Below are 70584 nucleotides of genomic sequence, written 5' to 3'. Positions count from 1 at the left end.
AACATCCTATTGCCAGCCCCAACTGGAGTGGACCCAGGGCAGACCGTGGACTGGGAATGGCCCTGGACAGTGAAGGCTCCCCACATGCGGTGGGTGGCTCTGATAGCCCCTTGGGGTCGTGGCCTGAAGGCCGATTTACAGATAAAACCATGGGTGAGTGCGCAGTGGCCGCCACCAGTGCGTGTTACCCACCCTGGAGTGGCAGATCAGCGGGCAATCCTCAAGGGGACATTTGTAATAACTCTGTGGCCTATTATGAGCTCTCCACTCCTGCTGCATGTAGAACCCACTGATGCCTCTTCACTGGCAAAGCGAGTGTGGTATTCACGCCCTGGAAGGCCACTGATGCCAGCGACAATATTGTCTTCGGATGCCAAATTGGCATGTATATTGCCCGATGGGAGGGATCTCCCATTGCTGGTACCGGTAACTTCCCTATCTTTCCGCCCCTAGGAAAATTAAGTTTAGTCATTTTGTGATGTATTTGCTTTTGTGGTCCATGGCTGCACTGTTTGTTTGCTTAAAAAAATTGTACATAATTGGACTATATGGCAGAAAACCCTGAGGGGGTGGACTGTAGGGTAAGGTAAAAGGTATCAGGCTTTTCTGCCCTCCCGCTATCAGGATAGATGAGGGAGCCCTGTGATCCTGGGTGCATGCCTGATGGTGGGCACCTGAAGTGGGTACACCTGCGCTAAAAGACTGATAATATAAGGGTGGTGCAGCAGAGTGCAGTGTGGTGGTAGTGCGGTGTTAAGGGTGGAGGAGTGGAGTGTACGAAGGAGTGTTGGAGCGACTACAAACCACAGCGAAGAGCATGTGGATGCTAAAACCGTTCATAAACCTGCTCAGAATGGGTTGGTTGCCTTACAGTATTCTTAGCCATTGCTTTGTCATTTTGTGTGTAACTGCCATTTTAGAATTTTAGGTTTTGCTGGGGAACTGCCTTCCAGAGATAGTTTCGACCCTCACTCCACCTTTACTCTCCGGTCACCAATGAGGGCAAACTTGCTGTAACTGGAGCTGCAGGTTGGAGTTGCATCTTGGCCTGGCCAGTCAGCTTAGAATGATAGCCTGACAAAGTTGGAGAATGCATCCTTGTAGCCAATGAGTAACTGCCAGCATAATTTAACCTTATTAAAAGACCCCTGCTTCCTTTGTTCAGGGCTCTCGGTATCTGCCACTGCGTTGGTAGGTGCCGTGAACCTGGACTCGAGTCTGAAATAAACTCCCTTTTGTGTTTGCATCAGCTGTCTTTGGATTCTTGAAGGCTATGCTCCCCGAGTCTGCTGACCTTGGGCACAACAATCCCCACCTGCACTGTCCTTGAGGCTGCCTAATTCTCCTTAACTTGCCCTTGGATTCACTGCTGTAGAGGCAGGACAGGCCACAGTGCAGGTTTTCTGATCCAGCAGACCAGGTAAAGGAGGAGTCAGAGTCCTCAGTGGCTTTTGCAGGTCTTTTATTGGAATTTACCAGGCATATGGCAGGCAGGGGTGCTAGGGGGCTGGGAGGCTGGCAGTCCTCCCAGTCCCCAGCAAGTCTTCACTCTATCTGGGCTCTCCGGCGTTCTCTGCTTCTCTCTCTCTCAGCTTCTGCTACTTCTTTCTCAGCTTCTCTTTCGGCTTTTGCTGGCATCCCAGTGATGCCGCCCTTAAAAGCCCAGTCTCAGCCCAGGTGAATCCCATCTACCTATGCCCACACCCTACTCCAGGTGCCCGCCATCAGGCATGCATTCAGGACCACAAGGATCCATCATCTATCCTGATGGTGGGAGGGCAGAAAACCCTGACATTTTCCCTTATCCTACAACTTCCATGCAAACCCAGTTTCCCACCTGACCTCTCCTCACCTTATAAAAGCCTGCCTCCCCCTGGCAATGTGCGCAGCTTCACTGACCCCCACCTTGGGTCAGTGAATCCCACCTGGGGTGCAATAAATTTTACCCCACTTCGAGAAATTTAGCCTGGCTCTCCTTTTCTTTACAACGCTGAACCTTTCAGTGTCAGAATTGAGTTAATTGCTTGTGGTGGAAAACACACACCTTGTACAAACTTTCAGGAAAATTTGTAGGGATCATCTAATCCAAACTCTCCACTGCACATAGGGAACCCCACACCCCAGGAAGGACAGGTATGTTCTGTTCCAACTAGAAGATGGAACAGCTTTGTTGCTGAACATGGGTCAGCCATCTGATGGTACAGAAGTCAAAAACCTTTTGAACAAAGAACCAGTTTAATGCAAGTTCACCTGGCACAAGACTGAAGGCTTGGCTCATCTCAGTCTCCCCAGGCATAGGGCTTTGGGCAATTTTTTAAAAGATTTATTTATGTATACAAGAACTGGGGTACAGGCCAGAGGTGCTGGGGCTGAGAGGATTCACCAGAGAGAGTGGGGAACAGAACAGGCAGACTGACTTAAATACACTGCTGAGGGATACAGCATGTGAGTCAGGAGAAGTCTGCTGCGCCATGTGGGTAGCTCCTCGGCTGGCCGGGGATCAAACTCATGCTGCAGAGGCTGCAGATAGCTTCATAGTGCTGTGCTTAATTCCTTGCACCACCAGGGAGGCCCACTTTGGGCAATTTTTAGGGCATTGAGGAACAAAGAAAAAAATATTAAAAATGCAAGTTGGTAGTCTAATTGGTAACCTTCTGCTAAATCACTATGTAGCTTCAATTAGGTCCAGAACTGCAAGAAGACTGAACACCTCTTGCTTCATTTCTGAATGCTGTCTGATGGAGGATAAGAATAGAAAAACTGGAAAGGAGGCACCCCAACACCAGGAACCTGTCTCACATAAGGAGGTGGGGGTAGAAGGGATTGACATTGCCATTGACTCAGCTATAGAAACCAAAATCCTTAGGTGCCAATGATACAGTTACAAATGGCCAGTCTCTTAGACAGGCATTAACAAATTTGTCTTTCCCCTATTTTCTGACAGGTTTGTCTTTGATGGGCACTAACAAGATTAACAGTTTGTCTTTCCCCCATCTGTTGCAATTTCCCCCTTGTTTGATAGATTTATCTTTATGACCCAGTCTCCCAGATGAGCATGCCTGCATTCAGGAAGAGAAAGCTAAACATCAGCTATTGAAGAAAAACAAGCTGGCCTCCACTGGTCTCAGTGTTGACCCCTTCCCCTCCCCTTTGCAGACCCTCGCCCATCTCCACATTTTTTCCCTTTGTATTGATACTAGAATTGTCAGGCCTAGTCTCCCAGCCAGAAACAGATCCCAGGCTGCAGGGGCAGCACTGAGTCCCAGCCACTAGGCCACACGGGTTGGTGTCTCACGAAGCCACAGCAAGAACTTTGCAGACTCTCAGGCTAGCAAGAGAGAAGAGGCAGGTTTGTTTAGAGAAAGAAAAAGTTTATTGAGGAGAAAAGGAGCAGAAATAAAGTGGGACTCCCAGACCATGAAACCAGGCCTGAGAGGGGCAAGGAAACCAAAGTGGAGTCGTGTCTCAGGGAATATATACCTTCTTTCCCTCATTATTCTAAAGCTCTACCAGTCTCTTTGTGATTGGTTAGCTCTCGGCTGTTTCACTTAATTTGCTACTTAGCGGGGGATCTTCACAATCCTTATCTAACAGATTTGTCTTTCCCCATTTGTTGCTTCTTTATCTTTATGGCCCAGTCCTCTGGATGAGCATCACTGCATTGAATTTAAACAGCTGCCCTTCTAAGTTGTCCATAAATTAAACCACTCTCCATTTCCCCAATCTCTACCTCCCGTTATCACCTGAAGGAAACCAAGGCCAGCGTTAACAATGTTGTCCTTGGTCCTGGGATGTTTGTTTTTCCAGGTGGAATTAGTTACATTCCTCTTGGTGCCCTTATCGCTGAAGCCTTCCTCAATTCTCAGAGGTCCCCTCTTGTAGTGTCCCTAAAACTGCCTGATTACCCTAACTTGCCCTGTGTCTCAGTATAAATACCCCTGCACTCTGCCAAAGAGCAGGACGGTTGTCTTTCAGACATGAGTCTGCTGTCCTCCTCATTTGTCGACAAATTAAACCACTTTCCTTTTCCTCAAACTGTTTTATTGGCTGAGGGAAATTGAGGCCAGCATTTGGTAACACCAATGCCTAGATTACAAATCATAAGATCCAGGAGGGCATCAGACTGCTGTAGGGAGTGTCTAAAGCACAGACCCAATGGTAAAAATATGGAGATTGAGTCCATTGTAGGATCTCCAGTCCCTTTCAGACTCTGAATAGTTACTCAAAATCAGCAGCAATCAGGCCACTCCACATAGGAATGGCCCCTCCCAAAGAGAAGACATCTATATCAGTGCAGTCTGCACAGGCACTGGGAAGCAGTCTTCCTTTTACCAACTCTCCCTCTGCAGGGCAGCAGCCTTCCTGCATGGTCACAGGTGGGCAGCCTTGGGAGATCTGCCTCTGCTGAGGGAGGTCAGTGAAGAGAAGCCCCGGCATGGCCACAGGTCACGGGCAGGCAGGAAGGCTGCTGCCCAGAGAGGGAGAGAGTGGGTGGTGGGAAGCACTTGCATAGGCACAGATGGGCAGATGGGCCACTGCCCCTGCTCTACAAAAGGAAAAGGCTGATGAAAAGAAGCCCCTGCCCAGTCACAGGTAGGCGAAGGACAGCTGCCCCATGCTAGTGCAGGAACTGCACTGAGACTGTCTTCTCTTTTGGAGGAGCTCACTCCTTTGTGAGTGGTTTGTTTTTGTTAATGTAGAATTTGAAAGGGACCAGAGGTTCTTCAATGGCTCTCAATCTCCATATCCTGGCATCTGGCCTGTGCCCCCCTGACGCTCTAACAACACTCTGACGCTCTAACAACACTCTGACGGTTGCTAGGGTCTGTGACCTCGTGATCTAGACATTGTGCCTAAGGATATTGTAAGGTCAGGAATGACACAGTGCAGGTTTCCTGATCCAGCAGACTGGGTAAAGGAGGAGTCCTGGAGCCCTCAGTGGGTTTTGCAGGCCTTTTATTGGGATTGACCAGGTATACACCAGGCAGGGGTGCTGGGGGGCCCGGAGGCTGGCAAACCTCCTAGCCCCCAGCAAGTCTTCACTCTGGGCTCTCAGGAGTTCTCTCTACTTCTCTTTACCCGGCTTCTTGGCTTCTGTTCCTTCTTGCCTTCTGCTCGTGTTCCCATGACACCGCCCTTAAAAGCCCAGTCTTAGCCCAGGTAAATCCTATTGAATCCGAGGGCAAGTTAGGGAGAATTAGGTAGCCTCAAGGACAGTGTAGGTGGGGACCTCAGAGAATTAAGGAAGGCTTCAGAGATAAGGGCAACAAGAGGAATGTAACTAATTCCACTGGGAATAATAAACATCCCAGGACCAAGGACACCATTGTTAACACTGGCCTTGATTTCCCTCAGGTGATAAAGGGAGGTGGAGTTTGAGGAAACGGAGAATGGTTTAATTTATGGGACAAATTAGGGCAGCAGACTCATTTATGCAAGGAGGAGATGAGAAGGGATCAGCGCTGAGACCAGTGGATACCAGCCTGTTTTTCTTCAATAACTGATGTTTGACTTTCTCTTCCTTAAAATGCAAGGGTGCTCATTTGGGAGACTGGGTGATAAAGATAAATCTGTCAAACAAGGGGGAAGATGCAACAAATGGGGAAAGACAAACCTGTTAGATAAGGAATGTGAAGATCCCCCACTCAGTAGCAGATTAAGTGAGACAGCCGAGAACTAACCAATCACAAAGAGACTGGTGGAGCTTCAGAATAATGAGGGAAAGAAGGTATATATTTCCTGAGACACGACTCCACTTTGGCTTCCTTGCCCCTCCCAGGCCTGGTTCCCTGGCCTGGGAGTCCCACTTTATTTCTGCTCTTTTCCTCCTCAATAAACTTTTTCTTTCTATAAACGAACCTGCCTCTTCTCGCTTGCTTACCTGAGAGTCTGTGAAGTTCCTGCTGTGGCTTCGTGAGACACCAACCCGTGTGGCCTAGTGGCTGGGACTCAGCGCTGCCCCTGCAGCCTGGGATCTGTTTCTGGCTGGGAGACTAGGCCTGACAATTCCGGTATCACTATCTACATATGCCCACACCCTATTCCAGGTGTCCACCATCAGTCATGCATTCAGGACCGCAAGGATCCATCATCTATCCTGATGGCAGGAGGGCAGAAAAGCCTGACATTTTTTCCTTACCCTACAGATGTTTAGTTCTGTAGCCTGCTTAATGGTTATGTTAATCCCTTCCTTCCTCACCTACAGCTCCCTGCATTGTTTGACTCAGGTTTCTGGTCTTGTGGTGCCTCCTTTCCAACTTTTCCATTCTTTCCCTCACTGAGAAATAAAGTGGGACCCCCAGGCCCAAGGAACCAGGCCAGAGAGGGGCAAGGAAGCTCCAGTGGAGTCTTGCCTCAGAGAATATGCCTTCTTTCACTAATTTCTCTAAAGCCCCATCAGTCTTTTTGAGTTTGCTTAGTTCTGGGTGGTCTTGTTACAGGGCAGGAAGAGGGGCAGCCCAAACCCTGCAAACCTTCTATTCTAAATGGGTTCTGCCATCTGCCGCATCAACACAAAACAAATGAGACCTTAATGGGAAGGAACTTTAATACAACTAGGAAACAAGACAGGAAAGGCAAAGAGTCTAGTTTCTAAATCAAGCACCCAAAGTTACCCGTCCCCTTGTGGGTAAAAGTCCATCCAAATAGGATTGGCCCAGAGCAAGGCCCCAAAGCCTGCCACAAGTCCAAAGCATCTTCCAGTGGGGACCCACAGAAAAGGGTCAGAAACAACCAGACTAGCCTGGAAGGAAAGAGCAAAATCAAGATAAAAGTTGCCATTGTCACCTCCCCCACGGGTCTCACCTACATCTGTGTCACCCAGTCCATGACCAAAAGACAAGCGCAGTTTCTTCACTAATCTCTAGGCTCCATGCACCTCCTCCAGGTCTCCTTCTGGCTCCATCCTGCTTCCTTCCTCAGTCTCCTCTGCAGCTTCTTCTCTCTGCTCAGCTCCACCCTCCTTTTGGGTGGGGCAGGAAACCAGGAACCTCCCCCTTTCCTGGGGACCACCCTGTTACAGTCTCATTTACTCTGCCTTAATGTCTGTCTCCAGAATTACCTCTTGCATCCCAGCCCTTATCTTAGGAGTCCTTTGTCTTCCTTATCTGGGAATGCCCTGTGTAGGGAAAGGTAAAAAGTATCAGGCTTTTCTGCCCTCCCGCCATTAGGATAGATGAGGGAACCCTGCGGTCCTGAATGCCTGCAAGAAGGCGGGCACCTGGAATAAGTTGTGGGCATGTGTAGGTGGGTACACCTGGGCTAACAGACTGGTTTATAAGGGTGGCGCAGCAGAGTGCGGTGTGGTGGTGGTGCAGTGTTGAGAGTGGAGGAGTGCAGTGGAGTGTACGCGGAGTACAGCGACTACAAACAACGGTGAAGAGCATGTGGCTGCTAGAATCGTTAATAAAGCTACCCGGAATGGGTTGGCTGTGTTACACCCCAACAGTATTGTAGGGTAAGGAAAAATGTCAGGCTTTTCTGCCCTCCCGCCATCAGGATAGATGATGGATCCTTGCGGTCCTGAATGCATGCCTGATAGCAGGCACCTGGAGTAGGGTGTGGGCATGGGTAGATGGGATTCACCTGGGCTAAGACTGGGCTTTTAAGGGAGGTGTCACGGGGACACCAGCAGAAGCAAAAGCCAAAGAGAAGCCGAGAGAGAAGCAAAGAAGCAGAAGCAGAGAACGCCAGAGAGCCCAGAGAGAGTGCAGATTTGCTGGGGGCTGGGAGGACTGTCAGCCTCCCGGCCCCCCAGCACCCCTGCCTGCCATGTACCGGGTAAATCCCAATAAAAGACCTACAAAAAACTATTGAGCACTCTGACTCCTCCTTCACCCGGTCTGCTGGATCAGAAAACCTGCACTGTGTTCATTCCTGCCCTTACAAGTATAGAATCGCCAATCCCAGATTGAGTGCATCCTGGGGGCGAATCCTGTGTGTGGCTTGTAGCCGAGACTACAGCCAGAGAAGGGCGGGAAGCCTGCTGGCTCCTTGTGTGTTACAGCAGATGCCTGAGTGGTTCCCCTCCCTCGTATGAGCAGTGCCTTTGGCAGCAGAAGTGGTGGATTATGTGCTGGTGCCAATAATTGTCTTTTGCCACTAGGTTGGTGTCCTGCCTGGACTTATTTGTGTTCTGTTGTATTTTGTTGTTATATTGTGATGTATTTGCTTTTGTGGGCCATGGCTGCATTGCTTATGTTTGCTAAGAAAATTGTATATATGAAGACTGTATGGCAGGAAACCCTGAGGGGGTGGACTGTAGGGTAAGGAAAAATGTCAGGCTTTTCTGCCCTCCCGCCATCAGGATAGGTGATGGATCCTTGTGGTCCTGAATGCATGCCTGATGGCTGGCACCTGGAGTAGGGTGGGGACATAGGTAGATGGGATTCACCTGGGCTAAGACTGGGCCTTTAAGGGCGGTGTCACAGGCATGCCAGCAGAAGCCGAGAAAGAAGCAGAAGCACCACAAGAACAAGGCCACCAGAGAACGCCGGAGAGCCCAGACAGAGTGAAGACTTGCTGGGGGCTGGGAGGACTGCCAGCCTAGCAGCCCCCCAGCACCCCTGGCTGCCATGTGCCTGGCAAATCTAAATAAAAAACCTGCAAAAGGGCCTCCCCGGTGGCGCAGCAGTTGAGCACTGGGCTGCGAAGCTGCCCGCAGCCTCTGCAGCGCCGGTTTGATACCCAGCCACTGGTGAGGGTCCCACATGACACGAAGACCTCTCCTGCCACCCGCTGCTCCCCTCAGCAGTGTATTTCGTTAGTCTGCCTGCTCTGCTCCCTGCTCTGGCTCTGGTGAATTCTCTCACCCTCCCTCGCTTCTGGTAAAGGAAATTCTACGGGGACTACACCTGAGGGGGTTGTACCCCATGCTTGTGTAAATAAATAAATCTTTAAAAACAAAAAACAAAAACCTGCAAAAGCCACTGAGGGTTCCAGGACTCCTCCTTTACCCCATCTGCATGGGATCATAGAAAACCTGCTCAGTGTCCCTTCCTGTCCCTACACCATATAAGCACCTACTTCTCACCACTTCAGTTCCACCCACTCGGGAATTCTCTCTGCCCAGAGAGCTTCCCTGTCCTTTCTCTTATCTATCAATAAATCTCTTGCTTTTCTATAACGCTGGTCTCAACATTGAATCTTTCCTCAAGGAAGAGCCTGCCTTGGGTTGTTGGACTCCACACTTGCTCCCCCAAACCCCAATTCCGGAAGTTATTAGAACAGTGGCTCCTAATATTTACCAAAAGAAAGGCAAAAAAAAATAGATTAAAGTGCCCTCAAATTATTAGTTGCATTTTCAGTATGCTTTCATTGAGAAAACACACTTAGGATGCATTCAGAAAAGCTTTGCTATGAACTTCAAGCCAAGACAGCATGTGACCTGGAAGTGGACAGCAGGTCTCTACAATAGAGACCACGTGAAAAATATTTGGATTCTCAAGATCGTTTTTTAAAAAGATTTATTTTATTCTATTTATGCATACAGGAACTGGGGTCTAGGCCAGAGATGCAGGGGGTGAGAAGATTCACCGTAGTCAAGAGTGGGGAGCAGAACAAGTGTATCTACTGAAATACACTAGTGAGGGGAGTGGGGGAGACAGAAGTGGTCTACTGTGCCATGTGGGTCAGCTCCCTGACTGGGGATTGAACTCATGCCACAGTGGCTGGTGGTAGCTTGATAGTGCTGAGACTTAACCCCTGTGCCACCAGGGAGGATCCCTCAATATCATTTTTATTTTGCTTCCTTAATCAGTGGTATCCAGAAAGCAAACAAACTCCAGGCACTAATTTTTTTTTTTGACAGTGTATTAGTGACATCCTTTTCTATTTCTTTTTATTTTTTTTCCCATTTTGTTCATTTTTAAACAATACTTGCTTCCCCCAACCCCCTCAGGTGTAGTCCCCGTAGAATTTCCTTTACCAATGCACCTGGGCACCATCACCTCAGTCCCCTGTGCTCCTCCCTCCCTCTTTCTGATCCCTCTCCCTCCTCCTCCCCTTTAGGATGTTTCTCATTTATAATTGTCAGTTTTTGCTTTGTTGTGTTTTGTATTATTATTATTTTTTTACACTGATGTCTTATTTGGTTCCACTATATTCCTGCTATAAGTGAAACCATCCGATATTTCTCTTTTTCCTTCTGGCTTATTTCACTGAGCATAATTCCTTCTAGCTCCATCCACGTTGCTGTGAATGGCATGAGTTTATCTTTTTTGATTGCTGAATAATATTCCATTGTGTATATATACCACATCTTCTTGATCCGGTCATCTGTTTTCGGGCATTTGGGTTGTTTACCTATTGTAAATAGTGCTGCAATAATGATAGGGGTAATGGTGTTCTTTTTTATGAAATATTTATTTATTTATGCATACAAGAACTGGGGTATAGGCCAGAGGTGCAGAGGGGTGAGAGGATTCACCAGAAACAGAGTGGGGTACAAAACAGTAAGATCGATGGAAATACACTGCTGAGGGGAGCAGTGGGCAAGGCAGGAGAGATCTGCTGTGCCATGTGGGTTGCTCCCTGGCTGGGGATTGAACTTGTGCCGCAGTGGCTGCGTCTAGCTTCATAGGTTCGTCTTAACACCTGAGCCACCAGGGAGGCCCCACATGTTCTTTTGAATCAATGTTTTCTTGTCATTTGGGTAGATTCCTAGGAGTGGAATTGCCAGGTCGTATGGTATCTCCATTTTTAGCGGGTTGAGGAATCTCCACACAACTTTCCATAGTGGTTGGACCAGTTTGCACTCCCACCAGCAATGTAGGAGAGTTCCTTTTTCAACACATCCTCGCCAACATTTGTTGTTGCTGGTTTTTTTGATATGTGCCATTCTTACTGGAGTAAGTTGATATCTCAATGTGGTTTTGATTTTCATTTCCCTAATGATAAGGGATCTTCAACATTTTTTATATCCCTGTTGGTCATTTGCATTTCTTCTTTGGAAAAATGTCTTTTAAGTTCTTCTGCCCATTTCCTGACTGGATTGTTTACTTTGTTTTTGTTGAGTCTGTGAATTCTTTGTATATCTTTGTGATCAGTCCCTTATCATTTGTATGGAGTGCAAATTTTTTTCCCAGTCAGTAGGGTATCTCTTGCTTTGGTTAATGTCTCTTTTGCTGTAGGGAAGATTTTTAGTTTGATGTAATTTTTAGTTTGATTTTTAGTTTGTTTAACTTTTCCCAGACTTTCTTTGCTTTGGGTGATGAGTCTTTAAAGATGCTACTTTAACATCTGAGATGCATGTGTTATAGTATTTTACCTATATTTTCTTCTGTATGTTTTATGGTTTCAGGTCTTATGTCCAGTTCTTTTATCCATTTTGAGTTGATTTTTTTGTGCATGGTGAGAGGTAGTGGTCTAATTTCATTAGGCCACTAATGCATGTGGTGGTCTAGTTTTCCCAGCACCATTTATTGAACAAATTGTCCATATTCCATTGCATATTCTTTGCTCTTTTGTCAAAGATCAGTTGTCCATATAAGTGTGGTTTTATTTCTGGGCTCTCTATTTGGTTCCATCAGTTTTTGTGTGTCTGTTTTTGTTCTAATACCTATCTGTTTTAATTATTATAGCTTTGTAGTATATTTTGAATTTTGGAAGTGTGATAACTCCATTATCCCTTGTTTTTGTCACTAGGGCTTTGGCTGTTCATGGTTTTGTGTGGTGCCATATATTTTTCATCAGTATTTGTTCTATTTCTTTGAAGAATGTCATTAAGATTTTTATTGGAATAGCGGGAATCTGTAAATTGCATTTCGTAGGATGGCCATTTTATTTTATTTTTATTTTTAAAAGATTTATTTATTTATACAAGAGCTGGGGTACATACAGTCCAGAGGTGTGGGAGGGTGAGAGACTTCACCAGAGAGAGCGGGGAGCAGAACAGGCAGACATACCAAAGACACTGCTGAGGGGAGCAGCGGGCGAGGCAGGAGAGGTCTGCTGCACCATGTGGGAATCTCCCTGGCCAGCCGGGAATTGAACCAGCACTTCAGAGGCTGCAGATAGCTTCACCGCGCTGTGCTTAACCCACTGTGCACAGGGAATGCCCCAAGATGGCCATTTTAATAATGTTAATTCTTCCAATCCATGAGTAGGGGATGTCTTTCCATTTCTTTGTGCCTTCCATTTCTTTTAACAGTGTTTTATAATTTTCTTTGTATGGGTCCTTTCCCTCATTTTTTTTTAGGTTTATTCCCAAGTATTTGATTTTTTTGGTTTCAATTATAAAAGCGATGGTTTTCTTGATTTCTTCTTCTTCAGATTGATTATTTGTGCACAAGAAGGCTATTGATTTTTGTGTATTGACTTTGTAACCTGCTACTTTACTAAACTGGTTGATTATTTGGAGCAGTTTTTCTGTGGAGTTTTTAGGATTTTCTATGTATATTATCACATCGTCTGCAAATAGTAATAGTTTTACTTCTTCTTTTCCTATTTGGATTCCTTGTATGTCTTTTTCTTGTCTTATTGCTCTGGCTAGGACCTCCAGTATTATATTGAAGAGCAGTGGTGATAGAGGACATCCTTGCCTTGTGCCTGATCTTAAAGGAATGGCCTTCAGCTTTTCTCCATTGAGAATAATATTGACTGTGTGTTTGTCATGTATGGCTTTTATCATGTTAAGGTATGTTCCTTCTATCCTGAGAATTTCAAGGGTCTTCATCATAAATGGATGTTGGACTTGGTCAAATGCTTTCTCAGCATCTATTGATATGCTCATATGGTTTTTATTTTTCTTTTTGTTGATGTGTTGGATTACACTGATCGATTTTCGTATGTTGAACCATCCTTGTGGCCCTGGGATGAATCCCACTTGATCGTGGTGTATTACCGCTTTGATGCATTGTTGGTTTCTGTTGGCAAGGATTTGGTTGAGGATTTTTGCATGAGTGCTCATTAGGGTGATTGGCCTGTAATTTTTTTTTTTTTTGCGCTGACTTTGGTTTTGGTATTAGTGTAATGTTGGCTTCGTAGAACATACTTGGTGGTATTCCTTCTTTTTCAATATTTTGAAAGAGTTTGTGAAGGATAGGCACTAATTCACTGCTGAACGTTTGGTAGAATTCATTTGTGAAGCTGTCTGGGCCTGGGCTTTTGTTTTTTGGGGAGTACTTTATAACTGCTTCAGTTTCACTGCTTGTAATTGGTCTGCTTTGGTGCTCTATTTCTTCTTTATCCAGCTTTGGATGCTTATATCATTCTAGGAATTTTTCCATCTCTTGTTGGAGATTGTTGAATTTGTTTGCATATAAATGTTCATAGTACTCTCTGATTATTCTTTTGATTTCTACTTAGCCTGCAGTGATGTCTCCTCTTTCATTTATAATTCTATTCATATGTGTTTTCTCCCTTATTTTCTTTGTGAGCCTGGCTAGAGGTTTGTCTATTTTGTTTATTTTTTTTGAAGAACCAACTTTTGGTTTCAGTGATCTTTTGGATTGTTTTTTTAATCTATATTTTATTTATTTCTGCTTTAATTTTTATTATTTCCTTTCTTCTACTGGCTTTAGGGTTTTTTTGTTGTTTTTTTTTCTAGCTCTTTGAGATGTCAGATTATGTTGTTTCTTTGAGTTCTTTCTTGTTCCTTGACGTGAGCCTGTATTGCTATATATTTTCCCCTTATTACTGCTTTTGCTGCATCCCATACATTCTGGAAAGTTGTGTCCTCCTTATCATTCAACTCAAAGTATTTTTTAATTTCTTCTTTGATCTCCTCATTAGTCCAGTGGTCTTCTAGTAGTGTGGATTTCAATCTCCATGATGTGGGAGGGTTCCTTGTTTTCTTTTCATGATTTATTTTCTAGTTTGATGCCTTTATGATCAGAGAAGATAGTTGGAATGATTTTGATCTTCATGTATCTGTTGATGTTTGTCTTGTGGCCCAGTATGTAATCAGTTCTGGAGAATGATCCATGCATGCTTGAGAAAAATGTGTACTCGGAATTTTTGGGGTGCATTGACCAATAGATGTCTGTTAAGTCCATGAGTTCTCTGTCTTTATTTAGGGCCCTAGTGTCTTTGTTTATTTTTTGTCTCATTGATCTGTCCATTGGTGAGAGTGGGGTGTCGAAGTCTCCCACTATATATGTATTTTCTTTAGTGTCTGTTTTCAGAGCTGATAATAATTGTCTAATATATTTTGGTGCTTCATTTGGTGAGTATATGTTGATGAGTGTTATGTCTTCCTGATATATTGTTCCCTTGATCATAATATAGTATCTGTCTATGTTTCTTTTTACCTTTTTAAATTTGAAGTCTGTTTCATTAGATATAAGGATAGCAGTTTCTGCCTTCTTTTTTGTTCCAGTTGCTTGTAGGATTGTTTTCCAACCTTTTACTTCCAGTCTGTTTCCCTTTTGTGGTTAAATATGTTTCCTGGAGATAGCAGAAGGTTGGATTTTTGAAACCAGTCTGCCACTCTGTGTCTTTTCATTGATGAGTTCAATCCATTTATGTTTAGAGTTAATATTGATATATTGGCATCTGTATTTGCCATTTTGTTTGTCTTTTTTTTTGTGATTTTACTCCTCGCTTTTTCTGTTCTTCTTGTTCATTCCTCTGTTGATTTTGGCTTTAGGACTTCTTGTAGAATTTTTTGGAGTGGGGGTTTTGTTGTAATGAATTTCTGGAGCTCCTGTTTGTCTGAGAAGGCCCATTTTTTATTTATAGAGGAAGAAGAGCTTTGCAGGGTAAAGTATTCTTGATTGGCATTTGCTGTCTTGAAATTTCTTGAATATGTTACTCCATTCTCTTCTTGCCTGTAGTGTTTCTTCGGAGAAATCTGAAGTTAACCTGATTGGTTTTCCCTTATAAGTTATCTGTTTCTTCCCCCTTTCTAGTTTCATTATTCTTGTCCTTGTCTTGGACTCTTGTAAGCTTTACTATTATGTGTCTTGCTATAGTTTTCTTTTCATTGTAGTAATTGGGTGTTCTTCTCACTTCTTGTATGTCTATATTCATCTCCTTTTTCATGCTTGGGAAGTTTTCTTCAATTATCTCCTTGAATAATTTCTTAGTTTCTTTGTCTCTCTCCTCACCTTCTGGAATGCCTATAACTCTTACATTTCCTCTCTTCATGGAGTCTGATAATTATCGAAGATTATCCTCATTCTTCTTCCTTTGCACTTTTCTTTCCTTTTCTCTTTTGGTTCTTTTCATTTCTGTATTTTTGAGATTACTGCTCCTTTCTTCCATTTCCTCCATTCTGCTTTCATTGCCTTTCCCAGAGCTCTTTGTCTCCTTCAGTAATCTTTTAATCTCCTGCTTTCCTTTATTTCCTTTCTTAAGGTCTCAGTTTCATTCTTCAGTTCATCTATTATTTGTCTCCAATCATTTTTGTCCTTTTCGTTTCTCTCTGGTTCTTAATCATGATGCTTATTAATTCTCTATCGGAGAGGCAGAGATGTTCTTCCATGTCATTGTTGAGCTCTGGTGACTGATTTTCTTTATGTGGTGTGTCCTTCTCCTGTGGGCTTGCTTGTTTATTTATATTTTTCCTTCTCCCTGCTGTTTAAGCTTTGTAATTAGTTCTATGTGTTGGGATGTTGTGCCACCGGTGTTGGCAGGCATCTCTTTCGAGTGCTCCTTCAGGGGTATCAGAAACTGTTTACCAGACCGAGTCCAGCACTGTATGCCAAAAACTTCACTAGGGTGGGTCTCCTTGGTGGCGCAGCGGTTGAGCGCTGGGTTGCGAAGCTGCCCGCGGCCTCCGCGGTGCTGGTTCGATCCCCGGCTGCTCCCTGGCCACCAGAGGAGGGTCCCACATGGCGTGCAGACCTCTTCTGCCGCCCGCTGCTCCCCTCAGCAGTGTACTTCGGTCCTTCTGCCTGCTCTGCTCCTCGCTCTGGCTCTGGTGAATTCTCTCACCCTCCCACGCTTCTGACTGTACCCAGTGCATGTATAAACAAAACAAGGAAATAAATAAATAAAAAACATGCCTCTATAAAAAAAATTAAAAAAAAAAAAACTTCGCCAAGGTATTTAACTGTTGTTGGACTCTATCCCTTATAGTTCTCTCCTGTATTTACTCAGTTCCAGCAGGGAATCAGCCAGTTGGTGATTTTGTTCTGGCCACTAGGTGGTGCCAGAGACCTGTACTTAGTGACCTGTGCTTTTTCCCAGTAGTTCTCTGAGTAATGGAGAGGGGGAGGGCACTCAACGCAGGGGCTATTGCTCAAGCTGGGTGCTGTGTCTGCCCCATGTTCACCCAGTGCTGTTCTCGCAGCTATGTGGATCCCGCACCCTGAATTCTGCACTCTAGCTCTCAATTCCAGGGCTCCCAGATCCAAAATGCTGGCCGTCACCCTGTGCAGTGCCCACTGCTATGGCGCGTCCCGCCCAGGATCGTGCACCTGGCTCTCAGTTCCAGGATGGGGTCTTGCTCCACGCCTTGTTTCCCTTCTTATCCCCATCTGCCTGGCCCACCCCCCCTCTCAGAGCAGAGAGCCTTTCTTGGAATCTCTGGCTTCCAAATCTCAGGAAGTTGGTGATCTTGTTCTGATCACTAGGTGGCGCCAGAGAGCTTTCCTAGTATTCTTCCAGAACTGTGCTCTTTCACCATGGGTCTCCTGGGAACTGAGTGGGGGTGGCTTAGAGTTCCAGGCTCTAATATTAAGGTTTTTGTGTGGCTGTTATTACTTGAGTTGCGTTCTTTAAAAAGATTTATTTATTTATGCAAACAAGAACTGGGATGTAGGCTAGAGGTGCAGAGGTGAGAGGATTCACCAGAGACAGAGTGGGTAGCAGAATAGGCAGACTGACTGAAATACTTGCTAAGGGGAGCAACAGCCAAGACAAGAGCCAATGTATTTTGGATGCAAACAGGAGAGGTCTGCTGTGCCCCATGTGGGTCAGCTCCCTGGCTGGAGATCAAACTCAGGCAGTTGAGGTGTTAGTGATGAGACTTAACCCCTAGGCCGCCAGGGAAGATCGTCTTTTTTTTTTTTTTTTAATTTATGCATTGACATTTTAAAACTGTTTTTTCAATTAAAACTATTTTTGTCAATCAGCTTTTCAAGCAGAGGACCTGGCTGAATTCTTTGTTAATCCACCATGTTGTTAAGTTTAAAAGGAACCTTAGTTGTTTCTGCCTTTTCAACTGCCTGTTATACATGACATAGAAGTTGCATGTTTCAAATTATTTTGTGTGCACAGGAGAATATAATTCAGGAAAATTGTTTTAAAAACATATTTTCAAGACCAATGTTGTCCTTAGAATTTAGAGTTTGTACAACTCTCCAAAGTAGTTTTATTCACCACTGAATTGAGTGATGCTTTAAAGAAATCATTTAAGCAGGTTTTTTTTTTAAGATTTATTTATTTATTTATACAAGCACTGGGTACAGCCAGAAGCGCGGGAGGGTGAGAGAATTCAGCAGAACCAGAGTGGGGAACAGAACAGGCAGACTGATGAAATACACTGCTGAGGGGAGCAGCGGGCGCGGCAGGAGAGGTCTGCCTGCCATGTGGGACTCTCGCTGATGGTGGGGATCGAACAGGCACTGCAGAGGCTGTAGGCAGCTTTGCAGCCCAGTGCTCAACTGCTGAGCCACCAGGGGAGGCCCTAAGCAGTTTTTACCTTTACAAAGAGTTGTGTGTTTGATTCATTTGAATAGTCCTAACAATTCCCCCCTTTCACTTTTTGCCACCATTTCCATGGTGATGAAGATCGAATATATGGAGGTTGGGATGCAGTCTCAGATGAACATTTTTTTAGGTTCCAGTGTGAAAGAAAACCAGTCTCTCCAGGTATTTGTCCATTGTGGAAAGCAAAAGTCTTCTACTCCAGGAAAAATAGTTCATCAGTTTGTTAGGGGGGAAAAGGATGTCCCAAAGCTAATTCCGTATAGGCTTTGTGGACTCCACCTCCACCCCAGGTCAAAGCCAAAGACACTGGGAACTCCAAATCCCATTACCACCAAAGGGAAGGTGGCTGGGACCTGAGGGTGGGGTTAAGCAGCCAGGTGGATATAAAAGGCAGACACGTGGGCTTTGGGGATCCCCCATTTTTGGCTCTCCACCAGCTTGCAGCGTCCGGCTAGCTTTGAGAGTGACTTTGGGTTTCCAGGTCGTCGGATCGGGTAGGATGCATTAAAGACTTTATTTTCCTATTTTTTTTCTGAGTTGTACATTTTTTTATTTTCTTTTTTTTTGTAAATAAACCTTTTATTAACCTTTTGTGTGTGTCTGTAGTAGAGTATTCATAAGTCTCTTTAAAGCGCGCGGGTGAGGACCCACAGCCAGGAACCCGTTTAATATCGGGGTTGCTCTATAACAAGTTCAAGCCAAAAAAAAAAAAAAAAAAAAACATCTGGAGGCATTAGCCAAAACAAGACAGCAGATATGTAAAAATCACAGGGAAAAAAATCTGAAAATGGTTCAACTGATGTAAAACACAAATTTTCTCAACCTTGATCCCAAACTTTTAACAGCATAGCAAAAGTTTGCAAACTAAATCTACTTTTAAACCATTTTTTCTATTTTTTGCATAAAATCACAGGGCAGAAAATAACTAACAGCGATTTTTAGCTGGCTTTGTTGAAATACTCCATACAGAATCAGAGCAAACCGGTGGCATCCAGTCGATGTATGCTTCAGGTATAAAGTTGGTCTCATCAGACTCCACCTGGGCTTTCCTCTTCTCGAGGGTACCAGGGAATTTTCGTTGGCCAGGTTGTCCAGTCCTGCCAATGGAGGCAAGCTTCCTCACCTTCTTTGGAGGTCTCTGGAACCCTACAAACAAGGCAAACAGGTTTTTCTTTTTTTGGTTTAGCTCTTTTTCAACTTTTTGGGGGAACTCCACACAAAGCCACACAATCAAACTCACGTCCAATTTTTGTTTAAGCAGACAAAATCCCTATGGAAGTTATGCAAAAACAGACTCTGAGATACGTAGCAAAAATTACTACCACTATTTGTATGCTGTGTTGGTATTGTAACAGGGTGGTCCCCACCCCTCTCCCTGTCCTATAACAGTATCAAGGGGAGAGAAAATGTGACAAGTTAGCTTTGCTGGAAAGAAATTGCAACCTTGCTGCAGATCCTGGTTACTCAAAACAAAACAAAACAAAACAAAACAAAAACTTTGTGGATTCAGGACAGAATGCATAAAAAAATTACCAGTATTATGTCAAAGAAAACTTAGTAAATGTCAGGTGTATTTCCAGGTCTATTTAGTCCTTTGTAGGAAAGTTTTTTACTCTCAACAGTTCCATCAATAGGAATCTGTTGAGACCTTTTTTCCCTATATTTTCAGAAACAATTTCTGTAGATGTGAAACAATTGAATTATACAATATTACAAGGTGACAATCACCATTGACAATTTACATACATACCAGATACTGAGAGGTATTTTTTTATACACATTTTAGAAAACTACTGTTAACATTTTGTACATACCAAAGTTTTACCATTTTCTCAAGTGACAATGCTTCCCTTCCAGTTTTACTTTATTAGGTAAAAGCCAAATAGAATAAATTCATTTAATGCCTTCCCAGGAGGAAAGGGAGAAACTTTGTGGAACCTCAATAGAGCTCCTGAGACACTCCAAAAAGTATACAGAAGTAAAATCATGTGCCATATGCTAGGTTTAATCCAATTATTTACACTTATCAAACTGGTGGTAATATTTAACGGAAAAAGGCTACTTAAATTCAAGGCCGGAAAAAAACTGAAAGAACTCAAGTTAGGGATTAAACTGCTGAAGTTCATGGTTGAGGCCACGTTTGGGTCAACACCACACCCACAAGAGCCGTATGCGCGGAAGAAAAAGACTTTTCAAGACGTGAAACAAAGAGTTTCACTGCGAGTCCAGCAGACCTAGTGCGTTTTATGGTGACCAACGCAAGAAAAATTACTCTGGGCTGGTCAACCACGGGTGAAACTTGCAAAGCACATTGGGCGCCAAGCTGTTATAGAGCAATCCCGATATTAAACGGGTTCCTGGCTGTGGGTGCTCACCCGCGCGCTTTAAAGGGACTTATGAATACTCCACTACAGGCACATACAAAAGGTTAATAAAAGGTTTATTTACAAGGGAAAAGGAAATAAGGAAAATGTACAACTCAGGGAGAAAATAGGGAAATAAAGTCTTTAATGCGTCCTACCCGATCCGAAGACCTGGAAACCCAAAGTCACTCTCAGAGCTGGCCTGAAGCTGGGAGCTGGCGGAGAGCCAAAATGGGGATCCCCAAAGCCCACGTGTCTGCCTTTTATATCCACTTGGCTGCTTAACCCCACCCTCAGGTCCCAGCCACCTTCCCTTTGGTGGTGATGGGATTTGGAGTTCCCAGTGTCTTTGGCTTTGACCTGCGGTGGGGGTGGAGTCCACAAAGCCTATATGGAATTAGCTTTGGGACATCCTTTTCCCCCTAACACTATGAATGAGTAAAATCATCTGGTATTTGTCCTTATCAGTTATTTGCTTAGCGTAATGCCCTCCAGTTCCACCCACCTTCATATAAATGGCAAGATTTCATCTTTTTCATAGCACAACAGTATTCCTTTATGTATTAGCACAGCATTATTTTATTTTTGAATATTATCCTTCACTTGTTTATTTCTTGCTTTTTAATTTTTAAACATTTAAATTGTTCTGGTGGTGCAGGCAGTTGAACACAGCAATGTGAAGCTGTCTGCAGCATCTGCAGCGTGGGTTCGATCCCTGCCAACAGCGGAGATAACCACATGGTGCCGCAGACCTCTCCTGTCTTGCCTGCTGCTCACCTCAGCAGTGTATTTCAGTCAGTCTGCCAGTTCTGTTCCCCACTCTGGTGAATGCTCTCACCCTCCTGCACATTTGGCCTGTGTCCCGGTTTGTATGCATGAATAAATAAATCTTTAAAAATAATAAAAATAAATTTTCTTACATCGTTGTTCATTTTTGTACAATATTTGATACCTCCCCTCAGGTGTATTCCCCATGGTGGATTCCCCAGCCCCGCCTTGTTCTCAGGTGTAGTCTTGGCACCCAAAGTTTCTTCTGGTCAAGCTAAAATGTAGAGTTTGGCAGGGGGCCTCTCACTACAAAAGTCTTGGTATGAGGATATCTGCTGAAAGCAGCAGGCAAACATTATGGCCAGATTAGCATAACCAGCTATACTACCTTGACAGGAAGTTAAGCCTTAACAGGCACTAGAGATAGGCTGTTTTGATCAGCAGCAACAATGAAGCCCCCACCCCCAGGCAACAGCCCCTATTCACTGGTCCCCAGCTGTGCCAGACCATTATGCATCCCCAATCCACATCCCCATCAAGCACATTCCTCCATGCATTCTTTTTTTTTTTTTTAAGGTGTACGTTGTTAGTTTTATTGTTAGACTTTAAATAACACTTTAAATCACACATACTTAGTGATAAGCATAATGTTTATTTCTAATTTAAAATTTAAAATTCTAACAAGAAAGAGCATGCCAAAGAAAGTGAAAGGTCCATGCAGGAGGCCAGAATGCAGGAGCCAACCAGGAAGCCCACCTGGGGGGCAGGAATGTGGATACCTGCCTGGAGGACTCAGACAATGAGCCTCCCCCCTCCCCCTATGAGTCTCTTCTCAGACAAAGAACCTATACCTGCCCTACAAACTTTTCCCGCCTTACGAGCCCAACTACCCACCTGACCTCTCCTCGCCCTATAAAACCCTGCTTCCCCCTAACAACGTGCGCGGCTTCACTGACCCCCACCTTGGGTGCGTGAGGTCCGCCCGGGGCGCAATAAACTTTCCCTCCCTTTGAGAAATTTAGCCTGGCTCTTCTTTTCTTTACCGCGCCGAACCTTTCATCTTGGTGCCGCAAACCCGGGAAGGCCGTGTCCCCTGGCGCCGGGGCCGCCTTCTCGTCCCTGGGACCTCTCCTCTCCATTGCAGACATCTCACACCCACCACCGGCCTTAATCCTTGAGGTAAGTCACTGCCTGACCCTCCTTCCTGGGAGGCCCTCGCTTCTGGCTATTCGGCTCCTCTCCTGACTCCCGTACCGTACAGTGGTTGGCTGTTCCGTAAACCGTGGGCCCACGTCAGCCAACTCCCGTACACCTAGACCCTGGATCTGGGGATGCCCTTCCAGACTAGGTGCCCGAATCCTAGGCGCAACCGAGCGGTGGAGACGTCCCCCTTGCTTGTCTGCCTCTGTTCTGAAGGCCAGGACCGAATCGGGGGACGCCGCGATTCGGGGCCTGCGCCCCCGACAGCCAGTTCAGGTTCGTGGGACGCTGCGTCCTGACTCTGTGCCCCCGTTAGTTGGGAAAGGAGCCGACTTAGTCATGGGGTCTGCAAATTCCAAGCCAAATTCCAAGCCAAATTCTGGCCACTCCACTGGGATGCCTTCTCTCAAACCTCGGTCCGTTGGGACTAAGGCCACATAATGCCCTAAGCGTCTCATCTAACGCCCTAACCGTCTCGTCTTTCACTGCAACACTGCACGGCCTCAGTATCAATTGGACAATGGCTCCCACTGGCCCAAACATGGCACTTTTGACTTCTCCGTCCTTACAGACCTAAACAATTCTGTCACCGCAATGGAACATGGTCAGAGATCCTTAGGGCCAGGCTGTCTTTCTCTTGCGCTCCGCCCCTTCCCTCCCTCCTGAAAACCTGCTGTACTTTCTAAGTCTCGAGACTCCTCTCACTCTTCGCCCTCTCCAGACCCCTCTTCTGCATTCTCTAATCCTCTAAATTCTCAGTCTTCACCTCCTCCAGCTCCCCAATCCAGCCCCTCCCCCCCTTTCTTTTCCCCTCCTAGCTGCCAACCCTCTCCCTGCTGATCTTCTTCTCCCTCCCCTCAGGGAAGTGGGTGGGAACTGAAGGAAGAGTTAGAGTCCATGTTCCTTTCTCTGTCTGATCTCTCCCAATTTGTAAAGCGCATTGGCTCTTTCACAAACTATCCCACTACCTACATCTAAAAAAATTTTTCATTATCTTATCCAAGCCTATGACCATACACGTCATAATTACATGTTATCTTCTCTTCCACCCTGACCTCTGACCTGTCCCCTAGCTGGTCTCCAACCGGCAGCGCCTAAACCTATAAACTTTCATAAGCTCACAAAGATTACCCTGTCTTCCTCAAAAAACCCTCCTGACTTCCAAAGGCTGAAGACAGTCCTCAAACCCCTATCCGGGATCTGCTGAACATGGCCTTTACAGTATTTAACAACCAGGAGGAATGGGACAGGGCAGAGAGGGAACTCCGCAGTCGCCAGAAGGCTGAGCTTCAAGCTCAGGCCCTAGTAGCTGTCTTGAGACCGCCAGGCCCTGCTCCTCCAACGACCGCAGCGCCTGCTGCCCGACAGAGGACGACAATGGGCCCCATGTTCCCCAACCAACCTACCGCCGCCGAAGCCTGCTTCAAATGTGGCCAAGAAGGCCACTGGTCCAGACAATGCCCCAACCCCTGCCCTCCGCCAGCACCGTGCCTCATCTGCAACGTCCAGGGTCACTGGAAAAGTGACTGTCCCTCCACACCTGGCTGTGGTGGGCCAGTCCTTCCAGTCCCTGCAACTCTTGCCACCGGCGGTCTTGGGTTTGGCGGCTGAGGACTGAAGAGGCCCAGACTCATCAACTCCGATAACCTTTGAGGAGCCCAGGGTAACGGTCAAGGTAGCAGGTAAGTACATCTCCTTTCTGATTGACACGGGGTCTACCTTCTCTGTCCTCCCCTCCTATTCCGGTCAAGTTTATCCTTCTCAGGTCCTGGTTACGGGTGTTGACAGCCTTCCTTCTCGGCTCAGGACCACTGGTCTGCTCTTTCCTAGTCATGCCTTCTTGCCCCACACCACTCCTGGGTCACGATCTTCTGACCAAACTCAGGGCTACTCTCTCATGGTTCCAACACCCTAGCGCTGCTCTCATCCTCCCACGACTCCAAACATCTCCTAATCCTTCTCAGGACTACCCACTGTCTCCTTCCACTGTCAACCCCCTGTTCTGGAATATCTCTATCCTGAGTGTTGCCACCCATCGTACCCCAGTCCTCATTCGCCTTAAGGATCCCTCTTCTTTTCCCTCTCGCTCCCAGTTTCCAATTTCCCTCACTCACCGTCAGGGTCTCAAACCCATCAGCCAACAACTCCTGGGAAAGGGACTCCTTATTCCTATCAACTCGCCCTGTAATACTCCCATTCTCCCTGAAAAAAAGCCTGATGGTGCTTATCGCCTAGTTCCAGACCTTCGCCTCATTAACAAAGTGGTGGTGCCTGTCCATCCTGTAGTGCCAAACCCTGTCCGGAGCCGCCTGGAGCATGCGCCGTGTTGCGCAACACACGTGCCATTAATTAGTTTTCGCTTTACCGTTTTGCCTGCTGAGAAACCACAGGTGTTTCCTATTAATCAAATGAGACTGGGAGGTACGATGGGAGGAGCTACCAGGATATAAGAAGAGAACCACGAGAAGGTCAGGAGGTCATTGCGAGAGGTTATTGCGAGAGAGATTATTGCGAGAGGTTATTGCGAGAGAGGTTATTGCGAGAGGAGCAGAGAGAAGGTCAGGGAAGGTAGAAAGACAGGGAAAAGTAAAAGAAAGGTAAAAGAAAAATAAAGAAGTAAACGCTAGCGTCAAGTTGTCTCAAGCCCCTCATTTCAATCCTCAGCCCTTCTCTTTTCGTGCCTACGAATCCCGCGGGTCGGGACAAAACCCCTACACCCTTCTGTCTCGTATACCGTCTTCTACCACACACTTCTCTGTGCTTAACCTCAAAGATGCCTTTTTTACCATCCCTCTGGATCCTCAATGTTACTTACTATTCGCTTTTACTTGGGAAAACCCGGACACACACCTCCCAGCAACTGGCCTGGACAGTCCTGCCTTAGGGTTCCTGGGACAGCTCTCAACTGTTTGGTCAGGCCAGTAATCTCTTGTCATGTCATACTCCACCCCGCACTCTCCTCCAGTGTGTTGCTGATCTCCTCTGCCGTCCTTCTCTGCCACAATCTCAGCAACACACTGCACAACTCCTCAGCTTCCTGTGCTCCAAAGAATACTGTCTCCCCATCCAAAGCACAACTTTCATTTCCCACAGTTGTCTATCTGGGTCTTCAACTAACTCCTTCCTCCAAACAGCTGACAGTGGACCACAAACAGGCCATCCGGGACCTTCCCTCCCCTAAATCGACAAAACAAATCCTTTCTTTCTTAGGTTTGGTTGGACTTTTCCGTCATTGGATCCCTAATTTTGCTTTCCCAGCCACGCCACTGCACAAAGCAGCAAAAGCCTCCCTGAAGGACCTCTCCAATCCCCCGGAGAGTCCGCAGGGTCACACTTATCCTTCTTCAGGCACCTGTCCTTACCCTTCCTGATCCAGAAAAGCCTTTGCTCCTGTTCACAGACGAACGTTGGGGCACTGCGGCAGGCGGCCTTACCCAGCCTCTCGGACCAGCCCTGCATCCTATCCCTTATCTCTCCAAGCAGATGGATCCCACCATTAGGAGCTGGCAACCCTGCCTTAGAGCCCGGGTGGCGACAGCTCTACTCACCCGGGAATCCCTCAAACTTACTCCGGAAAGACCCACCCAAGTACATTCCTCGCACTGCCTTCAGGCCCTCCTGTCTCCCTGCTCGCTCTCCACTCTCACTCCTTCCCATTTACAGGATTTCCATGTGCTCTTTATTGAAAATCCCCTGGTGAGTCTCACTCAGTCTAATTCTCTCAACCCAGCCACTCCTGCCTGTCTCTGGCCACCTTCTGCCATTCATTCATGTCCTAAAATCCTGGAAGAAATGCAAACCTCCAAACTGATTCTCCTTTGTCAGATGCCTCCTGTGTTTGTAGACTGGCAGCTCTTGAAAAGGTGCGCGAGGTCAGCGGAGGGCCGCCTAGGCCACTGTTACCATTGATCAGGTAATCGACACAGAAAAACTGCCCGGAAGAACCACCTCCCAGAAGACAAAACTCATAGCACTTAACCAGGGACCTTACCCTCAGCAAACATAAGAAAGTCAACATCTATATAAATTCAAAATATGCCTGCCTTTTTGCTCACAGTCATGCTGCGATTTGGCAGGAAAGGGGATTCCTTTCCACCAAGGGGTCCCCCATCATGAATGCTAACTTATCCTTAAGCTTTTAATAGCCTTGCAGCTTCCAACTGAAGTCGCCATGATCCACTGAAAGGACACCAACTGACAATTCTTACGTTACCACAGGGAATAACAAGGCGGATGCAAGGGTTTTCGCTCTCACAACTGACTCTGCTGCAGACCCTTCCCCTATTCTCTATCAGTCCCCTCCATCACTCCGACTTAGGAGCCTAATGAGCACCAATTCCTGAGTCTGCTCTTCTTCCACCCCTCCTTGAGTGCAAAAGTCTAACAAATATGTTCCCGTCGTCAAACCTGTGCTCGCATGTCACCTCAAAGGGGAGTTCGCCTACCTTCTTTTGCAGCTCACCAACTGTGTGGACACCTACCCAGACAAGATTGACCTCTCCCTACTCAGCCAACTGCTCCGGGAACACGCAGACCGGTACTTACCCCGTCCTGCCTCGGATCTCGACCTCCTCAACCAACCTTCCCTACCACTGCATCCAGGAGACCAAGTCCTGCTCAAATCGCTTCAGCCAAAGCCACTGCAGCCTCGGTGGACCGGCCCACACACGGTTATTCTCACCACGCCTACAGCGGTAACACTTCTGGGACACCCCTCCTGGCATCATCTATCACGGGTCAAACGTGCCCCTGAAGACAAACAGTATGTATGTTATAACCTGGGTCCTACTAGGATGTGCATTTCTTGTCAAAATCTCCCCTAGCTCAGTGTCCTGGGTATGGAAATTCAAAGTTAGGTAGACCTTTGTCTCAGGATCCACTGAGACCACCCACTAGGTGGGTACTGCGGAGTGCCCACAGGCCAGATGCACAGCACCTATCACTCTCACCCTAACTCTTTCATCGATTAATAACCCTATAAATACCTTGTTTTGTTTCTTTACCATCAAACCTTAGATCACTGCAAAAATACCTATGGAGAATATGGGGGGTGCCCTTACCAGTCATGCACAGTGCACCTTCCAGACAAAGGCCAAATGTTCTCTCTGGTCCGTCATAATACGGGCTTCAATATGAATCAAGTTAGCTACGCTATTTCAGATCCTTGGGACCAACGTTGGGTACAGGGAGTCCAAGCCGCAGGGTACACTGGCTGGCATTCATATCCAGTGGCAACACTGACTCCAATCACAGCTACCCCTGCTATCAAACTGATGCCCTTGTCAGCTTTCATTCCGGTACTTCTAACCTTTTGGTTACTTCTGTACTCCGAACAACAGCAAAGGGAAACTTTTTCTGGTGCAATGGCTCTCTCTCTCAGTGTATTAATTCTGCTACTCCAGGCCCACGTACTCTCTCGTGGTCCCACAGTTAACTCTGTACAGACGGTCTGAGCTAGGTTAGTTATTCTCACCACATTGGACTAAGCGGGCAGCCTTTCTTCCAATCATGGTTGTAATCAGCCTGGCATCATCGATAGCAGCTGCAAGTATGGCAGGTGGGGCCCTGGAACACAGCCTGATTTCTGCCCAGAAATTTTATAAAAACATACCTCCTTAGAAAAAACCTGTGTGTCTTTAGCATCATTACACAGACAGCTCACCTCCCTGGCACAGGTCACTCTCCAAAACCGGCGGGCTCTGGACTTGTTAACAGCTAATAAAGGGGGTACCTGCTTGTTTCTCAGGAAATAATGTTACTATATCAACAAATCGGGCATTGTAGAACAAAATGTAGAAGCCTTAATAAAAATACCCAAAGACATGGAATGGAAAACCGGGGACTCCAACTCTCCGCTGACATGGTTTCAAAATCCTATAGTGTTATGGCTCCTCCCACTCTTGGGGCCAATACTAATAATAACCTTATTTTTTCTTTTTGCTCCTTGCCTCCTAAAATTCATACAGGCTTGCATTCGGGAAATGTCTCCTACCACCTTTAACCAACTCCTTCCCCACCCATATTCTCGCATCCCTGCAGAAGATCCTCATAACCAGGCCTGAGCCACCCCCTTGGTCTTCGCCCCTTTTCAGCAGGAAGTAGCCAAAGAAAGAACCATCTCCCTTTTCCTATCAACAAAAGGCTGGTATGAAAGGTCCATGCAGGAGGCCAGAATGCAGGAGCCAACCAGGAAGCCCACCTGGGGGGCAGGAATGTGGATACCTGCCTGGAGGACTCAGACAATGAGCCTCCCCCCTCCCCCTATGAGTCTCTTCTCAGACAAAGAACCTATACCTGCCCTACAAACTTTTCCCGCCTTACGAGCCCAACTACCCACCTGACCTCTCCTCGCCCTATAAAACCCTGCTTCCCCCTAACAACGTGCGCGGCTTCACTGACCCCCACCTTGGGTGCGTGAGGTCCGCCCGGGGCGCAATAAACTTTCCCTCCCTTTGAGAAATTTAGCCTGGCTCTTCTTTTCTTTACCGCGCCGAACCTTTCAGAAAGGGCATGGGGGTGTACAAATTTTGAGGGTGACCCATCAGCAAGGGTGGCCTGCTCCAAGAGCTGAGAAAAGGCCTTAAGGCTGAAATGAGAGGTGAGAGGAAAGTGGAGGCAGGTGAACCTGGAGAGGGAAACAGGAGCCAAATTATAGGAAATATTCTAAACCTTGATGACTTCCTGAGAGACATAAATTCCATAGTCTTGACAGTTCTACATAGTTTTACCTCTGCTGACCTGTCCATGGACTTAATTTATTTTTTTTTCAGGCCATTATTTTATTTTTTTAATATTTCATTTTATATAATTCTTACATCATTTTTCATTTTTGCACCATGTATGCATTTTCATTTTGGCCACATACTTGCCCACCTTCCCTGAATCTGATACCAAATAAATGTGAGACTGGCTGGAGGCCGGGGTGGGGGCGGGGGAAGGCACTGTACTGCCATAGTTGTAAGCCCCTCTAGGACTCTCTCTCTCTCACTACTTGGCCTTCGAGTTGTCTTTCCTCTGTCCCGGATTGCTCCCAAAGCTGCTGTTCAGCAAGGTGACGGAATCCCCATAAATCTCACCACCATATCACCTGTCAACAATCACCACGGTCCCTTGCGTTCTTCCCTCCAGCACTTTTCTTTTTCCTTTTTCATATTCCTCCAGCATTTTCTTTTTCCTTCTAGCTAATTTTACTGAGTGTAAACCCTCCTGGCTTCATCCATGTTGCTGCTGCAAATGGCGTGAGTTTTTTGATCGCGTTATAGTATTTCATTGTGGATATAGACCATATCTTCTTGATCCAGTCATCTGTTTTTGGGCATTTGGGTTGTTTCCATAGCTTGGCTATTATAAATACTGCTTGCAATAAACATACCCATGCAGGTTTCCTTTTGAATTAATGGTTCTGTGTCCTTTTGGTAGGAGTTTCCAAGGAGTGTAATTCTGAGTCATCTTTAGTGATTTGAGGGTCCTCCACACAGGTTTCCATAGTGGTTGGACCAGTTGGCATTCCTACCAGCAATGGAGAAGGGTTCCTTTTTCTCCACATCCTGGCCAGCATTTGTTGTGTCCAGTTTTGTTTTGTTTTTTAAAATGGACCATTCTTCCCAGTTTGAGGTGGTATCTCATTGTGGTTTTGATTTGCATGTCCCTGATTACAACAGATGCTGAACATTTTTTCATACACCTGTTGGCCATTTGCCTTTCCTCTTTGGAGAAGTGTCTTTTTAGCTCGTCTGCCCATTTTTGACTTAGTTGTTGGCTTTGTTTTTGTTGAGTTGTGTGAGTTCTTTGTAGATCTTTGATATTAGCCCCTTATCAGTTGTATGGAGTGCAAATATGTTCTCCAAATATGTTGGTTGTATCCGTGTTTTGATTATTGTCTCTTTTGCTGCACAGAGGGTTTTTAGTTTTATGAAGTCTCAGTTGTTTATCTTTCCTTCATTTTCTTTGCTTCTGGAGATGACTCCTCAAAGATGTTTCGGTGTATGGCGGTGTATGCCATGGAGTGTTTTGCCTATATTTTCTTCTATATATTTTATGGTTTCAGATCTTATATTCAGGTCTTCCTTCCATTTTGAGTTGGTTTTTGTGCACGGTGTGAGGTCGTAGTCTAGCTTCACTCTTTTGCATGCAGCAGTCCAGTGTTCCCAGCACCATTTATTGAACAGTGTGTATTCTTTGTTTCAGTGTGCATTCTTTGCTCCTTTGTCATAATTAGTTGTCCATATATGTGTGGCTTTATGCCTGGGTTTTCAATTCAATTCCATTGGTCTGTGTGACTCAGAAATTTGGGGTGCATCCTTCAGAAGGCTGTGCTGTCCTGAGAATTCTCTCTGAGGTCCAAAGTCACTTGGAATCTCTGGGACGGCTTGTCAGGGAGTGATGAGCATCCACAGTGCTAGTGGCAGTGGTAGGACTAGGTGAACAATGGTGACAAGGAGCTCTGGAGGGCGGTGGAGGATCCTCACCAGCCTGTCCAGGCAGGATGACCTTCCCTAGAGAGTCTCAACAGAACAGTGGCCTTTTCAAGTGGTTGGAGATGAGGCTTGAGCGATGTGTTCCAACCACATCAAAGTGCTGCCAGCGTGGTGTTAGAGGCTGGGGTTCAAGGCTCTGCTCAAACCCTAATAGAAGAGACTCCAACAGCCTCTGGGTGGACATTTCTACATTGTTCCAGGACACAAATGGCCCTCTAGGGTGACCCGAGGGAAGATAGAGCAGGGACCTTGGTGGCCTATCTGGGAGGATCCAGGCCAAATGGTGGAGGCTCATGGCGACCAGCTTCCCCACAAGCCCCTTTGTGGTCGTGTTATAGAGCAACCCTGATATTGAACGGGTTCCTGCCTGTGGGTCCTCACCCGTGCGCTTAAAAGGGACTTATGAATACTCCACTACAGGCACACACACAAAAGGTTAATAAAAGGTTTATTTACAAGGGAAAAGGAAATAAGGAAAATGTACAACTCAGGGAGAAAATAGGGAAATAAAGTCTTTAATGCGTCCTACCCGATCCGAAGACCTGGAAACCCAAAGTCACTCTCAGAGCTGGCCAGACGCTGCGAGCTGGTGGAGAGCCAAAATGGGGATCCCCCCAAAGCCCACGTGTCTGCCTTTTTATATCCACCTGGCTGCTTAACCCCACCCTCAGGTCCTAGCCGCCTTCACTTTGGTGGTGATGGGATATGGAGTTCCCGGTGTCTTTGGCTTTGACCTGCGGTGGGGGTGGAGTCCACAAAGCCTGTATGGAATTAGCTTTAGGACATCCTTTTCCCCCTAACAGTCGGACATGTGGGACACAGGGAGTTGGCGGATGGGGATCATGGGAATCAGGGGCCCTAGGCCTCTCAACTCAGGCCCCAGTGAGGTCAGTCCTGAGTTCCTAACTGAGACACCTGCAGATCTCCTGTCCATGCATGCTGCCCCCTGGGCACCAGCCTGAGGCTCCAATGCTACCTGACCATGGGGCCTGTGTGCTCCTCCCAGCAGACACAGGTCTGCTAACTGGTGCTCATGCAGTCTTCCCGAAACTTCTGATAAGAGGAGGCCTTCAAAACCTTCACTCCTGGTGCAGTTTCCCATTGGGCCCGTGGGCTGAGTCTTAGGTCTCAGAAAGAGACCTAGAGGGATTGACCACTGTGCAACCATCCAGCGGGCAGGCAGCTCACCCAGTGTCCTGTGGGTGAATATTGCATCTGCCATTTGCTTCTGGGCCCTCCTGCCCTGCAAAAAGCAGTTGATCCTGGACATCTATTGGGATACAGAAAAAGGCATCCTTCAGGTCTAATACCGAAAACCACCCAAACTCACCAGGTATGGCAGTTAATAGGGTGTAGGGATTAGGCACAGTGGGATGTAAATCCTGAACAATATCATTAATAGCCCTTAACTCTTGGACAAAACGGTACTCGCCTGTATGGGGTTTCTTCACTGGCAGAATCGGAGTGTTGTACGGTAAGCGGCAGGGCCGAATGAGTCTAGATTGAAGGAACCTTTTCAATACTGGCTCAATTCCTCTCAAGGCCTCCTCCTTTAAGGGGTATTGTTTCCTCCTCGGGGTTTTGCTCCCCTCTATCGCTTCTATCTTTACAGGCTCTGCATTTTTCGCACGTCCTGGGGTACCATCAGCCCATACCCATTTACTTACTCTTTCAACAATTTCTGGAGGTAAAATTTCACCTTTTGGTGGAGCATCTTGAGTAAGCAACATCTGGAACCGCAGAGCATGCTCTGGAGGAAACTGTAGGTGAAGCCTCTGATTTTTGGGTGAGAATACAATTCGTGCATTGAGCTTACTTAAAAGGTCATGACCAAGTAGAGGGATTGGACACTCTTCCATGTATAGGAAGCTGTGCTGGAGCTATGTGTGGTGCCTAGCCGGCACTCCAAAGGTTGTAGGAAGTGTTTCTGTTGTGACCTCCCCGTAATTCCAGTGACTGCTGCAGTCTCTGCTCATTTTAGTTAATTTTGAATTTAAAACTGAGTATGTTGCTCCAGTGTCCACCAAGAAATCAATCAGATGATCCCCCACAGCGAGGGTTACCCGGGGCTCTGAGGGGGTTATTTTAATGGACTTAAGATCTAGTGGAGCCCCTGGGCACCCCTATTCTTCATCTGAACCTTCTCCATGAACTATCATTTGTCTCCTTTCCTCCACACTTGGCTCCAGCTTCCTTCTACTCTGTCTATATTCCCTCCTATCTTCACCTGAGACCCTACTCTGGGCTATCACTGGTCTCCTGTCCTCTGTGCTGGGCTCTCGATTCCTTCTCCGTCCGTATTCCCTATCATCATCTGAGCCTCTACTCTGTGCTAACATCTGTCTTCTTTCCTCTCTCCTTGGTTCCTGGTTCTGTGTACTCCTCCTGTATTCCCTCCTGTAACCCCTACGTGAATCATCCTGTCGTGGTGTCCTCAGTCTTCTATCCTGCCTTCTGTAATTACTGCATCTGCCGCTTCCCTGTAACCTGGGACAACTGTACTTCCAATGTCCCTCTTCCCTACAGAAAGCACACTGATCTCTTCCTAGGGGTTCACGTCTCTGTCCATTACTGTTTTCCCGAAACCCTGTCCTGTGCTCTCTTTGTACGAAAATGGTCGCAGGTTTCGGTCTCCTGTCCTCTCTCCTGTCCTCTCTATTATTATAAACCTTAAATGCGAAGCCCACTACCTGGGACAGACTCACCTCTGTGACGCCGTCTACCTTTGTTAACTTTCTCCTTCTGTCTGGAGCACTATATGTGATGAACGCCATAGTGATCAGACGAGCATTTTCTGGGGCATCTGGATTTATATCTGTCTGGTTTGTATACGTCTGAATAATCCTCTCAAGGAACTCTGATGGATCCTCATTAGCCCCTTGTGCAAGTTCTAATATTTTGTTAAAATTTTTTTGTTTGGGGATTCCCAGTCCTGCCAATAAATATTTTTTATACAGATCCAACTTCACCATTCCTCCATCGTTGGGGTCCCATCTGTGGAACCAAGCATAAGTATTCTTAGCCATTGCTTTGTGTAACTGCCATTTTAGAATTTTAGGTTTTGCTGGGAAAAGACTGCATTCCAGATATAGTTTCGACACTCACTCCACCCTTACTCTCCGGTCACCAATGAGGGCGAACTTGCTGTAATGGGAGCTGCAGGTTGGAGCCGCATCTTGGCCTGGCCAGTCAGCTTAGAATGATGGCCTGGCAAAGTTGGAGAACGCATCCTTGTAGCCAATGAGTAACTGCCAGCATAATTTAACCTTTTTAAAAGATCCCTGCTTCCTTCGTTCGGGGCTCTCGGTATCTGCCACTGCGTTGGTAGGTGCCATGAGCCCGGACTCAAGTCTGAAAAAGACTCCCTTTTGTGTTTGCATCTGCTCTCTTTGGGTTCTTGGAAGCTATGCTCGCAGAGTCTGCTGACCTTGGGCACAACACCATCCAGGATCTTCCTCTGGGACAGCAATCTCTGGCTCTGGGGATTGGCTATCCTGTTGGCGGAGACGGTCAGCCTCCTCCCTGGCTTTCCTCACTACCATCCTCCGCTCATCTAGACCCAGTAAAGTATGTAACATTGACTGTATATCTGCCCAGTTAGGGTGGTGGGAGACGAAGATGGAGGCAAACAAGTTCGTCATCCTCTTAGGAGCCTGCCGGTACGGGGGAACAGAGCTCCTCCAATTTAGGAGGTCCACAGTGCTAAAAGGATGGTGCGACCAAAAGTGCCACCCATCGGCAACTGGCAAAGAGGAAACTGTCCTGCCTCAGGGCGATCCTTCCTGCCAAAATGGGTGCCGCTTCTAGTGTGGGGAGGAGACGCCATTTTAGTTTGCTCCCCAGAGGGCAATGGAGGCTGTGAAGCCTCAGGAGTCTGTGCGGGAGGGGCCTCTTCAGGTAGAGAAGGCCTTTGTCCCGATGTGTTTAAGCTATTTAGCAAATGATACTCTTCCTCTTCTAACTCCGCCCTTCTGCAGTCCTCATGGGAAGGAGAAGGTTTATCTCTTCTCTGCACCATTAGCCTAGCCTTAGCCTCTGCCATATCCAATTTATGGAGGGCGGCCTGTATCTGGTCCTGCATACTTTTAAAAGCTGACTCAAAAACTTTACGATTTTCATCCCTCACACTCTCAATACTTGAATTAAAAGCCTGATTTTTTTGTTGTTGCATTTGATCCTGCATGCTTTTAAAAGCTGACTCAAAAGTCTGATTTTGTTGTTGTACTTGATCCTGCGTACTTTTAAAAGCTGACTCAAAAATGTTATGGTTTTCATCCCTTATACTCTTAATAGTTAAATAAAAACCTTGTTGATTTTGTTGTTGCATAGCTAAGTTAAGAGCTTGAATTTGTTGCAGCACATTCTCAGTATGTGAAGTAGAACCTCTACCTCTCATAGAAACAAGAATGTAGCAAATGGCGCCTATGCACATTACCAAAAAAACACCCAGAAGCACAGACTGTAAAGGGCTGGCTTGTAAACCACCCACATATGAACACAGAAGTAAAATCATGTGCCATACACTAGGTTTAATCCAATTATTTACACTTATCAAACAGGTGGTAATATTTAATGGAAAAAAGGCTTCTTAAATTCAAGGCCGGAAAAAAAACTGAAAGAACTCAAGTTAGGGATAAAACCGCTTAAGTTCATGGTTGAGGCCACGTTTGGGTCAACACCACACCCACAAGAGCCGTATGTGTGGGATAAAAAACAGACATTTCAAGACGTGAAACAAAGATTTTCACTGCGAGTCCTGCAGACCTAGTGCGCTTTATGGTGACCAACGCAAGAAAAATTACTTTGGGCTGGCCAACCACGGGTGAAGCTTGGAAGCCATGTTGGGCACCAAGCTGTTATAGGGCAACCCCGATATTGAACGGGTTCCTGGCTGTGGGTCCTCACCTGCGCGCTTACAAGGGACTTATTAATACTCCACTACAGACACACACAAAAGGTTAATAAAAGGTTTATTTACAAGGGAAAAAGGAAATAAGGAAAATGTACAACTCAGGGAGAAAATAGGGAAATAAAGTCTTTAATGCGTCTTACCCGATCCACCGACCTGGAAACCCAAAAAGTCACTCTCAGAGCTGGCTGGACACTGCTAGCTGGTGGAGAGCCAAAATGGGGAACCCCTCCAAAGCCCACGTGTCTGTCTTTATACTCACTTGGCTGCTTAACCCCACCCTCAGGTCCCAGCCACCTTCCCTTTGGTGGTGACGGGATTTGGAGTGGGGGTGGGGGGAGTCCACAAAGCCTGTATGGAAATAGCTTTAGGATATCCTTTTCCCCCTAACAATATCTCCCACTCTTGGACCTGGCACCCCACCCACCCTTGGACTTCATGCCTGAGATTAGCACCCAGTCCCCAGATCCCTATTCTAGGGCAGGGACTGCAGGGCAAGTCAGCAGGTCAGCCCTGGGCGCTCTCCTTTAGTGCCTTGGGGGCTCTCCTTTAGAGTCCTGGCACCTGATACTAGAACACACAGGTCCATGAAGGGCACATCTAGGGGAACCAGGTCTGAGTTCAGCTCATTTTAACCTCAGGGCGGCCTGAGCACAAGCAGGAGGGCATGACCTTCCTGGGCAGAGCAGACCAGGCCTGTCAGGGTGAGTGCCGGTTTATGCCCCTGGATGACCCTCCATCCAGTGTGAGCCTGAGCCTCAGAAGAGACCGGCCTGGCTCTGGGGCAGCAGGGATATCTGGGCTCACCCCATGACCACCCTACAGAGTGTGTTACTCTCACACGGGGCACAGAGTTTTTCGAGGGCTCCTCCTGGCAGGAAGGTAGAGATGGTCAGAGCCCAGATCCCTGAGGTCCCTTCTCCCTCTGCACCAGCTCCCTGAGTCCCAGCTGCTGGAGGCCACAGAACCCTGAGCCCCAGGTGTCCGAGGCCTCAGCTTCCGAACCTGGATCCCCAATTCCTAGTTCCACAAGGCCCCAGCTCCCTGAACATGAAAATGGGGCCTGGCTTCACCTAGTCACCTCAGACAGTGGGTGCTCTGTGCGTGCCACTGCAGTGAGATGGGCCTGGACAAGAGGAGCAAGCCGCTGCCCAGGGGTGCTGGTGTTCCTAACAGAGGATGAAGGCCAGGTAAGAGGACCCAGGAATTGACCACATACCTCTCCATGAGCCCCTAGGACTTCGGAACCCTGGTCATCAGGCAGCCACAAGTGACATAAACCAGAGCTGGCTCACTTGCCCGGGGGCTCTAGAACCAACAACATGTTGTGTTCCCAGGAACCCAGGGGCAGGCCCCAGAAAGAATGCCAAAACTGAAACAGAGGTAGGTGGGTTGGAGGATGGATATCGGGAGAGGCAGGAATGGCTCCCCTCTCAGCGGGATCTATTACGAGAGAGCCTCCAAAAAGACCCTCTCAGGCACAAGAGCAATTTCAAGAAACATTAGGCTCCGAAAAAAACAGCCATGTGCTATATTTTTCAAATAAGGGAAGTAGAGGGGTCACTGTGGCCACAAGGGGCTGGTTATATCACCCAGAGTGTGTCCACCACCTGTCAACGGAGCTGGACCACACTGGCCATGAGTGATGGTCACTGCTGGTCCCCAGAGGCAGTGTCAGAAACAACAAGTGTGAACAGCTCTCTGTGAGTTGCTGGACTATACCAACAACACCTAGCAGGCCCGAGCCTCTGCTGCTCCCTTCAGCAGTGTCACAGACAGGTCCAGCCTCTGAGCGAGTCTTCGGTTTCTCTTACCTCCTTGGAGGTTGGCTGCTGCATGCTGGCTTCTGCTCCTTCTTTCTTTTTCCTAGAGTGGTCAGGAGGGGTGTTCAGAGGCTGAGCGAGAGTGTCTGCTGAAACAGAGCGTGGTGGTGGGAACAGTTTGCCTCGGCTCCCTCCCACCTTCACTTCTATCTCTTTCAGTCTGCTGCACCCACAAGTCTGACTGGATCTTCTATCAGTGTCATGGCTGGGTGGCACCAAACAACTCATAAGTCACACAATATTTCTTCATTCCATGATCGAGGAATTAAAATGGCATTTGCTGAGCCCTGAGGAGCAACTGCCACAACTGACTTGTGGTGGCGCAGAGGGTAAGGGAGCAACACTGCTGCCGTCAGCTCCTGCTGCTGAGATGGCTGCTTCTGGTAAAAAAAAATAAAAGGAAAACTGTGAGAATCATAACAGGCCTGTCTGGCCATTGACCAGCAGGACGGCAGAGGTAACAGGGCAACTGGGGACTACTCGGCATGCTGAGGCCCCAGGCAGCCCATTCTGACCTGGGGTGTGTGTGTGTGTGTGTGTGTGTGTGTGTGTGTGTGTGTGGTGTGTGTGTGCATGAGAGAGAGAGTGAGAGTCTGTGTGCTTGCTAGTGTGTGGTCATGTGAGTGGGGGTCATGTGGTCATGTGTTTCCTCGTTTCAGGGTCCAGGCTGTCCCAGGATGGTGGGTCATGGTCACACCCAGAACCAGGACAACTGAGGGGCATGACAGCCGGGGCAGCCTCTGACTTCAGGTGGATCCCCCTCAGTGTGTCACCGTCAGCCCAGGGGACCTTTCTCAGTGTGGAGGTGGACACGACAAAGGGAGCCTGGGCCCTACTCCACTCTTGGATCAAGGTACAGGATGCCTCCAAGGCATGACATGCACCTCAATGTCAGTTGCCCCAGGAGCACTGGGCACAGGTACACACGCCCTGGCTGAAGGACCTGGAGCTGCTGGAAGAGGAGGCTGAAGGTGAGAGGCGGGTGTGTCCTGCAACATCTGGAATGGAAGTGGACAGGGCCTCTGGAGAGCAGCCAAACAGGTGGAGGATTGTACCTGTGGACTACTTGGTAGAATTAGGGGGTGACAGGACTTGGGTCGCCCTGACTGTGCCAGGCAGGATCGGGTGCATCTGGAAGGAGATAAGGAAGGGTATGTGGGTGATGGTCTCTCTCTTGTGCTTCAGCTCCCTCTCAGTAAGGAGAGCTGGGCTCCCCGGAAGCTGGTGCAGTAGGGCAGATACCAGGAGATTTTGTCTAAGGATGACCTGCATCCACCAGCGCTCCGGAGACCCCCAAGTGTGGAGAAGGTGCCCAAGCAGACTTGCTGCTAAGACAGATTCTACCCCAGGTACTATAGGCAAACCTGAGTATGCTGGGCTACCAACACCCCAGCTGTGGGCACAGCCAGAGGCCAGGCATGGCAACTAAATGTCTTGGCCTGAGGGGGGATGGAGAGACTGTCTGGCCTAGTTCCTAGGTAGCCGAGCAACCGCAGTTCAGGTTGGGCGAGCTACTGCTTCAACGGTCCTCAGAGCACAAGACGAACAATATCTTCCATCTGACCTTGTTCCAGAACACCCAATCCCCTCTCTATATGACTTACTTGTTTCTTCTTGCTGTTTTCATAGGCTTTATTTATTTTAGCTTTTTAAATAATGTTTGTGACAGGCCTGGAGGTAACCATGATGGGAAGCAAGGCAGAATGCTATGTCCGTGTGACCACACTCAGTGAGAATTAGGGTGAAAATGGGGAATCTCCCAGCCTGTTTCCTCCCTAACCAACAGAGGTAGGTTTATCTTCAGTGAGTTCAGGGATTCCCACTTTAGGGTATGAGGGTACTGACATCCTCAGGGGTAGGGGTAGTGGGGGGCAAGCTTAGAAACTGGCAAATACTTCTCCTTGAAATAGCATAGATTTTCGGCTGTGGACATCGCAGTGAATTCAACTGGAAACATATTGAATAGTCACTTGCTTAGTATGGAAGATAACACAAAACATCCATAGTATTTCCATGTCTCGCTTTGAATTCAAATTACTTTTAAATGAAAGCAGTGCAGGAGAGAACTCCTATTGTAACAGGGTGGTGTCCAGGCAAAGGGGAGGTTCCAGGTTCCCTGCCCCATCCAAAGGAGGGTGGAGCTGAGCAGGGCAGAGAGGAAGCTGGAGAGGAGACTGGGGAAGGAAGGAAGCAGGATGGAGAGCAGGGAGGACACCTGGAGGAGGCACATGGAGCAGGGAGACAAGCAAAGAAGCTGCACTTGGTTTTTGGTCCTGGACTGGGTGAAACTGATCTAGGTGAGAAACCCATGGGAGGTTACCAACGGCAGGTTGTTATCCTGATTTTGATTTACTCTTTTCCTCCCAGATTTGTCTGGTTGTTTCTGATCCTTTCCTATGAGTCCCCGCCGAAAGGTGCTTTAGACTTGTGGCAGGCTTTTGGGCCTTGCTCCAAGCCAATCCCGTTTAGGTGGACTTTTACCCACAAGGGGACGAGTAACTTTGGGTGCTTGGTTTAGAAACCATAGTCTTTGTCTTTTCTGTATTGTTCACTAATTGTATTGAAGTTCCTTTCTATTAAAGATCTTATATGTTTTGTCTTGGTGTGGCACATGGGAGAACCTATTTAGAGTAGGCAGGTTTGAGGGTTCTGGGGCTTCCCTCTCCCTGCCCTGAAACTCTATCTTACCATATTTTAAGGTCTCTTTCCATAGGCATAGCTTTCCATACCTTATGAAATAGCAGACCCGATCCTGATTTTTATTTAGAATCTTATAAACTCAAATATACCATCTTAAACATCAGTTTAGGATGAAATTCTTTGCCAAGCTTAATGTCCTTCTTGGGACCTTAATAATCACTGTATAATATGGCACGTTGTACATATACAAGTACAGGGACCTTTGTAAATTGGTGAGATAATCCAAAGCTGTATTTGCTTTGGTTGTGAAAAATTCATTTCTTAGGCACTTTGATTTTGAGAATCAGTAGTTTAGACTGTGAAGGAGAAGAAAATGTAAGTCAATAGATTATCTGGTTTTCATAAAGCCTTTTGCCTTAAAGTAAAGATGTGCTTGCTTTGAGTGTGGGAATGGAGTGTGGTACGGGCTGGCCTGAGTGCCCATTACACCTATAGTGTGCCCCATTATCATTCCTACTAAACACTCATTATTGTACGGTACAGCAGAAATTGTCATGCAAGCCTCGTATGTTACTTAAATTTTTAAATAGCTATAACAAAACTAAAGAGAAAATATGAAGTAATTGACTGTAATAATATATTTAACACCGGATGTACAATGTAAGTGCAAACTTATTACTTCACATACAGTCTTTTTGTAAATCAAGTCTTCAAAATGTTTTCAATGGTGCGCGGACCTCTCCTGCCACACCCGCTGCTCTCCTCAGCAGTGTATTTCGTCGGTCTGCCTGTTCTGTTCCCCTCTCTGGCTCTGGTGAATTCTCTCACCCTCCCGCACTTCTGATTGTACCCAATGCTTGTATAAATAAATAAATAAATTTAAAAAAAAAAGAATCTCCATGATCTTTCAAAAAATATGTTTTCAAAATCTGTTCTGTATCATATATGTGTAGAAAATCCTGGTTTTCAGAAGCAACCTTTCAAATGCTCAGAATCACATATAATTGGTGGTTCTTGTATTAAACATTTCAGGTCATAATAATCAACTGCGGAAATACATTTACATATATGTAAACAAAAATGTTGATATGTCATCTATATTGAATATCGTTGGTCCTTATATCAGGTGACTGAGAGAAAAACAGGAAAATATGAATGAAAGTATCTATCAGTATAAATATGTGAAGGAACAGTAATGTCCCTCATCATGTCAATATACACACTATTCGGTGACAATCTATGGACTATCACCACAAGTTCCTTATGGTGATGCTATATGGACGCTATTACATAACTTTTATATGGACGCTATTACATAACTTTTATCTCATTCAGAAACATGTGACATGAATGGGTTTTGAACAGATGGCAATATGGAAGATACTGTTAATGTTAGACAAATCGCTACATAGAAACCTGATGATCCTACACGATTCCTACATGAGTGAAACAGGGAAATCACAAAGGAAGCCTGGGAGGTAACACAAGGCCATCTCTAATATCGGTGCATGTACTTCCCTCAAAAATAATCAGCTCTTCAAGGCTCAGTGTCTTCCTATTCCCTGGGATGCGTTAGGACCTGCCTCGCACCACTAACGCAGATAGATAAAGTTATGTGACGTGAAGTGGGAACTGACGTTCACATTGTCCTTCTCTCATGCCCACTCTCTACTGCCACCTTTTCATTTTGTAGTGAAGATATTTGTTTTAGGATTTGGCTTTGCTGAAGTATGACTGGGCAAGTTCTGAGTGAAAAAATGCGCCTCAGGATTGTTCGGCAATTTTTATGTAGTGAAATGATCGTGTATTGCTACACACACATGAACACTCACGCTCACCCCATGGGCTACTTACTCTTTGTTTACTATTTTCCCATAGTGGTGACAAGAGCTCACAGCGTGTGCGGGTGGGGAAAGACACTGGCCGGGGCACTGAGAAGTGTCTCCTGCGAATAGCTGGGGCCGTTACGGATGCCCGGGGCCAGGCAGGGTCCTGGGGACCCACGGGCTCAGGTCTGCCACAGCCACGTGACCACCCAGTTGTGGGCACAATGTCCGGCGGACAGATGGCTGTTCCCCCAAATCCCAGTGTTCTGGAGCGCCCAGGCCCACACTCCCCTGAACTACCTACTCTGAGGCCTTATCCACTGTGCTGAGCCGGCATCTCTTTCTGTTAGAGAAAATGGGTATGTAAATTCACATGCAAATTTTCCCAGTACAAAGGCCTATAAAGAGGCAGGAATAGCTCAGTCATGTTCAGAGATCAAAAGATTAGGGGGGCCTTTGGTCAGTGCTGATTCCCATCACTCAGGTGTCCTTGTGAGGAGAGCTCCTAAGGTTAGTGTGACTGCGTGGGCCCATCTCCATAGTCGGTCATTTTATTCTCTACACCCAGGCAGGTGCACAGGTACACATCTCGAAGTGAGTTTATGAAGAGCAGACACAGGAAGCTACAAAAGGGAAAGAAGAAAAGTCAGGGGTAGCTTCAGCATGGCATGGGGCAGGGGCAACCATTCTCCTACCTACGTGCCAATGTCCCAGAGAAGTTCAGCAAAATCACTATGAAGCCAAGAGCTTTGCTTGACTTGGGACATCCCTGGTCCAACTCATAATAAAGGGTGTTTTTTAGATATGACCGCACATGGAACAGATGATGTTGCCATGGAGCTGATTCTAACCTGAACCCCATTCATGCCTTTATCCACCTCTACGGGCACCTGCAACTATGGAAAGCCACCCCATCAACTATGGAAAGCCACCTCATCAATCAAGACAGTGGTGACAAAAGACAAGAAACCACCATCCCTCGGGGTCAACTGGGTGCTGCTTTTGAGGCTCCACAGGCTCAAGGGATTCTACCAGCCTGCCGTCTCTATCAAAGACCCACTGTGCTCTGAGAACCTGTGGAAATGATCTTCCCAGGGTTGTGCATTCAACTTGAAAAGTTCGGGTGACTCTGGTGGGTAAGGACTTTAGAGAAGGACATTCTGAGCACTGCTCACAGACCATGGTCTTCTGGCATAACCCCCTTTCCTCTTGCATCCTCAGAGACCCCATTGGCTATTGGGGGTAATTGTTGACCTGGTTGAGGTGAATTCCTCCTCAGTAAGGAGGATGTCTCAGTAAGAGGGTAAAAAGTCGGGGTGATGTGAACACTCTGAGCCCATGACCTGCCCTTTCAGGCTGCTGAATTGGCTGAGGTGCCTTGGAGGACCCAGAGACCATGTCTTGACAGCCAAGTAAACACGAAAGGTTCCTTGGTGGTGTCCAGGCCTGAGTCTGCAAGTGCAAGTTCTGACCACAGGAGGGCAGCAGGTCTCCTGTGCCAGGCGTGTCTCTGAGCTTTGCTGGACCATGTGGTCACTGAGAGCCCATTGTGCTGACCCTGCTTCAGAAACATGTTCACTTCCTGTGACAAGCGTCAGTCTGTGCATTGTAGCTGGATAGAGGGAAGAAGATTCAGAGGATTTAGGAGCAAACACTGTCCCTGTGCCAGGGTTCCTGCAGGGCCAGCTGTGTCTGAACATCACCCTCACCAGGCCCTGCCATTCTGGTGCTGTCGGTGTGAAAGGAACATGTTAGAGCTTGAAAGTGAAGGCATGTGTACGACACTAGCTCGTTCCCTTCTGAAAATATAGCATGTGCGGAGAGAGAGGTCTGGCGTTCCCATGGGAGGGTTGCCTGGTGTCCTTGCCAGCCCTTCACAGGGTGGGGTCACAGTGTCAGGGAGAGCAAGACTACTGCAGACTCTCATGGGCAGAACTGAGTTTCTTCAGAGGCAGTTCAGAGTCCTTCAGAGTTCCTTCAGAGTTCCCTCACAGTCTATCACTGTCACTGCAGGGACATATGGGTAGAGTGGAGGGCAGGAGGGAGGAGGGTGGAAGGTGGCACCCACACCTGTGGCCTGAGATACTGTCATCTGTTCCTTACTAACAATACTGCCCTAATACGTGCACCTTAATCTAAGTGAATGTCGCCTAATGTGTGTGAGCCAACTGTCTAGAAAGAGTGGGGCTTGTGTCCACAGCCTCAGGTGTCCCAGGTCAAAGATTTAGTCCCCAATTCAACCCCATGGTTTATGTTGCATTTTGAACAAAGTGCCTGACTTCCTTTCTGTGTGGTGTCCCGGGCACTGCCTGGAAGCTCTCCTGTGTGACCCCTGCACAGGGGAGCTCACAACATCTGTGCTTGTCTCCCTAGTTCAGGAATGTGGGACTATGGCAAAGAAAAAGGCATTTAGTGAGGAAAAGAAGGCAAGAGGGAAGGACTGTGGTGAATTCATATGGATGGGAGATACGTTTTGACATTAAATATAGCCACTGGCTCCTCCCCATGTGACTGTGTCCTGTTGCTCAGTATCCAGGCGCTGACCACAATGTGGTGACCCAGGGATGTGTATGCTTTGGATGGGTACTCCGAGAGCCATCGTGGATTCTGCCCTCATCTGAGGTCAAGATGAAGCACTTCAGTCTCGTTCTCTTTGGAAGAGGAAACATTTCTACACTTTTGCCAATAAATTTCACTATCTCAGTGAACATTAATATCTGAACGAACATTAATTTCAACTCCCTCAGGGAACAGATATTACAACGAGGTAGATGGGAAGTGAAAGTTACAATATGACAAGACTGGACCCCTCTCCTGTTTCACAAGTGCCCCACAACCTATTGCTCCCTTCTGTGTCCAACAGACTATAGGTTTTGAGATATTATCACACATAGAACGGACGATGTCTCCAGGAAGTTAATTTTGTCGGACACCACTGTGAATGCTGGGACACGGGGGTGCTGAGAAGAACAATGAGGATCCCAGGCCCCAGTACCTAAGGAAAGGAAATCTCCATTCAGATGAGACTCCTCATCTTAGGACCATCATTATTTACCCAGGTACCTCGGATGAGGCGTGTTATGGATCAGTGTGTACACTCTGGATTTTTCTTGCTGGGAATAAGGTCAATGGCATGGATTGGTCTTTGTGGAGGTGAGATTGCAGGAATCCAACAGTTAATGGTCCTTGAACAAGTGACCTCACTTCCTGGTGGTGGGCACCACAGAACTTAGAACTCTGTCCACCAGGCAACCACATCCTAGCGACAGCATTTGGCCAGCTCAGTTTACTAGACACAGTCAGCAGAAGAAGATGTTCTGCTGCTGGCCCCTGAAGCTCAGATGCTTCAGCTTCAGGAAAACCCAGAGGGTGAGACTTACTGATGGTTCCCATGGCCAGCTCAGCCCTCCTGGCCGCTCTTTCTGGCCATTTCGCAAGAGGCAAAAAAAGGTAATAGTCTCAGGCTGCCCAGGTGTTGAGAATACACCTGTGATCCCTCCTGAGCATCTCACACGCCTTTTCCCTCATTGTGTGTGTGTGTGTGTGTGTGTGTGTTTTTGGAGGTGTAAACATTTTTTTTTTTTTTTAAATTTGTGGTTTTTTTTTTTTTTTTTTTTTTAGAGGCATGTTTTTTATTTATTTGTTTGTTTGTTTGTTCGTTTTGTTTATACATGCACTGGGTACAGTCAGAAGCGCGGGAGGGTGAGAGAATTCACCAGAGCCAGAGCGGGGAGCAGAGCAGGCAGAAAGACCGAAGTACACTGCTGAGGGGAGCAGCGGGCGGCAGGAGAGGTCTGCGCGCCATGTGGGACCCTCCTTCGGTGGCCGAGGAGCAGCCGGGGATCGAACCAGCGCTTCAGAGGTCGCCGGCAGCTTTGCAACCCAGCGCTCAACCGCTGCGCCACCGGGGAGGCCCTGTAAACATTTTTGAGGGGAGTTTTGGAGGGAAGGCACAGGTTGTGATGGGTGAAAACCTGGTAGGTCAGCCATGTTCCTAACCAGCATATGAGTTGCAGAATGAGAAAGTGACTGTTGGAAACAGACCCATTCCAATGGGTCTGTTCATATTGATTCCTAGAGCTTCTCATGTGTTACTGGCAGGATGTCTGTGTAGCTACTCCTCTGTGTGTGAACTGGGTGAAGTGGTGTCCTATGGGTGTGTCCCCCGTGGCACTTCAGCAGCCCCAGAGACCTCCTCATGTGTCTACCTGGACATGTCTATGATCATCGATCAACTGGCCAAAGTTCACCCGAGTGCCTAGGAAATGGCCAGTTTTCCAAGCACACCAACACTGCCCAGGGCTAGGCTATGTGAGAGCAGAAGCACAGGGGCCTCCCCCCAGAACTCTGGAGTGGCTGGCAGGGTACTAGCATCCACACTCAAATTCTGGCCTATGTGCACCCCCAGGGATTTCCCACATGATAACCCACAGATGAACTACCACAGGAGTCAACATGTCAACTCCTCACCACCAGTGTTACGGTAGGTAGAAATACCTTCTCATATAATTGTTGAGGAACAGAGGAGAAATATGCATGTTGACTTTTCCGTTTGTGAGTATTTTTGTGATTTACCTGGCCATCTCAGTCTTCCTATAGAATATTTGGTTCAATAAGGGAACTTCTCCACATCTTGGCCATCATCACCTTGAATCAGTAGTCCACATATAAAAAGAGTGGAGTGGTTTCTATTGTTTGAGTTTTTCCACATCTTGCCAAATCACAGCACAGGACAGATTGCCGGAGACCTGTGAAGTCAGGAGCTGTGAAGGGCCTTACTCATCTTCAGGATGTTGTACACATTGCACAGGCACAGAGCATTTCCCTGCCGCTGGATCTTGACATGGTTCGACTCTGGTGTCCTTTGAGCAGTGTTGCGGGGGACAGTTATGTGTTCCCCAAGGGACCCCATCAGTGTCTCCTCCACACATGCCATAGCAACAGAGAGGAGGAGGCCACTCTCTGTGGGGAGATGCGTAGATCTATCACTGACGCGCTGCTCCCGGGTGCAACGCTGAGGAGCCCATGGCTGGTTCAATTGCTCCATCTCCCTGGAGAGGGCACAGTGACCTGTCCAATTTGTGAGTGGACAAGTTGTAGGAAAAACTTACACATGATAAATATGCACCCCACATTTTGTATAACTACTGATTAAAGGTGATAATGGGTAAGGCCTGGAGAATTTTCCTTGTTGAACGGAGGTAATGTGAGCCTCGTGGGATGTTCAAACCTTGGAGGCCCAGACAAGAAGAGTGAGGCCAGAGCCCAGACTCAAATATGGCCACTGCCCCAGGCCCTCATGCAATGAGTGTCCTGGAGCCCAGCACTGCATTTCCAGAATGACAGCCCTCAGGCAGCTTGGAGGGAAGGTCATGCTGTGGAGAGTTCCCGGGACTGAACTGCATAAGCAGGACCAACAGGTCAACTCTGACCCCTGTTCCTGATAAGGACTGTGGGAACACAAAACATCCATTACATTTCCAGGTCTCATTTTGTATTCAGATTCCTGGTAAATGAAACTGGTGCATGAGATGCAACCTAACCTACTGTGAATACAAGCTGCAATGCTGTTAGTTTGATCTCTGAATTTCCGCTGGGCTGCCAGCCTGCGCTCATCAGCCTCATTGAGGAAACTAGCACAGTAAATGGATCATTGGAACTTTTGCAATCACACTGTGCAAACGGAGCTAGAACAACAACCTTGCCATATTAAAATGCTCAGCTTTCCAGGAATAGCATATCTCGACAGCTCACACCTTGATTGCGTCCTTAATTTTGAGAAAGACATACTGTTTCCTGCAGCCACACAGAGCACACTCTGCCTCGTCCACCATTTACTTAGTCCACAAGCCTGAAACTGACAATATGCCCTCATGCAAGTGTGCAGGTATTAGTGAAGGTGATAAAGGTGTCTGTGCAAAGTGTGTCCCTTGTGGCACTTGATGGAGACGAGTATAATACATAGAATAACCCAGAGCACTGCTGGGGTAAGAAAATCATGCCCATATTTGCAAAGAAAGTTCAACTCACCGTGGATAGTGAGAAAGGGCTTCCTTGAGGGAGATCTATGAAGAGGAAGCCTTGAAGGGCAGTCGGCACCAGAAGAAAAATGCAGGACTCCGTGGTGGCTCAAGGGGTTCAGTCTCAGCACTATGAAGCCATGGGTGGCCAGTGTAGCACGAGTTCCATCCCCTACCAGGGAGCTGACCCATATGGCCAGCAGAGATCTCCTGTCTTTCCTGCTGCTCCCCTCTGCAGTGTATTTCAGTCGACCCACCTGATTAGCTCCCCACTCTGTCTCTGGTGAATCCGCTCACACCCTCCGCCCCATCCCTCACCTCTGCCTACACCCCAGCTTTGTATCCCAAATAAATAATACAAACCCTCAAAAAGAAGAGAAGAATGAATGTACCTGGAGGAACAGGAGAGCAGAAAAAAGAGACTAACACATCCAAAGGGAGAGATTAACCTGTGCTAAGACTTGGAGAGGCAAGAAACCCAGAATCGTAGGGAACTGAGTTGATAGAGCCAAAGGTTAGCCAACTTATGAAAACAACTCAAGTGCCCAAGGACAGTGGAAAACTCATATAAGTATTCAATCAAAACCAGGTGACAATGTGGCATTTGCAATAACATTAATGAAACTGCGGGCGATTATGGGGAGCAAAAGAAATCATCAGAGGGGAAAAAATGATTTTGTGTAATCTGACTTCTATGAGGATTACAAAGACAGAAATCAAAGGAATGGGGCCTCCCTGGTGGCCCAAGGGGTTAAGACGCAACCGATGAAGCCATCCGCAGCCACTGCAGCACAAGTTATATCCCCGGCCGGCCAGGGAGCAACCCACATGGTGCAGACCTCTCCTGACTCGCTCTCTGCTCCCCTCAGTGGTGTATTTCAGTGAATCTGCCTGTTCTGTTCCCCACTCTGTCTCTGGTGAATCCTCCCACCTCCCCTCCCCACCCCTCTGGCCTGTACCCCAGTTCTTGTATGCATAAATAAGTAAATCTTTAAAAAAAAAAAAATCAAAGGAATGACACAAACCATACCAAACCCTAGAAATCTGACTACCGCAGAACTGAGGCCACCATGGTCGGAGAGGGAATGAGGAACGAAGTGTGGAGAGAGCCGAAAGATTGTGGCAGAGGGTCATGGGGCCTCGGCGGTGGGTAAGGAGGTGGATAACTACAGAGCATGGACCTGTGCCGCCAAAATAAATAAACGGGAGGGTCCCGCTGGAAGAATGATCAACAAGGAGACACAGGCATGGGGACACCTGAGTGACTTGCCCAGGTCCCTTCCCGCCCACATCTTGTGTGTATGCTAGAGCTCAGAATAAGTCAATGCATTCTTCAAGGGCATTTGCATTGTACGCTACATTATAACAGATGCATGATGTTATTCACCGATACCTGTTTTGAAATATCCAAAGTGTGTTGAAATTCTCAGAGCCGGGCAGCTGAAAAGGATCTCTGCTCTCAGTAAGCCTTGGCATGAACCTTCCCCATCAAGTGCTTCTGTCTTGAATCTGTCCACAAAAGTACAGTATTGGCCATGTGTTTTGAGAATTCCCTGTCCTGTGGAAGTTGCCATTGAGCCTCCCCATTCCAAACATCCACTTCTTAAAAGCTATGGGGGTAAACGGAAGCAGGATGAGAAAGTTGGACAACCTGTTGCTTCTCTCCTGTACACAAAACACAGCACACCCCATACTCTCCATGGAGGTGAGGGGGGCAGGTCTCAGTGAAAGGATTCAGGGATGAATGAGGAGGCAGATCAACGGAGGGTCAGGAAGGAGAAAGGAAGAGCAGAAAGGAAGAAGAATGTGGAGCAGGCAGACTGCAGGCCCTACTTGTGTCTGGGCCTGTGCCAGGAACAAAGAGCCTGCCCTTCAACCATATCAGCAGCCATGAGTTCGACCCACGACAGTGATGGGGAGGGAGCTAGGTCACCTCTGATGCACAGGGGTGCAGGGACAGAGGGGCACAGGGCTGCTCAGCTCTCCTCCTGGAAGAAAGGTGGGGTTGGGTCATCACCCAGCTATGCCAAGCCCCAGCTCTCCCAGGCCCCAAATGCAGGAGTCTGCAGGTCCCTAAGACCCCAGATTATTACATGCAGTGTCCTGGGACTCAGCTCCCCAAGCCAAAGCTCCCTGAGTCCCAGCACCCTGAGACCACAGCTCCCTCAGCCCTAGCTCCCACAGCCCCATGCCTGGCCCCGCCTGCACTCAGCTCCCCTGGGCCTTGTGCCTGGCGTCGGTGTCACTGGTGTGGACAGGCCTAGACAGGGAGAGCAGGCGGCAGCCCAGGGGAGTGTGGCTCTTGACAGAGAAGGTAAGAGAGGGAAGAGTCCACAGGCAGTGACATCACGAATGGCTATGAGCCCCTCAAAACTCAGAATCCTGGTCTCCAGGCAGCCGCATTTAGACCCAGACCCCAAGTGGTGGTGGTCTCAATGCCCCGGGAGAGGCAACATGTTCTGCTGCCTGCCCAGGGCCCCTGGGTGCATGCCGGTAAACGATGCCAGTACCTTTAGGAAACATTTCAAGGAAGAAACTGGCCTCACTGGCCATTTGCTGGGAGGACCCCAATGGTAAGAAGGCAGCCAATGGGCAAGTGGCCAGCACGCTGAGGACTCGGGCAGCCCCATCTGTCCTGGAGTGTGTGTGTCTGTGAGTGCGTGTGTGTACCTGTATGTGCTTGCCAGTGTGCAGTCCGGGGAGTGCGGTCATGTGAGTGTGTGTCCTGCTATGCAGAGTCCTACGGCTCACAGTGTGGTGGGTCATTGTCCCACAGGAAGAGGCTGGCGGGAGGGACCCCAGGCCTTTGGGGTCTCCTTCCCCACGTAGATTTCACCCTGCATGTTCTCTTTTCCCAGGGGAGACAATCTACGTGCACACCTAAGGAGGAACGTTGGGGAGACTCCCCAACGTTCCTCCCCAGTAAGAAGGGACCCCGTCACCGTGCAGCACCGGGTAAGAGTGGCAGGTCCTGGGTACCATACCTGGAGCCCCTGGTGGAGGAGAATGAAGGTGAGAGGCGACATGTCCTGGTGTTCTGGGAGGGAGGGTCAGGGCCCACAGGGAGGCTCCCAGCACATCTGGGTTGACCTGGGAACCCAGGTCAACCTGAAGCCACTCTGACCTGGGAAACACACGTGTGGTTCAGGGGCAGACACCGGGGCGATCAGGACTGGGCTGCCCTGAGGGTGCTGGCCTGGACTAGGTCCCGAAGGCCACATGGAAGGGTGTGTGGTGACAGTCATGCACTTCTGTCTCAACTCCCTCTCAAACAGAAGATCTGACCGAGGTTGCCATAGAGGGGAAGCCACCAGGAGGACCAGAGGCAACTTCAGGACGTACGGGGGTTCCTGAGGCCACTCCACCCCGGCTTGGGGAAGGAGAAAACAGCCAGGACCCCAGCAGGATATCTGTTTGTCCTGAGCACACCCCACCCTGGCTGGGGGAGGGAGAACCCAGCCAGAAGCCCTCCGTTATGGCCGAGGGTCCTGAGTCCACCCCACCCTGCGTGGGGGAGGGTGAGCCCTACCCAGACCCTGGCATGACCCCCGCAGGTCCAGAGGCCACCCGAACCCGGCTGGTGGGAGGAGGACCTGGCCACTTCCCCACCATAAACCCCATGGGTCCAGAGCCCTCCCCACCCTGGTTGAGGGACGGAGAAATCAACCAGGACCCCACTGTGACCCCCACGGCTCTTCAGCCCACCCTAACCTGGCTGGGGAAGGGTGAACACACTCGGGACGTATCCCCATTCATCACTGACTACCCGATAATGCGTTTAGTTTTATTTTTCACTTTTATTTTTATTCTTGCTTGGTGTTTTTTTTGTTTTTAAATACACGTTTTTAATCAATAGTTGTCTTGCTATGCTTGGTTGTAATTGTACTCATTTTGGACTATAAGAAGTTCACAGCGAGATACCGCCCCATGATGCACTTTCTGACCATTTCGCTCACCAATGGAACATTGCACCCCTGCTCTCACTGCCTCTGCCCATCCCCTGCACCCCATCTGTTTACTGTCTCTGTTCCACCCCTCACAAGAGCTGGCTTCGTGGTTAGCAGCCTGGTTCAGAAGAACTGAGTCCTTTGGGGGTGCCCTGTTAGGAAACAGCACATTTTCTGGGAAAGAGAAAGTCCAGGGGGATCGAGAGGAAACATAACAAGGAATCCCTGGCAGCAGTGACATGCACACTTACCTGGCAGAGTGACCGAGGCCTTAAGAGACATCAGATGGACAGTGAGGGCCACACCTCCTCCTCTATGGTCACAGCAAAACCAAGAACGATGGGACCCGTGCAGAGATGAACGCCAGACAGGAATGCGATCCTCACGCCCACGGGCAGTGTCAGAGTTATTTCCCAGGGCACACCGACCTGGAGAAGCCCGTGCTCCCCCAGATTACGAGTGCACACAGGTCACTGCAGGCAACGGCCATCCCCGCACTGAGGCCTCTCTCTCCAGAGGGACCTCGCCAGGGTGGCAGCACGGGGACATTGATAGGCAGGGCCCGTCAGCAGTGATGGGGAGATCTGGGGGCTGAGAACAACAGCCCCGGGGACTAGGGCTTAGCCGAGGCCCAACTGGTCCTTTCAGACCAGCGAGAGGGTCAATCCTGGTGGTAGAGCTGGGCCAGACACTCGGAGTCTCTGGATCCCTCTCCTGGCCAGTGCCCCTGCTAGGAATACAGGGACCAAGAGGCTGCAGTGGGGGTTCCTGAGTCTTGGGGGTGCCCAGTGTGAGCACCTGGGGTGAGGACTGGCCTGAACACCAAACCCCACAGCAGGAGCCTGGCCAATTTCCCCCATTCTTCCTTTGCTGGCCTGTACTCACCTGTTGGGGCCCATGGGCCCCGGGATGTCTCACCCATCCCCGTGAGGACCGAGGATCTTTGTCCAGGAGCTCTACTGAGGGATGAAATCAGGCGGATTCTGCGTGGAGGGTCAACCTGAAGGGCGCATGGAGGCTGGATGGCCACCTGTCATCAGGCAACCTGTCCCCTTTGGGGACAGGACACCTCCCATTCTGTGCTCGTGTTTGGGTAGCCCCTGAGCCTAAGAAGGAATGATGCTCCCCAGGGCCCCCGGGGACTGGTGCCCTGAGGTGAGTCAGGACCCATCCAGTCACCTAGTCAGTGGACAGCAGCCCCTCCTCCAGGGTATGTAGCATATGACCTCCCCCCTAAAGCAGTGGCCAGAGGGCTATGAAGGCTGTGGAACAAGTGGGCGAGGACAGAAGCTTCCAGGGAACTGGTCGTGCCTGGGACAGGTTTGAGCCAGAGCCCCAGCCACACGCGGACCTAATGGTATGCAGGGGCTTTACAGAAAGGGCGTGTGCGGCTCCTCGGCGCCAGTGCACCAGCAGGTGGGACTCAGGGCACGGGAGCAATGGCAGGAGCAGCCCCCGAGTGGGGAGACTGCCCTCTCACACCCGGCCAACCTCTCGCTCTCCTTGTGGGCAAGGCATTGCTGTGGTGCCACGGAACCCTCCACTCCTCTCGCCCTCAGTGTCCTCCCTCTCGTGACCCTTCCAGGGTCTAGACATGTTCTGACCTAATCCTCTGTCTAGAGAATGGTCAGGAGAGCGGGGCTGGCACCTGGCCACTCCTTGAGCCTCAACAGACACAGATGCTGTTTCTTCCAAGTTGTCTTCTCACTTTGGACCTGTGTGTGCAGTCACACGCCTGAGTGTGGCGTGATGTTCACAGTGGGGCTGAAAGGATCACAGTGTGATCCTTTCAAAAGAAAGTGGTGTTCCTTGCATCCCGAGAATTTCAAGGGCCTTGATCATAAATGGGTGTTGTACTTTGTTGAAAGCTTTCTCGGCATCTAGGGATATTATCATAAGGTTTTCATATTTCTTTTTGTTGATGTGTTGGATTACATTGATTGATTTTCGGATGTTGAATCATCCTGTGTCCCTGGAAGAAATCCTACTTGGTTGTGTGAATTACCTTATGGATACATTGTTGGATTCTGTTAGCGAAAATTTTATTGAGGATTTTTGCATCAGTGTTCCTTAGAGAGATTGGCCTGTAGTTTTCTTTATTTGTGTTGTCCTTGTTTGTTTTGGTATTAGTGTCATGTTGGCTTCATAGAATGTGTTTGGTATTACCCCTTCCTTCTCAATTTTGTGAAGGAGTTTATGAAGGGTAGGAACTAGTTCGTTTCTGAATGTTTGGTAGAATTCATTTGTAAATCCATCTGGTCCTGGGCTTTGTTTCTGGGGAAGGTTTTGATTACCATTTCAATTTCACTGCTTGTAATTGGTCTGTTTAGGTGTTCTATTTCTTCTTTATCTAGCTTTGGGTGTTTGTAGAGTTGTAGGAATTTGTCCATCTCTTCTAGATTGTTGAACTTGTTTGCATATAACTGTTCACAGTCGTTTCTGATTAATCTCCCTTTTTCCCTTTGTGAGCCTGGCTAGGGGTTTCCTATTTTATTTATTTTTTTGAAGAACCAACTTTTGGTTTCATTAATCTTTTGGATTTTTTTTTTTTAGTTTCTATTTCATTTATTCCTGCTTTGATTTTTATCATTTCCTTTCTTCTACTTGTTTTAGGATTTTTTTGTTGTTCTTTTTCCAGTTATTTGACATGTGTGGTTAGATTGTTTCTTTGAGTTCTTTCTTCTTTCTGGATGTGAGCCTGTATGGCTATATATTTTCCTCTTATTACTGCTTTTGCTGCATCCCACACATTTAGGAAATTTGTGTCCTCCTTGTCATTCAACTCAAAGTATTTTTTAATTTCTTCTTTTATCTCCTCATTAGTCCAGTGGTCTTCCAGTAGTTTGGGTTTCAATCTCCATGAGGTAGGAGACTTTCTTGCCTTCTTTTATGGTTTATTTCAAGTTTGATGCCTTCTTGGTCATAGAAGATGTTTGGTAAGATTTCAATTTTGGTGTATTTGTTGATGTTTGTCTTGTGTCCCAGTATGTGATCGATCTTAGAGAATGATCCTTGTGCACTTGAAAAAAATGTGTACTCAGATTTTTGGGGGGTTTCGTATTCTACAGATGTCTGTTAAGCCCATGAGATCTAGATCCTTATTTAGAGCTCTAGTGTCCTTACTTATTTTTTGTCTCGTTGATCTATCCTTGTTGATAGTTGTGTGTTCAATCTCCTACTACAGATGTGTTTTCTCTGATGTCTGTTTGCAGAGATGCTAATAGTTGTCTGATATATTTTGGTGCTCCTTCATTTGGTGAGTATATGTTAATGAGGTTTATTTCTTTTTGAAGTATTGTCCCCTTGATACAAGGAAGATACCTCAATAGCAAAAAGGCCATATATGGCTAGCCCATAGCCAATATCATTCTCAGTGGTGAAAAGATAATGCATTTCCATTAAGATCTGGAACAAGCCAAGGATGTGCACTCTCACCACTGCTTTTCAATATAATACTGGGAATCCTAGCCAGTGCAATAAGACAAGAGAAAGACATGCAAGGAACACAAAGAGGAAAGGAAGAAGTTGAACTATCACTATTTGCAGATGATATAATAATATACATAGAAAACCCCAAAAACTCCACAGAAAGACTAATCAAACTAATCAATCAGTTCAGTAAAGTAGCAGGATACAAAATCAAAGCACAAAAATCAGTAGCCTTCCTATACACAAACAATAAATCTGAAGAAGAAGAAATCAAGAAAACCATCCCTTTTATTACGAAAGAAAAAAAATCACTCACTGGGGTGTCTCCCATTGTCTGCCCAGCAGCAGGCATTTGACCCCATCAGCATGCCCCTGGTCTGGGTCTTCCCGCTAGGGATTGACACAGATGTCCTGGACTGTCCACCCCTGTCCTCCCCCAACTCCTGCCAATTCTCACCTCTTATTCCCCATGTCCCAGAACCAGGCACAGAACTCCTCCTCTGCTTCCTGCAGCATGAGGATTTCCCTCATAATACGGTATTCCTGGACCAGAGGGAAGCGAGGATTCATTCAGAAAGGGCCTGAGTGGGGCATGGGGAATGGGCTTTTAGAGGGTTTGGGGAAGGGCTGGGACCAGCCCGGAGCCTTTGTCCACATGGGAAGTGTGCTTCCCTCCAATGCCATGCAGGTCTTTACTGAAAACTGAGATGGGCATAAATGGGCCCTCATGGACATGTCCTTGATGCCAGGTCCCTACTGGCCACCATGCAGGAAATGAGATGGGCATAAATGGGCCCTCATGGACATGTCCTTGATGCCAGGTCCCTACTGGCCACCGCCAAATGGACAGATGTCACTTCTCTGATTCAAACTCTCCCAGCAGTTGCAGGCACATTTGGTGATGGCAAGCAGTGTTCTGCCTTGAGGGAGGGAGCCCATGAATCCCACCACCCTCCCCTCCTCAGATACATACCTCATTTCTTTTTTGGAGGTTGATACTATTCCTCTGCAAGGGGAAAAATGTTGCATCAGAAAGAAAGCCCAGTCCTCACTAGTACCCTCTCTCTACCCCTGTTCCTGTTGGACTGACACCAGGGCCTGCACACAGAGGGCCCACACAGAGACACAGCACTGAACCTCAGTTGACTCTGCTGAAAAGAAGGGGACAAAGTGTCTGAGTCTCAGGGTTCTTGCAGTCCAACCCTCTCGTGGACAGATGGTGCTGGAATGTCCTAGGTAAAGAGCTGTGTGCCAGTGATGGGCCTCCGGAAACCTAGGGGACTGGCTTCACTCTCCTACCATGGGCACAGCCTAAGGGCGCACTGAGTCCCTCTCAAACAGGAGCCCATGCAGCTTTTAGTCAGGCAGCTGTGCTGCATCAGCAGCAGGGGACCTGGGCACCATCAGAGAGGCCATCTTGTGTGGAGCCCCCACCGACCCATCCCTGACATGCCTATGGCTGCCCAGCTCTCGGGGCTGCTAGGAGGCCTCATAAGAAGGGCTTTTCCTGGGATGACAGCTCCTGACTTAGAATGCAGCTCCCTCCTCCCAAGAAACAGATCTTTGGCCCCACCTATCCCCAAGCTCACCCACCAGGTGATCCTCCATCACCATGTCCAGCCTCTTGATCTCCTCCAAGAATATCCCAAGGAAGGTCATGACCCCCTGTGTCAGGGGAGAGAAGCTCAGGTGAACTGCTGCTCTCAGGTGTCCCACAGGCCCTCCCCTGAAACTCCACAGGCTCAGCCTCCTCTACCCCAAGGGCCCAGGTGGAGCAGCACAGGGCCCTGAGCAGCCTCCCTCTTCTCTCCTCTGTCCTGCCCCTCCATGAACACCGTTTAAGCTCCCCAGGGACTGACTTTTTGCCAATCACAGGGCATGTGTTCTAGAAGGCTCTCGCCCCAAGTCCATCCTTTACCTGTACTTCTAGGCCCTGGTCACATCTGATGGAGGCCTTCTTCACTGAAGCAAAGGGGTCAGGCCAGAGCAGGAAAGGTCCAGTCTCTTGATTGCAGGCATCCAGCTGGGAAGGGGAGACCCTGTGTTCTGCCCATGGACCCCCTCCCTCCAAGACACACCTACCTCCTGCTTCAGTCTCTTCTCGGCTCTCTTCTCCTTGGTTGGGAACTTGGTGCGCCCCTTCTGGAAGTGTCAAGGATGCATCATTGCAGACTTGTGCCCTCATGACATTGAGCCACTGTGTCCTAGAGTTTCCACCACCAAGACACCTTGGAAGGGGGAGCTGGCTGCAGTAGTGCTGGTCTTTCCCCCTGCTGCGCCACCACAAGTGTCTTGTGGCAGTTGCTCTGTGGAGCCCTTACATGCAACTGCACACTTCCTGGCTCCTGGAGTGGACCAATCAGGTGTGAGTTATGAGCTGATTGGTGCTTAATGGTCCGATCAGTCAAAGGGTTGGGCCATAGCCCAATCAGACTTGTGAGTGGGGCAGCCTGAAAGAGGATAGAAGCCAGGGTCGGAGGGAGCTACAGAAGAGAGGCCTCCAGCCCTTGAACAAGAGAGATGGTTCCGGATCTTGAACAGGAATGATGGTCTAGCCCCCGAAGAAGAGATGCTACCAGCCCTGAATGGGACAGAAAGTTCCAGCTGCCAAAGGAAGAAGAAAGAAGGGGAACACTTTGTTCCTGGCTTCCCAAGAAGAAAGTAGAAAAGCAGCATCCAGCATCCCAACTCTGAGGAGGGAGAAAAAACCAAAGATCTCTGTTAGAGACAGGGCCTCCGGTCCTCTCTCTGATGCTGCCTGAAAGGAGCACGAAAGGCCCTGGGTCTGGTGTCTCAAAGGGCTGATTATTGTGCCTACAGCTCAACGACTCCCAAAAAGCTGTTAACATGTGATGTCGCTGACAACACCTCTGAGGGAACTGTAGTGACCATCATAATGGCCCGTGCTGTGCAGCACTCCCAGGGACCAGTGGCAACCATCACTGACACTCTCTGGGTGAGAAAAGCAGACATTTGTGGCTACAGTGAACTCTTAGTTTCCCCTGTTTGTGAAATGAAGACAGGCTTGTTGTTCCTGGGGCCTGAGGTCTCTTGCAATTTTTCCCATAGGTGAGAATCCATACACAGTGACTTGTCCTCTTATCAGGTACTGTATTGTGTTGGTTACATCCTATAGGCCCCCATGGTGTGGGTACTGTGTTGATGTAAGTCTTGGTTCTGGTTTTTGACCTTTTGGTCTTTTGGGGATTTTTGGAGGCTCTGTTGTCATAGAGAAAAGGGAAGGTTGGACGTTCCACTCAACCATTCGGACACCAGCCCTGATCACCCCTGTTTGAGTGGGACCTAGACATCTGACCCCATCCAGTGTCTTCTCTTGATTCTTTCTCCCCAACAGGTTTTTCCCCTGGAAAGTGTATGGATTCCCTAACACCTCAGAATGTACCTGAGGACACGGTGTCGTATTATCACTAGAGTGATGCTCGCTCAGCCCTCCAGTGGAGCAGGCTGAGAGCTCTACACATGCCATGTTCCCCAACACCACAAAGTGGGTTCAGCCTCACAGGTCTTCACACCCACCTTGCACAGAGGAGGGGGCAGAGGCCCCAATGGGAAATGTCACTTGCTCAGGGGCTGTGCCTCAACCTTCCTGTGCACACCGCAGACAGAGCCCTGTCCTTGGTCTGCTCCTTGTCTGTCTTGAGCTCCAAGTAGACTGAGGCCTGGATAAAGGATGTCCAGAGGGCCTGGTGCCTCAACTCCAGGCTTCCTGGGTCCCGCTGGAGCCTCGAACACTCAGACTGGAACTGACAAATTCTTCACCTGCTCTCACAACCCTCAAGAAATTCCCCTACAAAGAAGTCTTTTCCACCCACTCAGCTACTGAGCTTTTGTGGTGGCTCTTCTGATCATTAGAAAGTGACAAGCATGTCTTCTGCTTTGGCAGGATGATGTGATATCTGTCAAGAGGATCCACTGAGAGTCCATCAGCTTCCCAAGCCCCCCTCAAAAGAAATGTGGGCAAGTGGTGTTGCCACCTGGCACCCAAATGAGGATCCTGAATATGACTGATGGCCAGTGATGCTCTTGGGGTGCACAAGGTCTCCTGAAAAACACACATTCTCTCCCTGTGAAGTCTCATGTCCATTTGACTTTTAGAAATCGCTGAAGACAGCCATGTGCCCTTGCCATGGATGTGTGGACAACATAGGAACATCAGATACCTGGCTTTATGGGCACACCCTGGATGGTTCAGGGAAAAGGAAAACGATTCACACCACCTATACCAAATATGAAAAGCTGAGTGCTAGAAGCATGGTTCTGTGTGGCAGTGGGGTCTTGCTCCTTCCATCAGGAAAGCACCCTGCTGCCCTGCTGCATCAGCCTATTCCCACCACATTGTGCAATCACCAAGATCCCTGCCTGCAAATTGTCCCACCTGCCTATACACCTAAATAGTTCCTCTTCCTGATCTAAGGACTTCTAGAATAGTCCCAAGGAGTATGAACTGAAAAACACAGGGAAAATTCCCTCACACCCTGCCCATTCCCCCTCCCCTCTCACCACTACATCCATGAAAACCCCCTGCCTCTGCCTGACCTGGATTACCTGCCTCCTGCTCATCGTGTTGACATCCCTGGACAGAATCTGGGATTTCAGACTCCAATGGCTGAGGTGATAGGAAAGAAGGAAGAGCTGGTTTAGAATACTGCCTGCATGGGGGTAAGGAGAACCCTTTCTTTAGGGAAACAACAAATTCAAATAGCCCAAAGGCACAGGCTCAATGTTTCCCTCTGGGGGAGTCTCCATGGGGCTGGGGAGGTGCTCTCTGGTCATCCGGTGTCTCACCCAATTTAAGTGATCAGGACTGATCTGTTCTGACCATTCTGAAATAAAGTTGGCACAGAACTTGGTTGCTAAAAAAATAAGAGCTTGAAAGTCTCCAATTTGGCTCACCCCATTAGAAGACATATAGAAAATGGTTCCTGATTCAGAACAGGTGCCTGTGCCTAGAGGAGCTAAGATTGAGTGGCCTTGAGCCCATTCCCTCTCCCCAAGGTCTGCTACTTCCAAAGAGGCCCCAGCTGACTGAGGGGAAAAGGACTGACTATGGCAGAAGCCACAACAACCCAGGCTGGCATAGGGGGACAGGCCAGCTAGCTGGGAACTCTCTTCCGTGCTTTTTCAACACCGAACCCAGGGGCTCTGCAGAACTGACACATTGGCATGGAGGGAAGAGAAGTTCATCAGGAACTGGCACTTCTGGAAGGGAAGTGCAGGAGCTCTGAGGTGGCCAGTGGAGCCCTGCATGTGCTGATATCCGCCCTCTCAAATTGATCTTCATCCAGGGAGGGTGCCTTTAATATCAACCATTAACAAACGGGGGAAAGGATTTGAGATACCCCAAGTAAGATTCAGGTAGGAAAAGTTACTTCTGCTATTTAGTCTGAGTGTCAAGGTTAGAGAGCACTGGCAGGAAGAGTCAGGGTCCAAACAGGGTCTTGAAACACAACCTTCAACCCCTAGTAGGGCAGAGGAGAAGGGCAGTTGCCAGGCTTTGAAGAGGACTAGCCTGGGCCTGCACAGTGTACCCGCGCCACATTGAGCCATTGCTCCACCACCACAGCCTTGTCCTGGGCTGCCATGTGTAGAGCCAGGTGCTGATGATGCAAGTAGCTACAAGATAGAACTGGTTGAGGTTGGCACAGACGGTGGATGCCATGTGTTGTTCATCTTACTTGCTCCCCCTGGACCAGGTGGAGCCCAGGCACTGGCGGGAAGGAGCTTGGACACCTCCTGGGGCACAGGGAGAGTGTTAGCTGACCCTGCCACACTCCAGCTCTTGAGTCTACATATAGCCACAGTCCTAGGTGGCACCGCCACACAAATTTGAGCACAGCGATGTGAGGCTTTGTCTGGCAAATGGAGGGGCCCGGGACTGTGATATCTGTCCAGTGAGGCCACAAGGGCATCTTGATTCAGGACCCAGCATGGGTAGTAACGTGGTGAGATCATCAAGTGCAGCCAGTCTGCACTAACTCTAAGTTCCCAGAGGGGCCTGGCTCTCCTCCTATCAAGGGGCAACTTTCTCCTCTCTGGGATGACACTGCATTCAGATGCACATTTCCATGGAGCAGCTCAACCTGGTGGTTATTTCCTTTTTTTTTTTTCAAAGATTTATTTATTGATGCGTACAAGAACTGGGGTACAGGCCAGAAGTGTGGGGGGTGAGAGGTTTCACCAGAGAAGGATTGGGGAACAGAACAGGCAGATTGAAACACACTGTTGAGGGGAGCAGCTGGAGAGTCAAGAGAGGTCTGCTGAGCTATTGGGTTGCTCCCTGGCTGGGTATCAAACTCGTGCTGCAGTGGCTGCGGGACAGCTTCATAAGTTGCGTCTTAACCTCTTGCGCCCCTGGTGGTTATTTCTTTTTCTACCCAATAGTTAAGCACACATCAGGGATGCCGTGAGTGCTGAGGCTGCTGACACTCCAGGAAAGATGGGGGGAGACCCAGGGACCTGGCCGCACACACAGAGCTGACCTCCCCCACCACACGGGCTGTGCTGCACCAGACCTGTATCTGTTCTGACACATTAATCTGTAAAATTCTGCAGCACTTCTATCAGTGTCCATCTGCCCTGTACTCATGAAGAAGGGAAAGTTTTGCGATTTAAGGAAATGGCCCAGGTCACGTGGTTGGTAAGTGATAGAGCAGGAACAGCCAATGAGAAGAAAGAAGTGCAGACCAAGAGGGCTGCTAGTGCACCCAATGATACACAGGTGTTCTCTGAGCCACATCCCAAGACCCTTGCTACTCACCACATACTTTATCGTCAGCTGTTGAGCGATTAGCCTATGACGGAAAGTTGTGATGCCCCGTTTGGCTGGGCCACAGGCCCTGTTAGTGCACTGGGTGATGGGGATGCAGAAGGTATTTCTGTTAGTGCAGGCTGGGATCAAGGACTCCACCACCTTCTCCGTAGTTCCTGCCTGGAGCTTCTCCATTGTGCAGACCACACCCAGGCATGTGTCTGTCTCATGTCCACCCTAGATGGACATGGAGGGTCATAGTCAGAGACCTCACCAAAACCACCATGAGGTCAGAGTCAGAATCTCAAAATACAAATGTCCAGCACCTGGACGAGAAGGAGCATTAGGATAGAGTCTAAAAAGCACTAGCCTTAGAAGTGACAAGAGCTCTAATGTTGAAAGATCCATCTGTGTTCTCCTGAGCAGTATTCAGCTCAACAACCTGAGCCGAACTTCCAAGCCTTAACCACCTTCACATTTGTTTGTGGTTGGATTGAAAATAGTTCCATTTTCATTTATTTGTAATCTCTGAGACACAGAAGTAACTCTCTGTGTGAATAACACATGAACAACATCATCCATGTGGTCATCAACAAGTGTTCCCACCATACATAAAGAATGGGTCAGAAGTGACATGCTGCTCCTGCTCATGCAGGTTAGTCCTGAGAACTGTCACAGCATGACCTTCCCTCCAAGCTGCCTGAGGGCTGTCACTGTGGACATACAGGGCTAGGCTCCAGGACACTTATTCCATGGTGGACTCGGGGCAGGGGCCATATTTGAGTGTGGGCTCCAGGCTCACACTGGGGTGCCTGGGTGTGAAGGTGCCATGAGGCTGACACTGCACCAGAACATCTTGGGATTCCTAGGGAATATTCTGTTCAATAGGAAGGCCTTCTCAACCTTACCCATCATCATCTTTGATTTATCATTTATATAAAATGTAGGATGTGTTTATATTATGTGTACGGTTTTCGTACAACTTGTCAACTCACAGACAAGACAGGTCACTGTCCCCTGTCCAGGGAAATGGAGTAGCTGAACCAGCCATCGGCTCATCAGTGCAGCCCTGGGAGCAACATTACAGTGACAGAGCTCCAAGTCTCACCACTAATAGGGGCTTCCCCATTTCTAATAGGGTCCATTAGGGGACACTTAACTGTCCCCCACAATACTGATGAAGGACCCCAGACTTGTGCCATGTCAAGGTCCAACAGCAGTAAAATTCTGTTCCCCTGTGCTATTTATAGAATGTCATGAAATGAGTAAGGCACTTCACAGCTCCTGATTTCACAGGTCTCAGTGATCTGTCCAATTTTGAAAGTCTGTAAGATGTTGGAAAAACTTATGCATAATATAAAAACACTCCACTTTTTAAAAAAAAGATTTATTTATTCATACATACAAGAACCTGGGTACAGGTCAGATGTGTGAAAGGGTGAGAGGATTCACCAGAGACAAAGCGGAGAACAGAACAGGAAGACTGACTGAAATACACTGCTGAGAGGAGCAGCAGGCAAGACAGGAGAGGTCTGCTGTGCCATGTGTGTTTCTCGCTGGCCCCCCAGGATTGAACTCACACTGCAGAGGCTGCGGACACTTTCACAGCACTGCGCTCAACCGCTTGTGCCACAATGGGAGGCCCAACACTCCACTTTTTGTATAAAATGATCATTAAGGGTGATGATGGAGAAGGCTTGGAGAAGTTCCCTTATTGAACTCATTATTCTACAAGGAATACTGAGATGGGCAGTTAAATAATAAAAATACTCATAGATGGTAACAACATACACATTTCTCCTCTACTTCTCCAGCAATTATATGAAAATTTATTTGTCTCTATCATATCACTGGTGGTGAGGAGTCGATATCCTGACTCCTTTGCATGTGAATCTGTGGGATGTTCATGTGGGAAAACCCTGGAGGCGCACAGTGGCCATAACTGAGTGTGAATGTGGGTGCCAGTCTGGCCACCCAAGACTCCGGAGGGGAGGCCCCTGTTCTTCTGCTCTCATACTGCCCAGCACTGGGTAGTGTATTGGTGCTGGGACAAGGCTCTTATGTAGGGGACTTGGGTTGAATTTTGGCCATTTGATTGATGATCATCTGGGTGGAGGTCTACATAGATACTGCCAGGAGACATATGAGGTAGTATTGTGGGCTGCTGCAGTGCCACAGGGACTCACCCATGGGGCACCATTTTACCCAGTACAGACACAGAGGAGCAGCTGCAGAGACATCCTGCCAGGAAGACATGAGAAACATTACGACTCAGGATTAATACGTTAATGTGCTATTCCCAGAAGTCACTTTCTATTCCTGCCGTTCATGAGTTGAGTATTAACATGGCTGACTCACCAGGCTTTCACCAATGACATCCTGCGCTTTCTATCCAGAATTCTCCTCAACATTTCCTTCTCCCAAAACACGCACGCACTCACATACACTCACACACACATTCATACAATGAGGAAAAAGGAGTGTGGGATGCTCAGAAAGGATCACAAGTGTATTTTTAATAACTGGGTAGCCTGTGACTGTTACCTTTGGTTGCCTCCTGTGAAGTGGCCAGAGAGAGTGTCCAGGATGACTGAGCAATGGGAAGCATCAGCAAGGCTCACACTCTGGGTTTTCCTAAATCTAGAGCCTCTGAGATTCAGTTGCTAACAGGAAATCAACTTTTTCCACTGGCTGTGTCTAGTCAACTGAGCTGGTCCAACACTGTCGCTAGGTTGTGGTTGCCTTGCTGGCAGAGTTTTAAGTTTTGATATCCATCACCAGGAAGCAACTTCGCTTGTTCAAGGATCCATTACTTATTGGCTTCTTTCAATCTCACCCTCCATAAAGTCAGATCTATGCTATTGCCTTCCCTGGCACATCCTAAGTGTACACACTGATCCAACACATGCCTCATCTCAGGTATCTGGGTAAATGATGATGGTCCTAACATGAGGAGTCTCATCTGAATGCAGACCTCCTTTCCTTATGTGCTGTGTCCTGAGAATATCATGGATCCTCTCAGGAACCCCCTGTCTCTGACTCTGCACAGGGGCAGAATCACCTCTTGGGATCATCTCATCTGTTCTGTGTCTGATAATCTCTCAACACCCATGGTCTGGTGGACACAGAAGGGAGGGACACATGGTGGAGCAGTTGTGAAACAGGAGTGGGTTCCAGCCTGGTCACATTGTAACTTTCACTTCTCAGCTCCCTCATTGCAATGTCTCTTCCCTGAAGAAGTTGAAACTAATATTAATTTAGATATTGCTATTTGCTGGCATAAAGAGTAGAAACATTCCCATTCAAATGAGAATGAGCCACAAGTGCTTCATCTTGACCCCTGATGAGGGCAGAATCCACAGTGTTTCCAGTGATCCCCATGCAGAGCTACTCGCAGCCACGACCTCGCGAGTTGGATCTCCGGCCAGCCAGGGAGCTGATCCACATGGCATAGCAGAACTCTCCTGACTTGCCCCTATGCTTCTGCTCTCACATAGCCTAGCCCTGGGCAGTGTTGGTGTGCTCGGAAAACTGGCCATTTCCTAGGGGACTGGGGTTGAAGTTTGGCCACTTTGGCCAGTTGATCGATGATCACCTTGGTGAAGACTGACACTTCTGTGTAGACACATGAGGAGGTATCTGGGGCTGCCCAAGTTCCACAGGGGGCACACCCATAGGACACCATTTCACCCAGTTCAGACACAGAGGAGCAGCTGCACAGACATCCTGTCAGGAGGACCTGAGAATCTCTAGGAATCGGTATTAACAGACCCACTGGAATGGGTCTGTTTCCAACAGTCACTTTCTCATTCTGCAAGTCATATGCTGGGTAGGAACATGGCTGACCCACCAGGTTCTCATCCATGACAACCTGTGCCTTCTACCAGAATGTACACAATAATGGATAACCTTAGGGACTGTTTCTCAGAGGAAAGTGTCATTTTATTGCATATAGATTAAAGAATAGGAAAATTTAATGTTGTGAGAGCATGAAAATCTGGGGGAGTCCATAATTAATTGATTTAAGGCTTAGGGCCAGCCTACTGCCATAAGGGATTCAAAATGGCAGTCTTCAGTGCTAGGAGCCTTTCCATGTATTGTCCTACAAACTGGGATTAGAAGACCAATTTTTCCAATGATGTTAAGGTGATTATACCAAATAAGTACTGCCAATCAGTGCCACAAAATCATTCATTAGTGCCTATACACTCATCTCAGGATTCGAAGGACTATTAAGATTCTCATACACTGACATTTTCAGGAAATGAATGGAGGACATTCCGGCAGGGCACCGGCACCTGTGCTTGAGTGACTTTGATGATTAAAGCACATTGCTGATGAGGCCAGGGTCGTGGCTCACTCCCTGCATGGCTCAATTGTCTCTCCTCTGTTGTTAAGCTGTGAAAGGAACCAGATTTCTGCACTTGCCTGACACTGGCACGCGCAGACAGTCCAGCAGCCCAAAGAGCATTCCTGGGGTGACAAGCTCATCCCCGCCTGGCTGCTCATATGCTTGGGAAGCCCAAGGAGTGGGATTATCATTTGAAGGGAATGGAGCAAACACTCAGTCACCCTGGCAGAGACAGGGATCACAACTTCGTGCCAGTCAGCCTTGTGTTCTGGGCAAGGCCCAGGAGTTAGCGGCCCTCTGCTTTCAAAATTACATGAATGGCCCATGTGTTGACCTGTGGGGTTGCCAGGACACTCAAAACCCCTAACTGTGAACCTGGGGACTAAGGGAGGTCAGCGATGAAATCTCAAGGCTTCTTCACTGGATGCTCCAAACAGGTCCAAGGAGCTCTTCCCATGCAGCATTTCATTCATCTTCAGGACCTCCTAACCATCTGCTGCCCCCTCCCTCCACCTTGCCTGTGTTCTAAGTGAACTGAAATGACAGAGACTCTAGCACCAGCCTAATGACACTCGAGAAGGCATCAAAACCTGCAAAACCCACCCCCCATGCTTAGACCCCACCCTCTCTGGAACCATATCTTAAGGACCCACACCCTCAGATCCCTCCCCTAGCACCTTCCCTTGGGACCCACACCCCCAACCACCCCACTAAGTTCCCACCAAAGGCTTGCTCAGAAACCCTACCCTCAGGTCCTGCAAACTTTTCTCCCCCAGGACACCCCTCTGGCCCCCATACCTGCTACACCCACCATCAGGATCCTCAACCTAGGACCACACTTCCAGCCACAGCGTCTCAGGCCAAACCCCCACCTCCTCACCATCTGCCTTTACCCCACGCCCACCCCTCCCTGCCCGGGGCCCCCACCACATTCACTGATGGGAGCCACAGGCAAGTAAGTCCCTTCTCTGTGATTGGCCCCCATAGTTCAAGATTCACATAATGGGTCCCAGGAATTGGCACAGCTGCTCTCCTAGCCCAGGCTGACTCAGGACACCTGCGACTAGAGCCCTGAAGCTTCTGGGGGCATGGTCAGGGAACCTCAGCGGGACCAGGCTCCAGGGAGTGAAGCCCCCGGCACCCTGGAATGGGCCACGACTACTTGGATCTGAAATGGAGGACTTACTGCAACTGACCCGCTGCCAGACTGAAGACATGGCAGGCTGGGGGACATTGTGTGGGAGGAAGAGGTTTGCAGGAGGGGGTTTATGTGTGTGGGGATGTGCACGGAGGATGTCATGGAGACGTGCTGAAGGCCCACTTGCAGAGAGAAGAGGTGTGTGGGATGGTGTGGGACATGCTGGAGAAAGGGGTGGAGTCATTCAGGGTGAGGGGAGGGGAGAGGAGATGTGAGGGGGGTGAAGGAATGGATTTGCATTGGGAGGACATTCTGGGGGTGCCCATGCGTGGGGAGGGGGAGGGCACTGCTGATGTGGGAGGGGGATGCACAGACCAGGCTCTGTACAAACCCAAACTGTCTGTTTCAGGTATTTCCTGCTGGACACTTTGTGCCATGATCAGGGAACCACAAAAAGGAGCGAGCGTGGAGCTGCTCCTGTGTTTTGCCCTAAATCAATGGACCTGGTAGGTTGGGCAGGTGTCGGATCCCTGCATGTGTCCTCTGCTTCCAGGTTTCACACTTATGTCTCCAGGGGCAGCCACCTCCCTCCATTCCTGCTCTTTCTTCCTTCCTCATCCTGGGCCTCCATCTCTAGTCATTCCAGGACACCCCAGTGGCAGAAGGGACATGGGACCAATAAGGATAAGTCAGGGTGTTCTAGAGAAAGGATCATCTGTAGATATGGAGGATTGTCAGTCCTCTTGAAAAGACTGTGTGATGGTTACCTGTAAGGACAGGTGGCAGCCATTCCAGAAGGATCTGGGTCTAACAATGGCCCACAGCTCAGGACTGTGGCTCAGCCTCTGCCTTAGAGCAGAGGACCCTTGCAGCTATGTTTGAATACCACAGCCTGTGTGGGCAGCATTCTGAGGGACAGGGACTTAAGCTGGGGCATTCCAGGTCCACACTCACTTACAAGGACCTGGCAGATCCAGATGGAAGGGGCTGCTGGGCCCAGTGGTGAAGGCCATGCAACTTCTTGGCTGGCCCATCTTCTGGTGGGTGTTCATGCCACCCCTGTGACAGTCTCAGCCACCAAGTTTCCAAGAAGGGAAGGACATTGCTGAAAGATTCTGAGCCTCTGCTTTTATGCACAAAACAACACAATCACTGGGCGACAGCAAGGGCTACCTCCTCCCCAGGTGCCCAGGTTCATAATCCACCTTTGCATGAAGGAGAGACAGAGACACGTCAAAAGCTCCCGTGCAGGGCAAGAGAAATGTCCCAGCCATCCTCAACCACCCGACACAGCCACCCTGGGCCCCAGGTCTACAGGGAAAGAGCGCCTTTCCCTAGGAAACCTTAAAGTCCAAGAGAAGCCTTCCTGGTCTCCTTGACACTCTTTCCCATTGCTTATGTATCTAGCAGATTGGCCATCTTGCAATTATCTATCCCAACAGGCAAAACTCTCTGCTCTGTTTTCAATAACTCCTCAGTGTGACTTCCCACTGACTAGATGGGGGCTCAGAATTCACAGTGTTTACAAAGCCGAGACAAGGGAGCTCCAAATTTCTCAGGGTACCTTTGTAATAGCAGGCCGAGCCAGAAGACAAAGCATATCTTTAACATGGACAATAGCATTTCATCATACCAACCACAGGAGATCCCTATAAATTAGGTAGAGGTGAGAGGTGCCTGAATTCTTTGAATTTGTTTCTCACCTTGCAGTTGATTTCCCAATGCGGCCAGAGTAGCTGCTATTTCTTGATCACTGGAGAGAAACAGCCTGTCTTGATACCATAGGGGAGTGTTTTGCCTGTGGGAAAGCATGGGGAAAACACCCCTGGGGACTATACAACAAATTGCTGCTGGAGAGTTGTCACACTCATGAAGGGAAACACTGAAGGACTTTGCTCACCTGCACACCTCAAACAACCTTTTTTTGGTGGTCTTTCCAAAAAGGTAATGAAGTTATCCCACCGATCTGATCAAACTTTCAAAATGAGGCCCGAGGACTCTAGTAGAAAACCATAATTGAGACACCGACATGCAAATGGAGTGACCACCCCGTGAGGTAAATCACAATCTTCTTTCATTCTCCAACCTCCGTCCATTTGATACAGAAGCTCAGAGATGACATGAGGGTAATGTACTGGCATCTGTCAACCCTGCTTTCTGAAACACCTGAATGGGCAGCTGCTCTAAACCTCCATGAACACACTATTTCCATAGCTTTGTGATGCCATGAAATAGCTGCACGTGACCATGCCTGATTATCCCACTCCAAAGGTGAGGAAGCTGGCGATCTAAGTAGAGAGACCTTATGATTCTGCAAACTGCCAAGTGTGTCTATTGCACTGCTGAATTGCAGAATGTAAGAGGTACATGAGGAACACCTTGCTGGGCATGTGTGGTGCTCCTGCCCGCTGGGCAGTAGAGGATGGAGTGTCCCAGACCCATCCCTGAGGGGCTGTTGGGAAAGGGGGCGGAGCCAAGGCCTGCTCTCTCAACTGCCAGAGGTTTATTAGTTAAAACCATTGGGTTTTTGTGAGTTCAGTCATGGGGGGCGGGGTGGCAGGGGGGCGTTAGCAGAGGGGTGTTTGGGGGGGAAGATAAGGGACGACTTGCAGGTGAACCGCAGCTGAGGAGAGTTGTCAGTGGAGAGGACCCCACTTGCCGAGGACAGCTTGGCTTGTCCGTTGGGCTCTATGCAGTGGGCCCTGTGTGGTGGGGAACGCTCTGTGTAGCGTAAAATCTGTCTCTCCCAGAGACACGAGCGCAGACGCCCTCCCCTGTCTGGGAGCCCACAGCTCCCTTTCCCAGGGCACTTCAGTGGATCTGCCTTCTCTGCTCCCCACTATGTTTCTGATGAATCCTCTCACCACCCACACCTTGGCCTGTACCCCTTTCTTTAATGAGAAGTAAATCAATCAAATCTTTAAAAATTAATTTAATTTGACCTCATCTCAAATTCAGACTCCCCAGAGTCTGAAAAGTGACTCTCTCAGCTCTTTGAACAACATTCTACAATAAATATTTCAGAGAAATCAATAAAATTTTGAGAGAATTCACCTATTCATTATTGTATTCATTGATTCATCTTGTACTAAGAATTCCCACTGTCCTTGTACATTTTTTAGCCCTTCTATCTAATTCAAATTATATGTGTTCTAGGTGCATATGTCGGTCCTCTTGTCTGGTGGGGAAAAGGCACTTTCCTCACCTTTATGATAAACACATGTTGTGTTTGGATTAATGCTCATCGCGTCACCTAGAGAACTGACATCACTTAGGTGATGCCACTAGGGTTTTGGTTACAATGAGTAAAAGTCACACCATCACCTGGT

At 48.1% G+C, this 70584-nt stretch overlaps 2 protein-coding genes across 9 annotated transcripts; one reads left to right on the top strand and one right to left on the bottom strand.

Moving 5' to 3' along the window:
- Nucleotides 1-37437: 37437 nt before the first annotated feature.
- On the bottom strand, nt 37438-59579 carry LOC129145967 (uncharacterized). Of its 7 annotated transcripts, XM_054696311.1 has the most exons (9): nt 59564-59579; nt 57080-57139; nt 56916-57020; nt 56591-56662; nt 55971-56003; nt 52454-52568; nt 51820-51996; nt 49015-49130; nt 41158-42224 (listed from the first exon to the last, which is right to left on the bottom strand). In XM_054696311.1, the coding sequence occupies exons 1-8, from the start codon at nt 59576-59578 to the stop codon at nt 49081-49083; spliced, it is 627 nt and encodes a 208-aa protein (XP_054552286.1). In that variant the 5' UTR covers nt 59579; the 3' UTR covers nt 41158-42224; nt 49015-49080. The 7 variants fall into 7 exon arrangements, with proteins under 7 accessions (XP_054552281.1, XP_054552282.1, XP_054552286.1 ...); XM_054696306.1 differs by lacking the exons at nt 41158-42224; nt 59564-59579 and adding an exon at nt 37438-37515 and having other exon boundaries at nt 56916-57323; XM_054696307.1 differs by lacking the exons at nt 41158-42224; nt 59564-59579 and adding an exon at nt 38115-38133 and having other exon boundaries at nt 56916-57323.
- Nucleotides 44850-51457, top strand: LOC129145966 (nascent polypeptide-associated complex subunit alpha, muscle-specific form-like). 2 transcript variants are annotated; one of them, XM_054696304.1, is made up of 3 exons: nt 44850-45051; nt 50480-50633; nt 50900-51457. In XM_054696304.1, the coding sequence occupies exons 1-3, from the start codon at nt 44914-44916 to the stop codon at nt 51454-51456; spliced, it is 849 nt and encodes a 282-aa protein (XP_054552279.1). In that variant the 5' UTR covers nt 44850-44913; the 3' UTR covers nt 51457. The 2 variants fall into 2 exon arrangements, with proteins under 2 accessions (XP_054552279.1, XP_054552278.1); XM_054696303.1 differs by having other exon boundaries at nt 50897-51457.
- Nucleotides 59580-70584: the final 11005 nt, after the last annotated feature.

This window comes from Talpa occidentalis, unplaced genomic scaffold (genome assembly GCF_014898055.3).
Source record: "Talpa occidentalis isolate TD23 unplaced genomic scaffold, MPIMG_talOcc4v2.1 talOcc4.16, whole genome shotgun sequence".
NCBI classification, from domain to species: domain Eukaryota; kingdom Metazoa; phylum Chordata; class Mammalia; order Eulipotyphla; family Talpidae; genus Talpa; species Talpa occidentalis.
This window is presented reverse-complemented; position numbering and strand designations above follow the sequence as displayed.

Coding starts and splice junctions, on each gene's coding strand:
- LOC129145967 (XM_054696306.1), bottom strand. CDS start 57,182: ATGAGGGCACAAGTCTGCAATGATGCATCCTTGACACTTCCAGAAGGG. Junction 56,663..56,915: donor ACCAGGGCCTAGAAGTACAG/GTAAAGGATGGA, acceptor CCCCTGACACAG/GGGGTCATGACCTTCCTTGG. Junction 56,004..56,590: donor TGGTGATGGAGGATCACCTG/GTGGGTGAGCTT, acceptor TTCCCCTTGCAG/AGGAATAGTATCAACCTCCA.
- LOC129145966 (XM_054696303.1), top strand. CDS start 44,914: ATGTTCTGCTGCTGGCCCCTGAAGCTCAGATGCTTCAGCTTCAGGAAA. Junction 45,052..50,479: donor TTCGCAAGAGGCAAAAAAAG/GTAATAGTCTCA, acceptor CTCTTTTCCCAG/GGGAGACAATCTACGTGCAC. Junction 50,634..50,896: donor CCTGGTGGAGGAGAATGAAG/GTGAGAGGCGAC, acceptor CCTCTCAAACAG/AAGATCTGACCGAGGTTGCC.